The sequence below is a fragment of the Pinus tabuliformis genome, chromosome 7 (genome assembly GCF_031772625.1).
Source record: "Pinus tabuliformis cultivar Carrire ecotype Pingquan chromosome 7, CPIR1, whole genome shotgun sequence".
In the NCBI taxonomy this organism is placed as follows: Eukaryota; Viridiplantae; Streptophyta; class Pinopsida; order Pinales; family Pinaceae; genus Pinus; species Pinus tabuliformis.
In genome coordinates this window covers 1,060,441,668-1,060,513,756 of record NC_142293.1, presented here as the reverse complement: position 1 = coordinate 1,060,513,756, position 72,089 = coordinate 1,060,441,668, and the positions used below count along the sequence as shown (strand labels likewise).

At 38.6% G+C, this 72,089-nt stretch overlaps 1 pseudogene; it reads left to right on the top strand.

Annotated features, from left to right (window-relative positions):
- Nucleotides 1–17,965: 17,965 nt before the first annotated feature.
- Nucleotides 17,966–55,501, top strand: LOC149251292 (2-oxoisovalerate dehydrogenase subunit alpha 1, mitochondrial-like; annotated as a pseudogene).
- Nucleotides 55,502–72,089: the final 16,588 nt, after the last annotated feature.

The following is a 72,089-nucleotide window of genomic DNA, read 5'->3' as shown; positions in this document are numbered from 1 at the left end:
ATATGATCAGATATGTGAGTGGTTGTTGTCTGTTTGAAGTTGGTAAGAAGTTCTGTTCCCGTTTCATACCTTATCGGTAATTGAAAATGGGTTAAAAAGGTCGTGGCTAAGGTACTGAAGTTGTCGAACGAAGCTCTAGGCAATTCAATGTACCATTTTTCCGCTGGACCCGTTAACGTCCTCTGGAAGAGGCGAAGCCTTATCGAATCATCGTTTAGGGTGTTTGATGAACACCATAGATGAAATGTCATCACGTGATTCGATGGATCTTCGCCCGGATTTCCATTAAATTTAGGAATATCTGATGGAAGTTTATGAGGAATCGCTGGCCACCAAGGGGCGTAAGCAATTGGATCGTTTGTTAACCGGTTTAAATCAGGTAACTCTAAAGTTGCCACGAATGGTAACTGTTGATTCAGGTTAGGTGAAGCATACCCAGGGTAAGATGGGATTGCCTGAGCAGTTGGTCTTTGCATGCCAGCATAATGCATTTGATGCTGGTATGACTGATACGGTTGGTGGACATGACCATTGTAAAATGGTTGATTTTGACCATTTTGAATGTACGGCTGTCCACTGTTCGCAAATATTTGCTGCTCAGAACCTTGGTATACTTGTTGGAATTGTGGTTGTTGGTATTGCACCAGCCATGGTTGAGAAGCCATGTGCTGTTGCGCTATACTAACCGTTGGACCAAGGTGTGGGGTAATTGTACCCGTCTGGACCTGTGTCGCCCCACTAGTTGGCGATTGTGGTTGAGTCACAGGGTCAAGGGGCTGTTGCATTACAACCTGAGAAATCTGAGGTTGACACACAACAGGCAGCGTTTGAACTTGTGACACCGTCATGATAGCTGGTGTAGTCAGGATATTCGACATAGGTACACATTGTTGCATCGAATACACAACCCTTGGTTGTTGAGGTAGTATAGGTACCCAACCACTTGAGGTAATTCCAGTATAACCTGAATATTGCTGTGAACTCCTGTATGGATATCCTCCCGAAGGGGATAATGATAGGGCATACTGCCCCCCATACGGTGGTAATCCAGAACTCAAGGGGATTGTTTTCCCTTGGGGACCAGACTGCCCAAATTGACCTCCAAATGGATCAATTTGTTGAGACTCAACACAAGAGTTTCCGGATATTATTCCGGTTGAACAAATAGGAACGGACCAGATTGTCGAAATAGCCCCTGAGTGGGATCCTTCTAGTGGTTGAGAGCTAGTTGGGACAGATGGTATGCCGGCGAACATTGTCGGAGTGACTGTTGTTGGGAAAAGTATCCAATACGAAATGACCCTATCCCACTCTAAGGGTGATAGTACCTCAGCAACAATCGAAGCAAAGCTATCTAAGATTTCTTCTTTATGAAAGTAAAATAGGGGAGAAAGAGATCCACTAACCGATGTCTTTCGCTAATGGTTGATCCAATCTTCTCTCCTTGCTGCTTGCTCCCAGCTCCTTGCTCTTTCACTGGCCCAGCTACACCAAGATCCTGCAAAATGGCAAGAGAGGGAAACTACAAGAAGCATACATTCATAATTGATTCAAGGATTAGAATAAATCAAATACACAAGTATAACAATACACCATTGAGACACATGCATATAGAAGAACCTCAAATGCTTTATTAATGGAAGAAGTAAAGTTCAGGAAGCGATACAACCATAAAAGGCCCAATCCAGTATCACCTCCCAGCAGAAAGAAATCTCCTCTTCACCTCCTTCAAAGCAAATCACCCAATAGTTCTAAACTCAAACCAACAGCACTTCCTTACATTCACAAGATTCCAGCCTCCCTAGACCTCATGAGAGAGCTCTATATATAGGAGTTTTGGAGAAAGGATGAGTCAGCTTGAGGCTGGCATGAAGCTGACTAGTGTCCTCTCTCACTTCAGTTATTCTTCAGTTCTTGAGTCCACTTGGAGGTTCTTGCTTCCACTTGGAGATCTAGAGCCTCTTACTCATCACCAGTCGAATTCTCTGATCCAAGTGTCATTTTGGAAGCTTCCTGGGCATTGACACCTTGAGGAATGACTGTGCCACTTGGCCAAACTCACCCAGCGCAGGTAGCCTTCTTTGCAGTTGACATTCAGCGCAGGTACACAGTGGAGCAGTTGACATTCAGCGCAGATGCTCAGTGGAGCAGTTGACATGATCCAGAATTAGCTTGTTTTTGAGTGTTTTCAGGTGGAGAACTGATATTCAGTGCTGTGGTTTGCTGACCTTGTTCCTCTAGGGGTAGGAACAACATGTTTAGGGACTTTGGATCCCTTAGATTATTGACATTTCATGCTTCATGCTGTAAGGCACAAAAATGTCTATAACAGTTGCCCCCTAAAGTATGAGGTCGTTTATCGGGTGAAATGCTTTATCAGGAGGATCCGAAGTTCATTCAATCGTTGAGAGGTGACCTGTAATAAAATACAATACAATACATTATTTTTCATTCTGCTTTCATGATCTAGCTGAGGCGGGCATTCCCATGCTCAGCTTTATAAATTCATTTTGGTACATAGAACAGACGATCGTCTGATGGTAGACTGATAATTCTCTGCTGAAATTATCATCCTTTGAGTAGGATGATCATCTGCTGCAATGATGTACATGTCAAATGTCTTTATATTTCCTGAATATATATCGCAGCCCGGATGGATGAAACTAGATCCGGGGTCTTCAAACTCGTTCGATCTTCACTCTAAGTACAAGTCGATCCATGTGAGAATTGCGCTGAAGTCGAACATGGAAAGACATCACTTGATTACCGGTCAATGATGTAAACCGTTAACAAGCGCGAGAGGAATCACCGATAATGATAATGACCCTCAAGGTACTGCAGTACAATTCACGTGGTGTGAATATAGGACTTGGCGTCGAACACCACGCAAAATCTTCTGGTCGAAGGTCATTGATGTATACCTGTTGCCGGAAGTGAGAAACTTGCCATTGAGGCATGCAAGCTTCAAAGTACTGAGGGGGTTGTTCCTAGATCAACTTCTTGGATAATGAGCTGAAGTCGACAAGAAGCGATCCGTCAAAGGAGGGCCTTAATGAATCCCACATCAGTGACACGGAACGGAGCTAATGATTTTAGTGGAGGTGAAAACAATCTGTGACATATGATTCAGGGTGGCGATCATGGGTGGATGAAGGATAATGTATGGCAGTGGATGGGACACGGTTGACTCTTTCTGAACAACATCTCTTGAGCATATAACGACACTGATGCGATGGATCGGTAGCATTACCCCAAATGTGGATGGTTTGGCGAGACCATGGTGATGAGACCGGTGAATGAAACAACCCAACCCGATGTGATACGGAGGAAAAGTGTCATGTTCAAGAGCGACTTGCTACCATTAAAGCTTTGAGGTTCTCCCAATTTTTCCCCAGTCATTTCTGACCAGTACCTCTTTATTTTTGTCAAGCTTGAGGAGGATAACATATGCTTGTTCTATAACCTGCCCTTCGGGCAAGCCCATCGCTATGTTTTAACGAGCCTAGCGATAGGGAAACTCGTTCTCGTCTAAAGACAAGTTTGTCACTATTTAATCATTTTAACGAGTCTAACGACAAGGAAAACTCGGTCCTTTTCATTTTTAGAGAGTCTGAAAAGGTACATAAAGTTAACTCCAAAATTCCTTTTTCGTCATCTAATCCCTTAAGTCCGAAAAAGTATAAAACAATACAGAAGGGATGAGTTTTCGATAACTTTAACGAGCCGAATAAAACAAGCGCTCGACCTTTTTGTGCAATAATCCCTCAGGTCCAAAAAGATTAAAATCTAGAGGAGGGATAGCTCTTCCGGTCATTTTAACGAGCTGGAAGGCCAAAACTCGGCAAACTTTTCATATTTTACGAGTCAATTGAAAAGAGCTCAAAGAAGACTCGTCTTTTGAGGAACGAGTGATAAACAGGGATAGCAGCAGATTCCAGGTACAGGTTGGAATTTTCCAATCACGGCAGTGTCACAAGGATGGCTAGGTGAAATCACTCTTCGCAGTTGTTCCTCAAAATGGGTAAACAATCATATGGAGGTGAACGATTGGACAAATGGAATGGAGGTGGCAGGTGCAAAACACGACCAAGGCTTTTTATGGCTAATAAATTTACGATCACAGTGGTTATTTACCGGGGTATGTTCATTTTTTAATGAGCTTGAATGCTCAATCTTATGTTTATTTTTTAACGAGCATGAACTATGTGCTAAAACTGCTCGGATCTCGCTTTTCTATTTTTTAACGAGCATAAATTCCGTGGTAAAACTGCTCGATATACCAGTCATAAGATAAGAATGTCTCCTGAAAGATCCCATTTTTTATAGAGCTCGCGCCTTACCAAAGCTATGCTCCCTCTCATCCTTTCTTTATGCAAGTTTGGACACGGCTAATCCCAAAAACAGATAAATAACCGCTCTTAGCTTGCACTCCAAAAGGTTTGCATGCCCCCGGGTATAAAGTACAATTTCAAGGCTGCCCCTACTTATCCATCAAAACATTTTGTTTTAAAGGGTGAGGCTTGCCTCTTTCTGGTTACCCAAAGATTGTTTTGTTAACTTCTTCAAACGAAAACATTTCCTCGGCACTGTCTACCAAAGTAGACAATGGTGAATGACCTTTGTCAAACATGTGACCTTAACAAAAGAATCCTATTCTAGAACAACCCCTCTTCCATCCACGGATGGGGTACGGACTAGTCATATTCTCTCGCGGAAATTCTACCTTATACCCAAGGTTTCCTCTGCCCGAAGCAGACCAGGATGCATGCCCTCTGGGTTCCAGTCCCATCTTTCCGAATCACTCGCACTCATCGGGAAGGAGGACTGGGGGTGGAGACATTTCTTGATTGAATAGACCATTCAGGGTTGGTATGTGACTATTTGCGATGCGTGATCCCGGAAATGAAAGTTGGTCTACGAGCTTGACCACCCTTCCTTCGTGTGGAAAACACATTACTCTAAAGAGTGAGGAGACTATTGCTCCCATGCAATATATATAGTCTCGTCCAAGGAGTAGGTTATAATCCAAGGGTCCTTGAACGACCATCACGTTCATTTGAACAGTCTTCCCTTTCAATGTAACAGGTACATTGGGGAGGATCCTTAATGGTCGACTGGTTCCTTTATCAAAACCCGAGAGATTTCTTATCTCAGGCAAAAGCGTCGGGGAACCCAGTGCTTTCCAAGCAATAGAGGAAAGGATACTCACAGATGCCCCTTCATCAATGATAGTGCCGGCCATTACCATTCTATAAATTTGGACTATGATTCTGAATGGTATACTGGCTGGCAACCGGGGTCTGCCTAGTTGGTTCCAATCAAAGGACACAACCAGGTTGCTTGGTGGTGGGACCGAATACACGGCCGGATATGACCCTGACGATGTTCCTTCCTGCGATAAAGGAATGGGCACATTGCCCTGACGCTCATCAGAGTCTGTGTTGATGAAAAGAATCTGGATGGTGTCATCCTTATTCTCTTCAGTGAGGGTGTCATTTGAAGATGAATCTTCATTGACGGTGTCATTTGAAGATGAAACCTCCGAAGGCAGAACCGGGTCAACTGCCGTTTCGACCTTTGGACTTTCGTCCGGTCTGGATTCAGTAGGTTCATTTTCAATGACTGACGCTTCAGCCGACCACTTGAGCGGGCCAGCTGTATTCTCAACCAACGAAGGACTTGGCACGAGTTTTTTGTATCCAGGAGGAAGTCTCAGCGGTGAAACCGGGCGATCTTCCAAAACTCTCTTCGCTTCGTCTAAGAAGGGACAACGGTGGATGGCGTGATCGCCTTCACACAGTCTGCAGGAGGATCTTGCTCCCCCTCTTTGTCTTGAACCTTCACTTTCGCTGGTTGACGGTAAGCATTCAACATGGCTATCAGAGGTTGATGCTCCCGAACTGTGCAAACGAGGGGACCAGTCCCTTAGTATCCGGGGAATACAGGGACAATCTCTATGGAAGTGGTCTCCTCTACATATGACACATGGCGATTTAGGCCCGGTCTGTGCTGTCTGTGGATTTTTGTCAGATGTCTTTTGCTTGCCCCCAGTCGCCTTAGGCTCCTTCTTCTTCTTCTCTTTCTTCTTCTTCTCCTTCTTCTCCATGGGAGCTTGGCTTTTGCCGGCTCTACCTTGCGAAGACGAAGGATTGGAGGAAGAGTTATAGGAAGTAGAAGGCTGGTGGGCAGCTCTAGACTGATCTAACTGTTGACTCGACTGTTCAGGAACCATGGTGTTCTGAACTACATTGGTTGAGAATAGCCAAATTGGCAGGCCAATTGTCAGTCCTGGAAGCGACAATGTGGCCATGTGGGGCGCACCAACTTCTCCCCAAGAGGAGAAAGGACTAGGATTTCCATCATGTGGAATTCCTTGGTTGGGGCGTTCCATGTTCTCGACCTACAGATCAACGCAGGAATAGGAGGTGATTATGTTCCGTTTAAAATAAATTTTATAACGACGCTTTAGACACAACTTGCTTTTTCACTTTTTAAGAGTCGAGAAAAAGCTAAAGATGACTCTAGTCTCCTTCGATGTTTTAACGAGCCCGAAGTGACAAATGCTCGGATGGACTTTTTCAGTTATAGAGTTTGAAAAAGGCCAAAAGAAACTACTCTGGAGTTCTAGGCAGAGGGTGTGCCAAACTTTTCGCAAAACCACAGAATACGTTTTACGGTACGAGTGGTCGATCTTCGTGAATGCTGTGTTCACTGCATTGCGATCAGTAAGGCGGCCGACACGGCTTCCTATGGATAAAGGCTTTGTTCCTATAGGGGTCTCCCAATATATACGCGACGGTACGTGGGAGCACAAGTCCGTATTGATACTTATCGCTTCACCGTGGAGGAATCACCCAACCACTCAACGCTAAGATATCACGTTTAACGACGCCGGAACACGTCTCTAGCTTAGACCTCTATGTGTTTGCGTTATGTTTCAATGCGTTGTTATGTAAATTCAATTTATTTTAAGGTTGATCTTGTTTAGCAGTTTGCCTTTATGGATCACCACGAGATGTATAGTAACACTCCTAAATGCAGTCTAAGATGATAAGCAAGCTTTTCAATCTTTCAACTTTGAAAATCTTAACTACTGAGGGAAAAGAAAGACATCATCTTTTCACACAGATCATAGAGCACACACTAATGCACTTTTTCCTAAATCAACATGCAAACTGTCAAAATGCACATGCACAATGCAGGTATTTCTTTTCTCTTTCTTAATGTTGATGTAATACAAAAAGAAAGCTGTTGTATAACTTTGAATTCAATTTCAAGTGAAAGCAAACAAGCTTGTCCAAAATCAAAAGACACCTTAAGATTTACTTGTTTCGACACTAGAAATATATAAATTCAAACCATATGACGAACGCAAAAGCTCAATCAGCTATGAACAGCAAATAAACTAACTCTTAAGATCAAAACGACACTTATCACAGGTCTAGATCTAAGAGGCCACAGCAAGACTAGTTCACTTTCGTTACGGGAAACTGTAAATGATATAAGAAATACACAAAGAACAAATACAGTTTCTTTATACAACCGAGGCGGAATAGTGGCAAGGAAAGGTGGTTTCAGATAGGCACATTGACTGACAACAGGCTGCAAAAACAAGGGTGAAAACAGGGCAATGAACAGCAAGGAACCCCAGTAGCACAAGGCAAAACTGGTTCAGCGTAGGTGGTACACTGTCAGTTTGACATTCAGCGCAGGTAGCCCCTTCGGGATCTGCGCTGAAATGCAGACTGCCTTCACAGTGCCTGCACTGAAGAGATAAACTTTCGTTTTTCTCAGTTTCCGGGTCACAGATTGCTCAAAAATTCACAGTTTTTGGCCAAATCAGAAGCTATCAGTCAAGTACACACTAAGGGATGAAAAGCTATCACTAAGAGCTATTTAGAGTCCTTGTGGATCAGCTCTTCAAATCATAAACATGCCCAGAAACTGAGCTAGAGTAGCTGCCCTCTACTTTGCATTTGAAAGCTCCAAATGCAGTTCGATTCGGTACTCCCTGTGTTTATGAAATGAATAGCAAAAACACAAACAACCAACAAGATACGATCCCCAGTGGAGTCGCCAATTTGTTGTTGGGAAAAGTATCCAATACGGAATGACCCTATCCCACTCTAAGGGTGATAGTACCTCAGCAACAATCGAAGCAAAGCTATCTAAGATTTCTTCTTTATGAAAGTAAAATAGGGGAGAAAGAGATCCACTAACCGATGTCTTTCGCTAATGGTTGATCCAATCTTCTCTCCTTGCTGCTTGCTCCCAGCTCCTTGCTCTTTCACTGGCCCAGCTACACTAAGATCCTGCAAAATGGCAAGAGAGGGAAACTACAAGAAGCATACATTCATAATTGATTCAAGGATTAGAATAAATCAAATACACAAGTATAACAATACACCATTGAGACACATGCATATAGAAGAACCTCAAATGCTTTATTAATGGAAGAAGTAAAGTTCAGGAAGCGATACAACCATAAAAGGCCCAATCCAGTATCACCTCCCAGCAGAAAGAAATCTCCTCTTCACCTCCTTCAAAGCAAATCACCCAATAGTTCTAAACTCAAACCAACAGCACTTCCTTACATTCACAAGATTCCAGCCTCCCTAGACCTCATGAGAGAGCTCTATATATAGGAGTTTTGGAGAAAGGATGAGTCAGCTTGAGGCTGGCATGAAGCTGACTAGTGTCCTCTCTCACTTCAGTTATTCTTCAGTTCTTGAGTCCACTTGGAGGTTCTTGCTTCCACTTGGAGATCTAGAGCCTCTTACTCATCACCAGTCGAATTCTCTGATCCAAGTGTCATTTTGGAAGCTTCCTGGGCATTGACACCTTGAGGAATGACTGTGCCACTTGGCCGAACTCACCCAGCGCAGGTAGCCTTCTTTGCAGTTGACATTCAGCGCAGGTACACAGTGGAGCAGTTGACATTCAGCGCAGATGCTCAGTGGAGCAGTTGACATGATCCAGAATTAGCTTGTTTTTGAGTGTTTTCAGGTGGAGAACTGATATTCAGTGCTGTGGTTTGCTGACCTTGTTCCTCTAGGGGTAGGAACAACATGTTTAGGGACTTTGGATCCCTTAGATTATTGACATTTCATGCTTCATGCTGTAAGGCACAAAAATGTCTATAACAGTGACGGCAGGGAGTTCTGTTGTCGTTGTGTCAGTCGACACAGTCCTAGATGTTGACGGTTGTTCAGACGTTTGGAGTCTATCCAAAAGATTACCTAGCGATTCTACAGGAACTTCCACTGGTGGTAGACTAACTTCTGATGAAGAAGGATATAGAGTGACCTCGACTCCAAAATGCGTTGGAGTACTTGTTTGAGGATCTTCTACAATTTATTCAATCGCAATCAAACCAGGTGGAAGGGGAAGACCGTCAGGTCCGTAAAATATTTCTGGTGCTGAAGAAGGGGTGGAATCGACAGCGACAGATGTTTGAAGAGCAAGACTCTCCGAACTGGTTGTAGATGGAACTGGTTCGGTAACACAAGTGTTTACTCTCAGACTAGGATCAGTATCACTGTCCCTCTGTGGCTGTTGAACTTCTTCTATAGAGGCAGGGTTTCCAAAAATGTTTGGAGTAACCGGAATCTCGGATGTTGTTGGAACACTTGTTCTAACTTTAATATGAGATTTCGAACCGGTTAAATGAGTTCGCTTTGTCTGTACTGGTTTCGATTCCGGAGACAAAGACGGTTGACTCGTAAGCCTCTGCAAACGACGGGGTTTCAATTGACTTTCTTCCACGATTGCGGATTACTCGATCAACTAAAATAAAAAGGGGAAGTATGTTTCCGAATTGAATGAATTTTAGACGCTTTAGACACAACTTGTTTTTTCAGTTTTTAAGAGTTGAGAAAAAACAAAAGATGACTCTAGTCTCCTTCGATTTTTAATGAGGCTGAAGTGACAAGTGCTCAGATGGACCTTTTCCATTAAGGAGTCTGAAAAGGAATGAAAGGGATTGCTTTGGAGATCTAGGTAGAGGGTGTACCAAACCAATCACAAAACTGCAGAATACGTTTTACGGTACGGCAGTCAATCTTCCCGAACGCTGTGTTTGGTGCATTGCGATCAGTAGGGCGGCCGACACGGCTTCCTATGGATAAAAGGTTTTAAGCCTATAGGGGTCTCCCAATATATACTCGACAATACGTGGGAGCACAAGTCCGTACTGGAACTTATCGTCTCACAGTGGAGGAATCACCCAACCATCAGTGAGGACAACAGTTACCAGGCTTTACGACGCCGGAATACGTCTCTAGCCTAGACCTCTATGTTGTGCGTTAAGTTCCAAAGCGTTGTTAGATTCATTCAATTTATTTTAAGTTGATCTTTCTTAGAAGTTTGCCTTTTGGGTTCACCACGAGATGTAGATGTAATTCCTAAATGCAATCTAAAGATGATAAGCAAATCTTTTATCTCTTTTCAACAATGAAAATCCTAGCTACAAGGGGAAAAGAAAGACACAATCTTTTCTCAAAGAGCAAAGAGCACACTGTGAATGCACTTTTCCTAAATCAAGCCATACAAACTATCAATATGCAAATGCACATATGCATGTATTTGTTTTCACTTTCTTAATATTGATGCCTAAAAAGAAAGTTGATGTACAAATCTGAATTTGCTTTCAAGTGAAAAACACAAACAAGCTTCTTTTCGAAATCAAAAGGTAGAGAAGATTACGACACTTTATGATTTTGAAATAAACACTCGTTTCGACACTAGAAAGTGACAAATTCAAACCAAAGGCAAAAGTAAAAGCCTACTCGACTGTCAACAACAAAGAAACTTTCTCCTAAGATCAAAATCGACACTTACGACAGATCTAAATCCAAGGACGACAGTATGACTATTTTAATATTTCAATGGAAAACTGTAAATGATGTAGCAAACACACAAAGAACATCTACAGCCTTTTTGTACAAAGGAGGCGGAATTAAGGCAAAGAAAAGGGGTTTTCAGACAAGTACACACACTGATCACAGGCTGCAAAAATCAGAGACAAAACTGGACAAAATGAAGCAAAGAACGTCAGCTGCACAAGGCAAAGGCTGATCAGCGCACTTGTTGTACAGAGAAACTGAATTGTAGTGCAAGTAGCCCTCTCGGGAACTGCGTTGAAATGCAGAGTCTCTTCACAGTGCCTACGCTGGGGCAGAAACAAGACTTCTATCCGGGTTCTGGGTCATGGTTTGCAGTTTAATCTATGGATTTTGGCTGAGTAAAAGCAATCAGTAATGCACAATCAGAGGGTGGATTTAAAGGAGGTCTAAGAGCTATCACAAAGGGTAATCAGATCATTTGTGAATCAGCTGTTCAAATCATAAACAAATCCAGTGATTGGATTGAAGTAGCAGGTGTCTACTTTGCATTTGATAATGGCAAATGCAGTTCGATTGCTACTTTTGTGTTTATGAAACAAACAACAAGAGAAACACAAACAAACTAACTAGACACGATCCCCAGCAGAGTCACCATTTTGTTGTTGGGAAAAGTGTCTACTCAAAACGCCCCTATCCCACTAAGGTGTGACAGTGCCTTAGCAACAAACAAGGAAAACTACTTTCGTATTCTTCTTTATGAACTGTAAATGAAGAGGAATAGGATGAACTAACCTGTGTCTTGCGCTAGTCCTTTGACCCAATCTCTCTCCTCTTTGACAGCTTCCAGCTACCTTCTCCTTCACTTGCCCAACTTCACCAAGTTCCTGCAAGATCACAGAAGAGGAAAACTACACAAAGACATGGATTTACATTCATAAATAGCTTAGGATCAGATTTAAGCTAAACATGCAAATATAACAAAACATCATTGATACACAAGCATGTAGGAGAAACTCAAATAGTTTTATTGATATAACAAGAAGGTCCAGGAGGAGTTACAACTGATGATTCCTGATCCAGCATCAACCCCCCAGCAAAGGAATCCCCTCTTCACCTCCAACAAAACATAAATCACCCAATGCACTGATCTCTATCTCAAAACCAACAACAATTCTCTGCAAAGTACAAAATTCCAGCCTCTGGATCTCTGGGATGAGGGATCCATATATAGATGTATGCAAAGAGGATGAGTCAGCTTATGATTTGACTTGTGGCTTCTCTCTATCAGTTCTTGCTTCCACTTGGAGACTGAGAGCCTCTTACTCATCCTTGGTCGAACTTAGTGAGGCAAGTGTCATTGGGGAAGATTCTGGAAGCTTCCATTGTCTGTCCACCTCGCGGAATGACACTGCCATTTGTCATTTCCCGCTCAGCGCACCCTGGTAGTGCATTTAGGTGCGTTGCAACGCACCTAGCTAGTGTACTGGGGTGCTATGCAACGCAGCTGGCTAGTGGAGCAGCTGAAATGATCCTGATTTGACTGATTCTGAGCAGTTTCTGGTGGAGAACTTCTGGGAGAAGCTGTAATTGGTTGACTTTGTTCCTCTAGGGGTAGGAACAACACTTTTAGGGACTTAGGATCCCTTGGTTTATGGACATTTCATGCTTAGAGCTGTAAGGCACAAAAATGTCTATAACACCTATACAGTTCTTTGGCGTATTTTTAAACCATCATTTCCTTTGCTTCGTGTTTTGTAACTTTTTAGACAGATTCAACAAATATTCCACACGTAGGTACTTACCCTTCATCTTGGTAATCATCTGGTTCTAAGGCCTACTCTTTTCTTTTCCCTTTCTCTCTACTTGTCCAATTTCAAATTATCCCACCCAAGGATGCATGGCCTTTTCATGTGGTGCATGCAAACTTCACTCTCTTGGAGTATTTGATTTGCTTTAAATTTAATAACTCCATTTCCTCAATCCAATAGATGAATTATTTCATATTTAAGATTCCTACTAGGTAGGTGTTTCCATATTTGGTCTACTTCTTAGATATATTAAGAATTGTTTAAGTATCTCCTATAGATTCCACAGATCCTTAGCTTTCTCTTATGGAACTTGTGGTTCCTATTCATTATCACTGACATCACAGAGATCTATGACAACTTCTCTTCTCTAAGTGGCTTCCTTGGTGTCCATCCTCGCTAACATGCCCCTAAACAACTTGGTAATCTCATTAGTAGGACCTCATCATTGTCCTCAACCTTATACTTGGTATTCCTTTGTACACTACACATTTCATAATTTCATGGGACTTGAACAATTTGGTAATTTCCATTTTCATGGTTCTACCCAATGATCTATCCTCCTGCTTGCAATTTGATTTTTCCCTTAGCAATTCTTTCCATTGACTCTTTTTACTAGAATCAATTTCCATACACATGCAACATCAAAACTTGTTATGATACCACATTGGTGCAAGCCACCTACAAAGTTGCAAATCAATTCAGAGAAGACAACAAAGTAATTTGATGTGCACAGTTCACTCACATAACACAACTTAATTTAAGTGAATTTATGGGGCATTGTAGTGGAAAACACAACCATAACTAGACTATTAAATTCAGGCTTCAAAATATTACATGCAAACTTCAATGAGCTCTTTATTGCAACAAAATATGGGTTTTTGTGACATGTGAAATGATATGTTTCCCAAAAGCCTTTTTTTAAGTTCAAGACCCCAAGTCCCTGGGTCGATGTGATAGCATTCTTTCCCACGTCAGCACTAGCATTGCTAGTAGTTTTAGTATCATGCTTCAAAGGCCTTCTCTACTTGTGGTTTCCATCTATATGATGTTTGCAACTGCAAGCTATTAGCATATTACTACAGTGGTGTATCTCTATGTTGGATTTTGTTCTGCATTTATATAATTTTAGTAGCCTATTACTACATTGGTGTATCTATGTGTTGGATTTTGATCTGCATTAATATAATTTTACTAATGAATTCTATGTATCTATGATGTTGCTATTGACATAGTATCATTGACAATTCATGTACAACCTGCACAAGCACCTTCATATTATTAAGTCAATCCTTCAATTCTTCCAATATTTATGTTTTTTCAGCAACCTCCTTTCTAACACTAATTCCCCATTTTAGTGTCACTTTCAACTTCAACCATCCTATATATTATTTTTCAAATGATCCATGGAAATATTGATTGGATATAATTTTGAAGGAAGACTTGCAAAATTGAAGCTTTGATCCCCTTGCATGTTAGGAATAATTTATAGACATGATCAACTATGCCACCATTGATCCCAGGAAACCAATTTTGCATCACTTGAAAATTGTCACCATATGTAACTACATATTGCACATTAGTTTCTAGCTCATTGCTTGATTTTATGTGGTAATATCACGACCCTTCACGGGGCACCCTAACCCACTCATTTCTAATAACAATATTGTCAACCTCTTCTACAGTTTGATTCTTAATGTCATTCTTATATATATGCAAATTGGGATTTGGAGTTGAGTAAGCTATGGAAAGGGGATATACAAGTTCCTGTTGTGAACCAACAATTAAGGATGAAGACTCTACTGGATGGGTTACTATATTCTATTATGTAAAACTTGTTCCCATCATACATGTCACTATGTTCACATTATCAATACCAGGATGATTCCAATCATTATTAATTTGTTTTTCTATCTGTTGATGGCTAATTAACATGCTACCCATCATCTGTGACTTGTGATCCAATTGTGCTCCATTCCCATATTACCCTTGAAGTATATGAAGGTTGGGATCTTGAGGTCCTTGAGGAACTCCAGTTTGACTATTTTTCATTGTTAAATAACAAGATGCATTATTGATCAAGAATTCATTGTTTAGTTCATGCACTTCATTCCAATGTTTGTATGCATGTTTCACCCTATTTTCTATGAAAGAATTTTGAGTTCCAGAAAATTCATCCCTAGAAATGGGTTGTTCCTCTGTAATAAGACATACTTGTTCACATATTACAGTAAAGACAAGACTGATATTGTTTGAGCCATGATACATGTAACATGTGTTATTCAGTGTGCATGGCCTTGCATGATCCAATGTTCCTTCCCACATCTTGGCTAACGTACCATTGCCAAAACTTTGGTGAGGGCACGGGAAATATGTCATATATAACCTTAATAAATCATGCATTATGTTAATCCCATCAAAACTTAGCCTCTTGTGGAAAGCACCATGCTTTCCAACTTTGTCTAGATGCCATAATTCATCATCCAGAGCTGGAGGATAATGATTCTTATATAGTTCTCTATGATGATATTTAGTTATGAAGCCTTCTGTTTGTTCTTCTGTTATCCTGATTCCATCATAACTTCCCCCTGCAACTCTAGCTTGAAGTTTAAATTTACAGCTCCCTATCTAGCTGGAATTATCAGTAAAGGTTAATTCTCCAAGGGTTCCAACCCCATCTTTCAAAGAAATAAGTTGATCACCAATAAGAAAGTGGTCATTTTCCTTCTCTCTCTCAAACCACATGATTATAAAATTCCTCTATTGTTCAATCTTACTCATAAATAGGTACAAATCCACCCTCAAGAATAACAATTTCCACTTTCTGGGAAGCCTCGAGACTTATTCTGGTCATTTTCCTTGTAGAAGCATCTACAAGCACTATTTGAATAGGTAAAATTTTCTTCCCTTCTACTTTACTCCTAGTAAAAATAGGAAGATTCAGCTTATTCACAAAATTTAGCCTCAAGTTTCTTAATTGATCAGAACTTTGTATTTGATTTGCAACACTAGACCATAGTTTTGCAAGAACAAGTCTTTCCATTGCTTGCTAAATCTCCTTTGATACTACTTTTTGAATGAGGGGCTCTAAAAGCCTATTCAAGTTTTGTATCTTCATCGCATCATCTATTATACTGGAAAAGATAGGGAGTCATCTAGTGTGTTTCTCCTCTGGAGAAGCAACATCAAAGTCATCACTCTCTAAATCTCATTTTGGGGCCATTTTTTCATCTCAAATAACTTCACCACTATATATTTTTCAGATGAACCCAAATATAACTAATTCAAAATGTTCAAAGTACTATATCAATTATTTGGATTCTAGAGTAGCTTCAAATTTTGATTTTGAACTGGGGAAGGGGCAATTCTTTACTTACTAAGCAACCAAGTTCTCACTGTGGCAGTGGCCATTTACTGATGAATGGTGGTTGTAGAAAAGGAAGAAACTAAAAAATAGTCTCTAGGACCTCTTATGGGCATAAAAATGGAAAATATGAAGTGAATTCAATTATAAAATATCAAAAATGTTATCAAGAATGTTACTTTTTTTAGACCCATTTCTTAGGCCGAACACCTCAACTATGGAATTCGCAGGTCCATTTTGGTTTCTATGGGTAAGCCTATTTTGGAAAGAATTAAATGAATTTTATTTCTCAACGGGTTGCTTTCTTTTTGTCGGTGGAATAAGCACCACGAAGGTTCAAGTCTCTCCAATGATAGGTTCCTTTTTTTCTCTGTTATTGCCACATGAAAGTTCAAGTCTCTCCAATGAAAAGTTTCTTTTTGTGCTTCAGTATGCCTTAATGAATGGGTTTGGTGCACAACTAAGCTTCAAGTCTCTGTAATGACAATTTCATTTTTGTGTTGGTAGTTCAAGTCTCTACAATGAAAAGTTCCTATTTGTGTTGGTGTATGTGTTTGCCTTAATGAATGGGTTTTTTGCAGGTCCTAGGAAACTTTGATGGAATAGATAATTCCTAATCTATGTCTCATATCTAGTGAAAGTTTTAGTAGCTACCTTAGTATATTTAATGTAAGTTTTACGTTTATTTAGTGGGATAGGTACCTCAATTTATACCTCAGTAGATGAGTTTTGGTTCAAGTCCTAGATGACTTAATGAAATAAATAACCCCCTATTGTGACCTCATAGGTAATGAGATGCTTCTATGTCATGATACATCTCACGTCCAATATATGTTTATTATTTGTGTTGAACAAAATTACTTTTATAAAAAAATCTTCTATAGTCATCTCTAATGGATTCCTTGGCTGGAGAGCCTAGGAGGAGGTGTTTTCCATTCAACATGACTTGAGGTATACAAATTGTAAAGGTTCATTCTTACCTATGGATTTTAGGAGAAATTTCCAAACAGGTACATGTTTTCAATACCTATGAAGTCTTTTATTAAGATACATGACAAAACCACTATCACAGAGCTTAATGCAAAGCCCTAGAAGTGGACAACCATTTTTTTCTGTTAAAGAGAATTTAAGAATCATAAATGTTAGCATATTATATTTCCCAATTTTGTTGTGAAATTTTTTATTTAAATTTTATTTGTAATCATGTTTGTCCTTCATGTTATTGAGTTGTGCCCATTTGGAAGCTTATAGAGATTTTGGACTGAATTAGTTTCATAATTCATTCATTATCAATGACCATCGATTGATCAAATTTCTAGCAACTAGTAGTGATACTCATCAAAATTAGACTAGTTATGCCCACATTTAGTGAGCCTTACCCTCTATCAGGTTTGAGAGGTTAATTTCCCGGTGATTCCCTTACCAGGAATTTCAAGGGTTATTGAGATATTTCAAATTGCACATGGGGGTAACCTTTAAAGTACAAGCTTGCATGTACTTGACATCTAAAACCTGAATCTTTGTCAAGATTATTGAATTTTCATTTATATACAATTCAATTATAATTTAAGTTCTTCATGTTGGTTGTTGAATCCTATTCAAATTCAAGCTTGGTTGTACAAAACCTAATTTTGAATCAACACCTTTGGTATCTATTGCAATGTGAGCCTGAACATATTTTTGTTTGAAAGTAGTTTGGTAAAAACTCTTCCTTGTGATGCCCCTGCTACATTTTGAATCAGACTCCAAAAATTCATTTCAAAAGCTCAATGTTCAACCAATTTATTCAAAAATAGTCATTAATTCTACATAGTTAAAACATGTTTGAAAATTAGGAAGAATCAAATTCGTGTAGAGTAAAAATTGTTATTATGAACTACATATTTAAATGCTAGAAAATGAATGATTACTCTTTACAATTATGATTTTAATTTCTTTTTTTGAATTGATTGTTTCTGGATATTCTAGGTGGTAAAGTTGAGCTCACTTATGAAATCAACTTCATATCTGATTCTTCAAATAAAAGTGTACCTTGCTACAAGGTTCTGAATGAGGTCGGGTATCAAATTTCCATTGATGGCTTCAGTCGGGTGATTTATGTTCTTATTAATATTTTTGAGTTCCATTGTTGTGACGGGGACTTCTCTGATGTATATTTAATTATGAGTCTATTTGTGACATCAACATCAATAATTTTGATGTTTGACATATTAAAAAGGAATTTGCATTGAAAATGTATGAGAGTATGGTCACTCTTCAAGTTATGGACACCATATTTTATAAAGCACAGAGGAAAGGTAGAATTTATTTCTATCTTATGATTAATGGAGAAGAGGCCATAAATATTGCATTATTAGGAACTTTGACTATTGATGATCTGGTCTTTGTCCAGGTACATATGTTGATTAATATGTCTTAGTTTAGAAATTGAGAATAAAAGTGTTTTTCGAAAAATTATCTTAATCGACTTGTTCAGTGTTAAATACCTTGTCTAAGAATGGAATTTTAACTTGTATGATTTTTTAGAAGCAAGATCTAGTCTCCCAAATTCCCATACACCATGGTTTTCCAACCTTTTCATATAGATAACAATGCCACTTTTAAAAGCATCCCACTAGGGTCATGAATTATTTCATTAATAAGCACCTTCGAAATATTATCTTAATCGGCTTGTTCAGTGGTAAAGACCTTTGCTGAGAATGGAATTTTAACTTGTATGGTTGTTCTGAATCAAGAACTAGTCTCCCAAATTCCTATACATTGTGGTTTTGCAACCTTTTCATATAGATAACAATTTCACTTTCAAAAGCATCTCACTAGGGTCATGAATCCTTTCATTAATAAACACCTTCCAAAAATTATCTTAATCGGCTTGTTCAGTGCTAAATACCTTGGATGAGAATGGAATTTTAACTTGTATGGTTGTTATGAATCAAGATCTAGTCTCTCAAACTCTTACACACCATAATTTTGCAACATTTTCATATATATAACAATACCACTTTTAAAAGCATCGCAGCATCCCACCAGGGTTATGAATTCTTTCATTAATAATAACCTTTAGGTCTATATTATTCTTCTATATTATAGATGATTGAATGTACTACCAAAATAATTAAGCACCAAAATAAGCTTAACTGAAAGGGATTGTGTTTTTAATGTGTGTAGTATCGAGAACCAAGAATCCTTATTTGGCACAATTTCACAATGCAAGAATTTGCAAACCATTTCTTTGGGAAATGTGTTGATTGTGGAAAGGGGCACTAGATGCCTATCCTTTATGGATTTAATGCATTGAATTACTTCATAATATCATCCCCTATAGTGTAAGGGTCTCCTTCATTTGAATGGTTGTTATCTTTATGAATTTAGTTATGCAAGTACATTATTCATTGGGTTTATTTTTTTAACAACCTTTTAGGATGCTTATGAGTTCTTACTTCATTCCATGTTATCATGTGCATTTTCTAGGATACAAATTCCTCATTCAGTAGGTGTAGCATATTCCCTAAAAATGGACAAGAGGCAAGCTTGTACAGTAACCTTATTTTGTGATGGTGGCAGGAGTGAGGTCAATCTCAACTCTCAACCATCACAATTTTTACTACCATAGTTATCCTTCCAAAGAAAGATGTTATCTTAATATGTTCTCCTAATGTCGATTCGAAATCTCTATTGTTTTTAACTGATGCATTTATCCTTTTTGTCTCAGAGAAATTTTCATGTTGCCTTAAACTTTCTAGTAGTTCTAGAAGTTTTGGTTGTATTTATATGTCGAAACAATGGATGGGAAATTAGTACCCCATCTTTAGAACAAATCAAAAGCACTATGCATATAAGTTTGTATGCCTATTTTCTCCTAAAATTATTCTCTCTTGTAGAAGAGCCCTCGGATTTGATAATCTATTTGTTCCCTATGTTTTGGAAAATTCCAAATGATGGTGTAGTTGTTAGAGGGAAAGTTTATGGTATAAGAAGAATTCATGTAAATGGGAACTATGCACTTGCTATGTACTCTACAATTAGAAAGGCACAACATATGGAAATGGATGAGCCTAAACCAACCTTCATAGTGGTATACTTTAGTTCAGATGTTATGATTTGTTTCCAAAGAAAAACTTATAGGAAATCAAAGGGATGCTTCCCTACATTAGTGGATGATATCCTTAGTAAAAGTGTCAGTGTAAATTAGTACATTTAACTAGTAAGGTTCAAACTAGGAACTTGTTGATATGTAACTAGTAAAATGTCTAGCAACATTCATGAAAATTGATTGAGTTGACTCCTTAATCTTCACATCCCATTTATTGTATGAAATTTGTTGAATCCAACCATTTTATCAATCCTAATACTTTTTTAGGACAAATATAAATAGAAAAGTTGTGATTTTTTATGGATTTTAATTTATGGTTCTATTTTTTTGTCAATGAGTGATTGTTATGAAATCTTTACAAAAAAATTAAGATGGCATCCCTTCTTTCTCCTTTTGTGCCCTTTTTGTTGGTACAATATCTTGGTCCATATATTTTTGAAAATGCAGCAAGAAAATCTAGTTTTGACTTTTCCTTGGTCAAAATAGATTAAAATTTGAATTTCTATTTCAACATAATACTTGGAGGTAGTTAACTAAGGTGGCATGGCTCTTGTCACTCAGTTAACTCATTAAATTCGATTTAGGGAAGCTTGAGTTTAGTTCTACATGATTGATTGCTAATTTGTAGCATTCTATTTTAGTTAATTTGAGTTATTGTCAATTTAACTGGTTATAATTGTCAAAAGAACTAGTGGAGGTCAAGTTGTGGAAGTGGAACTTCAACCACACTGAGTGATCAACTAGTTAACTAATCAATTAGCCCAAAATAATTATTGCATGTAGAGAATTGGAGCTACCCAGTTGACTTGGATATTCCAAGGTAGTGTACTATCAATTGTAGCATATTTCCATGTGTACAGGTGGTGCATGCAATCAAAGATTGACCTAAGGCTATTGCGCAATTTGTTGATGTGAAATTCGTAAAAAATAGGGGCAATTTGCCAAGGGAGCAGAACAAGGAAATAGGAGCTTGGGAAGGCTTGAAATTGACTAATTGTTGGCTAGGTTTAGTCATTCAGGAAAAGGGATAGACTATACACTTGCAGGGTGTGCTCAGGCTTGAGCAAGCATTGTATTTCTTCTCTATTCTCTGATTAATGCAATATATATAGTAAGGGGTTTTGAGCAGTTGTTTTCCCCTAGATAAATCTTTGTGCATGTGAGATGTTTCCTTTTGCATGTTTATGATTCTTGTTTTAGATGGTGAATTAAATTCCGTAGATCAGTAGAGTAACTTCAATTCTTGTGATTTAGAAAATTTCATGAGCAGTATTGAATCTACACATTAATTTCTACATATGTCATGTGGACAACACTATTTTTTCCCTTTCTTGGATGATTTATTTGATTGTTGTCATTGTTTTTCCATTTTGTGCCTCTACATCAATTATTCTTCATGTTGATGATATTCAACCATGTTCATAATGTGTAGTTTCTTCATTTTCATGGAGCATGCAAGAGCATGTATGAGATCATTTTCAATGCTTTTTCCATCTTGTGCATGTCTGATAGATTCTTGTAGGTTTAACACTACTATATTTGATATCATCCTTTGAATATTGTTCACTGGTAACATTTTCATACTTGATTGTCTATGCTCTATTTTGTGCCATGTAATGATCAAGTAGTTAATGCAAAAATTAATCATTTAACTAATTTTAAGTGGGTGACCATTATAAAAAAATTCAATCTTTCATATGTCATTTGGCCCAAGTACGTATTAAGGGAGGATGTATACATTTATTTTATTCTAATCTCATAGGTCATTCTCAAGGAGCGCTTGATGAGGTCTAGAAAAAATCTTGTCAAAGTATAGACAAGTTATGCAAAACAAACTATGGCTCTTAGAAAAAAATAAGTGGAGGCATTCCTCAAGAGTCATGAGTTATGGGTATTAATAACTAAAAAGATAAACCCCACTCACAGACACTGGAGATAAAATCCAAGGCACAACAATGCATGGAGAGGATACAAAACATGATTACTATCATAGTGGAAGACATATTGAGATATTGTTGTGTCAAGGAAAGTGACCTCATGAAATTGTGGAATGTCTTGAAGGAGTGTCGCTTAGCACCAAAAATATCTCCTATATCAATTGTCTTGAAATAAATTTATATGCTCTCAAGCTCAGTGAATTCTATAGTATGGGAGAGTATTTTCCCCTTCTAAATGTCATGCAATGAACCTTAAGGAGGGATGTTAATGTATATAACATTAACTTATTCCCCTTTAGTGAACTAGTTTTGGTGTTAGGTAGCATGTGGATTTCCTTCCTATCCAGTAATCTACATGTGCTCATTCCTTTTTACTTATATGTTGTCTTTGGTTGTGTGAGATTAAATTGTCATTAAGAAGCAATTATCATAATTCCTTTTGGAGTTGAATTCATTGAATTGTTCTTCATACTAACTTCAATATGGTTGCATCAGTTCAACTATATCTTTGGATTCATGTTCATTGTCTTTGTGATCCTCATTGTTACATGTGCGGAGATCACAATTGTCCTATGTTAGTTCAAATTGTGAAATGAATATTACAACTAATGGTGAATATATTATTTAACTGAAATGAATATTACAACTAATGGTGAAGATCTTATTTAACTGCAGGCTCCTCAACATTTTACTTGTTTCTCTATGATGCATTCTATTTCTTCAACAAGCTGGAGATGACAGCTTGTTTCTGGAATTTTTTTACTTTGGCCACATGACCATCATTTCATATTCGTTTTTTGTTTTGAGGTATTTATGCATGTCTTTGGTTTGTTCAGACAATATACAATAGGTTTCTATATTTATTATGCTAAACCATGCAAACTTTTCTCTCTCTCTCTCTCCCTTTCATGTCAATTTGTCTTCATTGTTCAATTGGTTTTTGAAATTGTAGGTTTTTCCAACTTGGTTGAACTATCTACCTATCAAGAATGACCTAGTTGAAGCAAAAGTTTTACATGAGTTGCTTTGCTCAATGGTAGAGAGGTATGCCTAGAAAACATTTAATTAAGTTGATGCAGGTTCTATTGGTTCAAGTTTTCTTGTGAGTGTATTACTTTATCTGAACCACTTAATGTTAATCTGTGTGTACTAGTTCCTATCTGCAAAACTGGTCCTCAACTTCTTGGCCCAAGCAATCAGTATTTTCCAAATATTGTTGTTATTTTTGTTGAGGTTTGCTTTTTAATTCTTCCATATATTTTCCTTGCATGAAGCGTCTCATTTTTTAGGTGATAATTTTAGTTTAATTTCCATTAAAATCATTTTTCTGTGTCATTATAATATGTGTTTAAGTTATTCAATACAAATGTGTCAATTGATTTGATGGGAATCTACAAAGTTGAAATTTTGAGTTGTTTATTAGATATTGAGGAGAATTGGCTTGTTTAATATGACAAGACAAGAACCATACATTATCAAAGCATGTAGCATTCCTTCTTGTCTGAGAAGCAATTTCATAGGCTATGGTGTATGTGTAAATGAAATTATTTGATTCATTTGGAATGGACAAGAACCATCTAGAAAAAAAATTCAATAGAGTTAATATATTGATTATATTTTGTGGTTGGAAAAGTTCAGTGCTTAAGAACAAGTGCATCCTTATTAGCCTTCAAGCACCCACATTCTCACCATCGCTTAAGAGGTTCCCACCAATAACTTATGAATTTACTTCACGAGATAAAACTTACCCACCCCTACGAAATATAATGACATCCATGCCCATTTCCTTTGTTGCAATACTTGTTTCCACCATTTTGTAAAATTTGAAATGGTCTTAATTGGCCGCCCATTTTCAACTTCAATGCTATTACACTACTTTAATGTTTAAACAAAGAAAATGGTTGGTGGATAAACCAATCTAGATCATGATTTTTTTACTTTTAACAAATTTTTCAACCTGTTCAATTTCCATTTTGTATGATTTATTTGCATTTCTGTAAAAACATGTTCTAATACATTTACATTGAAATACTTCAAACTCCACACAACCCTTGCCATGAGGAAACGACGAGGATTGGGTGACAATTTATCTTATGTCATATGATGCCTAATTGCTCTGATACCTTTATATATGTAAGATAAAAATATCTTGTGTTCTAGGTATATGTTGTGGGCATACCTTTTTATATATTAAACATATGCTTATGTGGAACGTTGAAAATGCATAATGGGTGCAGGTAATTTATGATAGGTCCAGCGGGCAAAGTAGAGGATTTGCATTTGTTACAATGAGCACCATTGAAGAGGTTGAATTAACTATTAAAAATCTTAATGGAATTTTTTATGAGGGATTGTATTATTTCTTAAGAGTTTTCTATTTGTTTCATCTTTTCATTCACAGATCAATTGAAGCTTTATTTTCTAAACCCTATTTTTTCATGTAGTTGATATGAATATTTTAGTGTGCTAGAAAAATTTATATCATGATTGACTTAGATGGGTTAGGAAACGAAAGATAATAAAATTAGGAGCTTACTGTGTTTGGTTAGTCCATTGTTAATAGTTTTCTGACTGAAGTGATTTGGTTGGCCATTTATCAATGCAAGAAATAGTTGGGTGCAATCTAAGGGTCAACTTTCTGGAGGTTCCTAGACTACCAAATGGGAGGAGTCCAGATGGTCACCTTCTAATTTTGGCAGCTATGTTGACAATCCACACAAATTTTATGTTGGTAAGCTTACATGGAGTGTAACCTTGAAATCTCTTAGAGAAGCATTCAGCAAAAATGGCAATGTGTTGGGTGCAAAAGTTATACAAGATTGTGAAACAGGAAGATCGTGAGGTTTTGTATTTGTTTCTTTCTCATTAGAAGCTTAAGTAGAGGTTTCTCTTTCTGAAATGGATGGATTGGTAATTGTTATTATCTCTATTCTTTTTCTGATTTCAAGATGCATTAAGCTAATATTTCACTCCTTTGTATGTTACAAATGAAATGTGTTTTCATCTTTTTTCTAAACTTCCTTTAGATGATCAAGTTTTAAAAGTAAGATAAAAAATTAACTCAAGTATGAACATTATTGATTCAATCCATTGGTTTGTTTTTTGTTATTTCCAAGAAGTGGAAGTTCGATCTATATGAGTAAATGTAGCTAAAGTGAGGTCAAATGAAGGTCAAAGGTTTTGATCATCAATGAAAATGACCTACAAGATTGATTTCTAAGAGGCATGCTCTTGTGTAGCGTTTACTAAATATGTCCTAGTGAAGAGGGCATTTCATCTGGTTTGGGCATGGGAATTTCAACACCCTTCCTTTGTATTTCTCATTGCAACCATGTTGTATGAAAAAAAAAAAAAAGTCTTTGGTATCTACCCAGTTAGATCATATTTTCTATGGCTTTATGCAACTATTGTTTCATGATATATTCAACCTACAAAATGATAAAATAGAATTTAGTCATGGAGAAAATTTCTTTTGTGAGGATATTTTTCTTATTTTTATTGATCTCAGAAAAGATTTTCCCTAATTAATTTATACAATTAGTTTCTTTTTGGTAAATTCTAATCAATTTTGGAATGTAAGTAATGTAGAGTTTAGCATCTAGTTAGTTGAAGAAATTATATGATTGTGTTACAATTGCTTTGTGAGCACACACTGCATATGACTAATTTGAACTCTTTAGACGCATTTTGAGTTTTTCCTTGATGACTAGGAATCAGAGTTGAAGAGGAGATTATGTTATTAGTAGTTTCTTTTTTATCATTGATTGAGCACACTAATACCAATTTGATTCAAATATTTGTTAGTGTTCCATATAGAATTTAGTATATACCACATTTTATTCCTTTCTATTTATCTTTCTTCTTTTTCCCTAATTTTTCTTTCAAGATACAAATTTGCAAATAAGATTTGACCCAAACAAAGTCAATTCCTGACCCTACAATGATTGAAATGGTTATTTAAATTATATTTTAAATATTTCTTACATTCGTTATTGTAGTGTATTGATTTGTTTCAGAAAAAATATAGCATAGATAGTTTTGTGAGTAATGACAATCTAAACATAGCACCAAATGTAGACCACAGATTTATTGGAAGAACTTCCAGTCTAAAAATGTTTTTTTCCCTTGTAATGACAATTATGTTACAAAATGCCTAGAACATCATGCAATGTGATGTGAAACAGGGAGATTGCAAGGGTTTATAATTGTTTACTCTAGAACCTTTTAAATATCGAGACAAGGTTGTATATCCATGTATCTGTGTTGCCAACAAATGCACCTATGGCCCTAAGAAATGTGTTCTTGTGGATGTGCCTCTTACAGATATGTCTCTGCATCCTGAAAACACATCTCCTCATCTCAAGGACATGTTTGTTTGGGAAGGTGCACAAACTAAGAATGGATTAGGACTGTAGGTAGATTGGAAAAGCTACCATTCTCAAATATAGAGTCCTTTGGGGCTCTAGGATGTCTCAGGTTCAGGTCCAAGTGTTGGCAGAGGAACTCCTTGCACTAGCTAGATTCTTTTCAGCAAGGTGGACATATCCCAATGCAGCAAAATGACCTTGGATTTGTTGAAAGGTATGGCTCCCCAAGTGGCAGTTGGCATGTCATTGATGACTTCTTAGAGGAATTAGACTAAAGCAATTGTGGACTTTAAACCTTTAAATCAGGAATAAGAAATAGTGCTATGCCTTCAAAGCAATTTGAATTTATGATTTGTATGATCTAATCGCATACCTAGTATTCTTATTTGTAAAGTACGACTTGTGTTTTCCATGCCCGGTGATTTGATTTGAGGTCTAATATTCTCATTTTCAAGACCCAATCCATTCTTCATGTCCAGTGATTTGGTTAGACATCCAAATTGTACTTTACACCCCATGTGATCTATTACATGAATTTGTCTAGTAAGCCATCATAAGAATTGTGAGCTACATATGTCATGTCTAACATGCCAACATATAGATTTAGTTTATTTATTTTATGCCTACTTGTAAAAGGATTGGCTTTGTGCTTTCTATTTGCTTGGAAATTTATCACAAGGATCCAAACCATGTGTCTATTTCCATGCCAAAATATATATTGTAGGCCTACTAACTTCAAGATTCAAGACGCACCAAAATATAAACTGTAAGTGTATATTTTTACTCCCGACAACTATGTAATCTTCCCCTAAGTTTTGGCAGAGACATATAAAGTGCAATGTAGTGTATTGTTATTTAAAAGTTTAAAGGTTGGTTTCATCACAAAAAGAATGGCCTTTTATATTGTTGGTTCCATTTTTATTTAATCTTCCATTTTCTATTTTATGAAAACCATATTTCTGCCTTCTATTGTATACAACCTAATGCAAATTAACATGTATGTCTCGTGTAACAATAATCAATATACAGAAGTTGGATTTCTTTGTGTTTTTTTTAATTGTATACACCTTATTGATGGCACCTACTAGTCTTGATATGGACATCAAGAAAAGCATCTTCAAAAAGAGAAGGCTAAAATTCTAAAATGGAAACCTCTAAATGTGTGAATGGAATGGATTACTCCAAGTGAAATGGTTGACATGGCTTGAAATTACTAACAATAAACACACTATAGATAATAGACCATATTACCCCTTATCTTGTATGAGATTTCACATATTAGAGTAGTTTTTGGATGAGATTGGATGTATTGATGAGAAAGATTTTTCATATGATTTGATGCCCTTGGTGATGGTAGATGGACATTCTTATGATGCTTGATTTGTTTTCCTTTCTTATCATGATTTTTGTCATGAAAATGTACTTTTGTATGTGAGATGTAGCTAAGTGATTTGCCCTTGAGGCTACAGATTGCCCAAATTATAAATTACCCAAGTTTCCAAGTGGTCTCTTCAATTAAATAAATGTTGTTTTATTGTCTAGAACATTATATCATGAGTCTATTGCATAATATAAAGCTACAACCAAAAAATTTGGGCAAACAAATGTTTGATTAATGCCATAAATTCAATGCCAAACAATTGTTCATCAATTAATTATATTGTGAATGAGGAGAGAAATGATGGAGTGAAGTGTTATGAACGTACATTAAAAATTAGACTAAATTTATTAATTTAACACAAAAGAGTTGTTTAGATGTTTTCCATTAAATATAGGGTTCTTGCATTTCTTTAACAATCCTTGGTATTTGCAATACAATTAGTGAACCAATCCAACTAGTCTTGACCAAGTAGAGCCATTCATTCATCCTTGTTGGAAAGAAGCCTTGAACTTAACTTAACAGAGAACACATTTTTTTCCCACGAAAGTGTCCATGTTTATGAGATGGATGGGGCATAGTCACATCATCTATAGAACAACATTAGAGCAAGCTTTCACATTGAAGAAGGAATAATCCATGCTAGATGATTGAAGGAGGGAGGGTAATAATTTAAGGTTGAGTGTGACTTCTAGTAGGGTATTCTCTATTTGAATGCCATTCGTCATCAGAATTTGCTAGAGTTTTCTTTTTTATATGTTCTTGGAGTGTGACTGGACATTCAATATGTGCTATATATTTTGCATTAATTTATAAGTGAACTACGAAAATCACAACATAAAATACAATACTTAATCAAGCACACATGCTTATGAATACGATACAATTATTTGACTTAGCAACTTAGATCCCATTAAAACTTTTTTTGGGTAAATGAAAGAAAAGATTTATCTTATTGAGAATTTATAAAGGAGCACATCACATCATTATAAAGACTATACAATCTTTCATCTAGTTTTGTGTTCCTATACCATAGTCTGTATATACAACATTTTCCAAAAAATTAGCAAATTATCTTGTTTATTGCTTGTAATTTGTAAATACTATAAAAAGAAAGGTTGTTACTTATAAATAAGGGTGGTTTCTCATGTCTATCGTAATTCACCATCAATGCATGAGTATAACAAGATTCTTAGATATGCATTGCAATAACACATAAGTAGGTTTCTCTCAGGTTGTAATAAGTTCCCTTTCTTGAGAGATAGTGAGTGACTGATTAATTGAGTGATGGGGGTATAACCCGTCGCTTTATATGGATTTGAGATTTGGGTCCCCAACCTTGATTGTAGATAGTGGTCTTGCATCTAGAGGGTCTAGACTTGTGCTTGAACACCTTATTTGGTGCAAATGTATTCATAAAGATTCATTGTGATTTTTCATCATCATATAGATAAATTTATATGTCATTTTATTTACATGCACATAAGCAATCTTCCTAAAACATGGTTTATCTTTATGTGCCTTAGACTATGAAATGCCACAAATCATAGTGAGATGTGGTTGAGTGTGGGTTGAGTAATTGTGGGAGAACTAATATGCATCTACAATGTATATCAAATAAGGAAGGTGCATTGTAGAATGCATGTGGGGTCATAAGAGAGGCATCATGTTACTATACTTGGGATATAAATATAAAAGGGTATAAAATATGTTAATGAAAAAATGGATACTTACAATATCTAGTGAAAGTAGGGATTTTTTAAATTAGGAAGGTGTATTGGGTTCGTATTGGTAGTGGGTTAAATAAAGTGATTTTTAGAGGTATTTTCCAATATGTAGTCAAATTAAGGGTATTGTTTAGTATGCCATGATGCACGTGTTATGCCATAGGTTCATTGAATGAAGCCCCGGTGGGGACAACTCAAAGAACATGGAAGAAGCTAAAAATTGTTAAGCAAAATATTGGGTTCAATTTGTTGTATAGAAGAAAATAAAATAAAATTATCTAGACAAGCATTCCATTGGAGAAGAAATTTTTCAGGTTGGTAGGAAGTCTGGAGAAAAACAATTCCAGGTGAGGAGGTATTTTCCTCTCTTAAATCCCCATGAACCAGAGGGTGGATGGAATTTCTCATAAATCCCTGAGGTCAGGGGTGGAGGAAGTACTCATGGGAAAGGTCTTGGAAGGTTTCTAAACGCTCACTATTATATATTTGATTTGTTTTTTGGTTCTAGAGTCCCTAAATCTGGGTAGAACCACAATGTCCCTGTGCACTGGTGATTGCAACTCAGTTGGAGGAAGGAGGTGGTGGAATCTCTAAGTTCCTGGTTCAATTGGAAGTTGTGCATAAATCCCTAAGAAAAGGACCCTTCAGTCTCTGGAAACTGGCTCGGGGGTGATCGATGCAAGTGAGGATTGGATGCAACTATCTACAGTTGGGTGGAGATTCATAGTCCCTGACTCAATTACCCAAAACTTTACAGATATTTTTTCTTTATGTATTTCCAATAATAATGAATATATGTTGCATTTTTTTATTGAAATTTTGTTTATTGGTATATTGGGCATGATTTATGCTTTTATTTTTTACATGTTTAACCATCAAGTTGTTGTTACTCTTGTAATAGTGTTGGAACAACATATGTGATGTATCAGACATGTTTTTGAGATGAGCACCATGGAAGTTGTTGGGTAATCTAATTGTTAGTTAAATTACATCATTAAATTGTCAAACTTTGGGTTCGTGTACTTGTGAAGTGTATGTGCACAGTATATGCTATGAGCTCTATTTTTTTTATCAAGATTTTTTTTGTTGTAAGCTTAGTAGGATTACATATTCATCATGTCTAATATATCACCCTTACCGGGGTGGGAAATTGAACCGGTCACTTCACATCAAGGAGTACCTTAATAGAACACCCGATCACCGTCTATCCAAGACCCTATGGACATTTTATGTGGAATTTGAAATTCAAATGTAAATTATAATTCTAATCTATTCAAATTGTAAATCTAAACTACTCAAGACTAATTATCATCAAGTGTACACACGTGTTCTTTCTATCAAAAATTTTAAAGTTGAAAAGAATTGAAAACTGATTCAAAAGCAGAAATTGTATTCTATTGAGAAGAATGAAAAGCTTATGATATTGAAATGAATTAAAAGACTATTCTAATCGACAAAATTGAAAACTAAATTTAGTAAACAGAATTAAATCCTATGTTGATTGACTTGAAAGAAATATATTCTACCTTAAAGTAGAATACAAAAATTCTAAGTTATTTGAAATCAATCCCATTCTAAGAGTGCAATAAGGAAATGGAATTAAAAAACATATTAGAAAACATTTTGAAAAGCAAAGATTAAGCCTAAATTACAAGTCTTGCATATTACTAATGTGTTCATATGTGATTAGAACCAATCTGAATCATTACTTAAATTTGAGACTAAGCAAGAAATTAAAATAAATAGAATAATTAAAGAAATGTTTTTAGTGTGTTTATTTTAATGGTGTGTGCTCGTTGTGTGACAATCAAGGCAATAATGACTAAATTGAATGTAAAAATAGAGCATCTATGAATCATGAAATGTCTAGCTAATTGAAAACCATATTGAAACAATTGAAACAACTTCTAAGAAAGAAATAAAAATAAATAATTATGCTAGCTTACAACTCTTCAAGGAGCACTCCTATTGAGCGCAATGGAATGTAAACAGATTAAATTAATCACCAACACATTTGTAATTTAAGTTTGGAACATAATGATTGTATTTACTATAAACAAAGCTTTGTATCACAACAATTACAAACCTAAAGCTCTTAATAATGTTAGAAAGTGTAGCAAGAAAGGCTCAATTTGACTTTAGCCTTAGAAAAATTGAGTAAATCAAATTTCCACATCAATAGGACAACTTTGAGGTAGTTAACTAGTGCGACATGGCTCTTGTCACTCGGTTAGATCAGAAATTTTGAGTTAGTAGGCTTGGAGTTCAGTCATGCATGTGTTGATTGCTAAATTTTTGCAATCCAGTTCAATTATTTTCAGTTGTACTCAGTTAACTAACCTTTAAAAATCAAGAGAGTTAGTTGAAGTTTGGTTATGTAGTGAGACAATAGTATCTCTCATATATTTGTCATTTAACTGATCAATTAGACCAAAGTAGCTCATGAATGCATGGAATTAAAATTCCTCATCTGGAGTAGAGGAATTAAGGTTGATGTAAAATTATTTGTATATCAGTGGAGTGTATATAATTTTGTATGCAGGCATTTCATCAATCCTTGGAATTACGTAAGGAATAGGGACCCTTCCTATTGTTTATGATCTTGAATTAGCTCATAATTACACAAGAAATAGGAGGTTGGAGGAGGCATAAAGTGGCTAAGTGTTGGTCAAAGTTCCTCCATCAGTAGAGAGAACAGTGTTGCTTTTGCAGGTTGTGCTTAGATCTGGAGCAAGCAATTGTAATAGTTTCTTTATTCAACTAATTAATGAAAATAGGCTTAAGGGGTCTTTCCCAATTGGTTTATCCCAGAAATCATTGTGTACTTATGGTTTTTCTTGTTGCGTTTCTATGCATGTTGTTATAAATTGTGATTTCTATTGGACACCTAATACTCTAAGGGTTGGTGTGGAAGTTGAATAGTCGAAGGAAGCCCAAGAGACCTTGGAATACGAAACCAAAGGTCATACGAATGTACTATAAATGTATATTATTTGTTAATAATAGACAGACTCTCATGCTTATCTTAATATTCTGTTACTACCATGTATGTGTTTAACATGGTATCAGAGTGGGCGTACTCCTGCCCTGCTCCAATTTGAGCCACTTGTGTTTTGGCCTCTCTGTGCATGTTAGTTCTGTTAGCTACCTATACCAATAGGTTTCATATTTCATGATTGACAAAGAAAGTTCCAAATATGCTCTGCTTTGGTGATACAAAGATCCCATATTTCCAAAAGGAGACAATGTGTGTATATAGCTTCATGTTGATTAAGTTTTGATGGATGGTCCAAAAGCCTAATCTGGATCATGCCATGTTTCAATTTTTCTGTTGTAGAATAGAGAAAGAAGTCTGTCCAAACTGTTTAATCTTGGCAGACCAGTAGCTTAGGTAGAGAATTCAGGTTCCCAACTGCTTAATCTGGGACCTTGGAAGCAATAAGGGTAGCCTTGGATAGAAAATCAAAAGGAAAAAGCCAAAGAAAAGAAAAGGCACATAAGGGTCTGCAAGTCTAAGTGCACCCTCCATGAAGAAACAAAAAATGCTAGGCAAGTAGATGGGTAGGCAGATGGGGTTGCAGAAATGTCATTCCTAACAATTCAATGTGTGCTAACCTATTCACAAAGGAAAAACAATGGATTGAGGAGGCCTTCTTCTCGATCATGTTGCAGCAAAGCAAAGGAGCATGTCTAACTTCACATTTTCCCCTTTCACATTCATTACTAACATCCCTTCATCAGTTGAGATTAATGGAAGAATTTGATGTCTTATGGTGGTTCTTATTCCTTTAAAAGCCACATTTCTTGTCTAAAATTCTTTTCATTTTGATCTACTCCCTAAGCTAAGTGGTTTTCAAATAAACGTAGTGATATCACTCCTCATTCACATTTTCCATCCATATTAACCCCTAACTTCTACTATCTAAATCCCCTATGTTACCCTTTCCCTACTATTATAATACTATGGTGTATAAACCCCAAGCATTGTATAAATATCCCTCCCCTTGGCATTATAGCCATATGTTCACTATCAGGGATTAAATTGACATCTGGTCAGTTTAAGAGCCCTAAGCCTTACCCCTCTTTCCCCTTCAGAAGTCATTTAACCCATTAAACCCTTCATTTGCTAAGAAACCTTGCGATAAACCCCTTTTTACCCCTAACCCGCTTCATTTGCAAAATACATATAAAAACCCACTTTTTCCATTTACCCAAAGTCTTAGCGCTATCCGCATTTTTATAAAAAAACATTGAAAAAACCATGTAAACCACCAAATTCCCAAGGTTCCCGCCGGGCGCAAATCTCAAAAGATATATTATTTTAATCTCGCCCCCCATCCGTATCGTCCGGCCACCTCAACGATCCGTCGACCGTCGGATCGGGCCCTTTTCATCCGACGGCCCTCGTGCATTTCGGACCGGCCCCGACGTCCGAAAGATACCGTCCGAAATTTGTCAGAGGGTGACGTCAGGCCTCTGCCACGCGTCACCCCCACATCGTATCGGAGGCCCCTCTGACAATTCCGCTTCCGTATGGAAGGTGGTGCGATATGAAACCGCTAACCACTTCCGGTTTCGGTGAACCCGCCTGCCAGCGTCACCGCCAGCGTCATCGCCGCGTCGGCGCCCCCGTCCGCCTTTGCTCCACCTGTCTGCCACCTCACCATCCCCGTGGATCTCTCTTATGCCGCCACATCACCCGATGACGTCATGCTGACGTCATCCGACCTTGACCCCACCTGATGACGTCATGCTGACGTCACCAAAAAAGGCGCCAATGTTCCAAAAAATCCATATTTTGGCCAAAATTTCGCGTTTTTTGCACTTTTTGCAAAAACTGCTGTCGTTTTCTCTGCATGTTTTTCACGTCCAAACTCACGCCAACCTGCTGAATTCGACCTGGAGACCGCTGGCGCGCCATTTCCACCTGCATTCGTGACCATTGTTAACAGTTGCCAGGTATTTATCCCTGTAAATCCCTCTTGCGCCTCGTTTTGTCTGTGAATCGCCAAAAATAGCTTAAAACAGTGAAAAAACACATAATTCACTGGCGAATCCCCTGTGCCTAGTCCCCATTTGCACTGTAAGGTCGAAATTCACCAGCTGAGCTTTATATTACCAGAGTTTTCATAAAACTTACATTCTGTTCGCGCAATCGTGGACTGGTAGCCTAAACTGCACCAATTTGCTGTGAAAAAGAGTTTAAAGCCAGGCATTTGTCTTATCCATACTTCGAGCAGTATTTCAATTGCTGTAATTAACCATTTATTCTCTGTTCATCAGTAATTCACCTTTCTTTTTAAAGAAAAACTCTTTGGTGTTGCTCTGCACAGTAACACCAGTTTATAAACAACAGAAATCCTAAAAGTAACCATGGATCCTCCAGTAGCACCTGTAGCCTTGAATGTTGCCCCTTTAAATGCTCCTCAGAGACAATTGGATTGGCAGCCATTAGCAGACCTGGATTATCAGATATCAGAAGAAATGCTAATGCACAGCAAGTTCCACATTCACTTGCTGAATGAGTTGAAAATTAAACATGAGGCTGGAACAGATGTATTGGGCATTTGGGATTCTTTCCTCCCTCTCTTCAAGCTCCCTCAGGTAAACCAGTTTCCTGACCTAATCCACCTATGTGCTGAATCCTACGACGCCACTCAAAGGGCTGTGATGGACCCTTCAGGCTCAGTTTTTTTCTATGTCACCCCTGAAGCCATCAGAGAGATGCTGCATTTCAAAACTGAGAAGAAATTAGTCCCTTTATCACTGGCTGATCTGATAAAGCAAGGAGCCAAATTGACAGATGCTCAGATCACCAAACTAAATCAGTTATACATAGGGTCTGACACCGTGAAGTACCCTCCCATTTCTCATGTTTACCTCAACCAATTGGGCAGGGACCTTGTAGATATGATCAGTCCCATTCTGGGCTATAATTCTATTGAGTTTGTTGATGAGACTGTGCTGGTGATGATGCTCATGTTTGCCCCTGGCAAGTCCCCAATCTGCTATGACTATGCCACCTACATATCTGACAAAATACATGAGCAACTAATGAACTTGGCAAGAGAAAGGGTGTTCAGATACACCTCTTACATCTATCACTTAATCTTGTATTATCAACATGAGAAATTTCACTTTTCTATGAAGAGAGTGGATGCACAAGGCAATCCAAGGTTAGTGGTTTATTGGTCCTCTGCCTTCCACTATAGATCTAGCTCTCCATATACTTATTGTGAGTTTATAGACCTCTTCATTCACCCAGCCATGTCTCTGCTCATGAGCTCACCTCCTCCTAGACTGACTGATGAGATGCAGAGGATTCTTCAGCTGTCCAAGGCATACAGCATCGGGGATTGGTACTATTACCAACACCACACAGTCATTAGAATCTATGGGTGTGAGTTGCCCCCATACAGATTGCCCAGATATGTGCCCATGAGATTGTTTTCCCTTGAATACTTCAGGCAGTTTGGGAACGCTGATGTGCTACATTTCTCAGGCAAGGGCAAGAAGGCACAGCTCAAGGTAAGAAACCAACTAGGCCACTTCATCTACAACAAAAGGGAGGAAGGTTAGCAAGAAGCAGACAGAATGCTAGAATCCCTTGGCCTACAGACCAGTTTCCTTTGGAAACCTTATGACCCCAATCACTTCATAACTTTAAGAAGGGTCAAATATAGGCTGGCCAGTTATGACCATGTAAGGTTGCCTCACATAGAAAAGTATGCAAATCAAATTAAGTGGAGGAGAGGAACCTTAGAGGAGGCTGCTACACAAGAAGAATTAAATCAAAGAGCAGTTAGAAATGTCCAAAAGATGGCTGACTTGGAGCTTTGTGCACAGGTATTTGCTCTTCCAGGCACTCAAGTGGGAGTAGCTGCCTCATCCTCCACAACACAGCAGCAAACAGCCAAAGCTACTGATCAAACCTCCAGCAAAGGCAAAGAGAAAGAAATGGATCCAGAGCAGCCACCTCATGGAGAGGTGCACCATGAAGAGGTGCACCATGAAGAGATGCAGCATGAGCAGGCATAGCAGCAGGAAATGCAGCAACAACAATAGGTACAGCAGCAAGAAAAGGAGAAATCAGGGCAGCAAGAAAATATATCACAGGCTCCAATTTCCACTGAGCAGCAGCCCCAACAAATTGTGCCTCCTAGGCAAGAGACAACAATGGAGGCCTCAGTCCTCCAAACCCCCAAAAAAGAAGACATAAGCAGAAAGAGGGACAGAGAGACTCCCCTCACAACATCAACAACTCATGGGGAGAAAAGACATAGACTGAATCCCGTCTCAGAGGAAGAAATGCCTATAGGGCAATCTTTGGGCATGGGCCCACCTAGCATGGAGGCCTCAGCAAGTTCCTTCCAGCATGAACAAGAGAGGATAGTGGGAGGAGAAGTCAGCTCCTCAAGCCAGCAAAGAGGAGCTGAGGTGGGCATCAAGCAGCAATTCATTGACATAAAGAAGAGGAATGAGCCCATAAGAGTACAGCTATACAACCATCTGTTGAAAATGGCCCCCACTAACCAGCAAAGACTAATGTCTGCATTTGATGTCCAGGAGGGCAAGATGATCATGAGCCATTTTATGCCAGCAGTGTTGCAGCCGCAGTCAGCGGCAGATTACATAAGGACCAACCTTGAGGTCCTTGCCAAGGACATCCACCCAATGGACAAAATCGAATTGCATAAGCAAACGGGTGAGATGGTGTATGCCTCCTTGGCAGATAAGACATTGGATAACTACAGGCTAGAAAATAGCCTAAATAATACAGCTGCCCAACTTGAGTTGGAGAGAGCATCCTCTCAAGCAAAGGAAAACAGAATTAAAGCCTTGGAGGAGATAATCATAGAACTTGGGCATGATCCCAAGGACATCAAGGCTGTGCAGGCATTGTTGAAATTGAGAGATGCGGATATGGCAGCATTAAGAAAGATGGTGAAAGTCCCAGCAACCATTCACCCACAAACTGAAGAAGTTGCCCAGCTGAGACACGACCAAGATGCATCAGCTATGCTGGTGTCCCTATACAAACAGCTGATCCAAACACAAGAAAAATTGGGAGAATCAGAGGCTGCACAGGCTGCACTACAGGCAGCATTGCAAGAAAAAGAAGGAGGAAAAACATCTCAGCCTCCTCCAGAAATAATTAACCTGGAGGAACCTCCTCAGACTACAGCTCCTCCTACTGAACAGACAGCACCATCTACATCAGCAACTGCACCAACAACAGAGCAGGCTCCAAGCCTGGATATGCAGAAGCTCAAGAATGAAATACAAGCCCTGGAAGCCCAAATGGCAGAGCTAAATGAGGCCAGGGAGAGTCTAGCTAAGCTCAATGAAAGATATGATAAATCCAAGCAGACTGTGGCAGAAAAGGGCAGGGAAATAAAGGCCCTTAAGGATAAGATAAAGGAGCTGGAGAAGGAGCTCACACTTGACAAAGTGACAGCTGAGCTCAAGACAGTCTTATGGGCCAACATTGGCCAATCCATAACTGATCAATGGCAATACATTGAGACAATTCATGAGCAAATAGAGCTCATAGGAAAAGCACAGAGGGAAATCCAGAGATCAAGGGCATCTCTAGGCAATATGCCTGAAGTTGCCAACAGGATGATCAATGTGCTTAATAATAGAACAAGTGCTTAGTTAGCAACTATGGGAATCTCCAACAGGACTGAGACTATTTTGTTAATAAAGAGGGTCCTAACACTAAGAAGCCTGGTGCAGACACTAGAAAGAAGGACCCAGGACATGCAGACAGAGGTCAATAGATTCATGGACAAATTTGTGGCATTGCAAAACAGAGGTCTCCCTGGCTTACTGAACAGCGCAGGAAGGCTACTTACACATGAGCAGTATGCCAAGAGGGTCAACACGTTCGCCACAAATCAGATCACTGAAAGGCCCAGCACCTCAGAGGAAACAGGGCCAGCAACAGGACAAAGTCTCTACAACAGGGTAGAAAACTTATTTTTTATCATGGATGAGATCAAACAACTGTTTGAAGTACCTCCCAACTTCTACAAATACACAGAGGCAGATGAGACATTAGAGGCAATTTTGAGACATCAATTGCCCACACAGGAATACTAGACCAAAATGATACAGTTGATATTATAAACCAGAGCCTGTAAATCAAATTTTCATTTAAATTCATAGGTGATCATGCACAGGAAAATTTGATAACACCAGCATGCATGAAAAAAAAAAGGCTGGGCCAACTCAGCAGAACTAATCGGCCAATAAAGCAAGATTGACAACTACAGGTGACAGGGCCAAAAAACTACAGCACGACAGCCATAAAGGCACATTTTTCCAGAATTAAAGCAGAACGTTCAGACCGACTCAGTGGCCTCCAAAGGTCAAAATATCTTCTGACATACATAAAGAGCACTTATTCTGTATTCAATGATGTAATAACTTTCTTATCTACTATCTTGAAAAGTTGGTGAACGTATTCATTTCTAAAATGACTCAACGCTCCAGATATTTTGTATGACCGATTGTATATATTCCCCCCTCGCATAATCTTGCAGGGGTTGTTGTTGATCTCTCTTCAAGAGTTTCTTATGCTGTAAATTTCCAGACTATTAATACAAAAGCTGATGGAATTTCCAAAGCTCTGTGTTATCTGAGTCGTTGGGATGTTTTGCTGAATGTTACAGGATTCCTGCATGTTTCATGGCACAATAAGTCCTCTTCAAACTCTCGTTATGTGTTTTTTTTTTATCTTTTCATAGCTCAGTCATGCTTCTATGTTTCATAGTTAATAGCAAAGAAAAAGAATAGTTCCTGGATTTATTCACAGAATACCCTGAGCTCAATCTATGCTATTATAAGTGTTTTCTTCAGCTATAGTCATAAAGTGTAATTCTCAATTGTTGCACTTTCAAGCTATATGCTTTCACAGTGATTGTTGTTTCAGGAATTCAAGTTTGCTCCTGTGCAACACATCTCTTTCTCACACCCAGCTTAGTGGAAAATTCTTAATTGCCTTTCACTGGCTGAACACACCTCATAATCACAATTTCAGATTTGTCCCATGAGATATTTAAATGGCCCTGCAGTTTTAGCAACTCAACTCAATATTTCAGACAACCTGTAGCCACAGACTCCATTGCCCAATGGACTAATACTGCCTGAAAACTTACACCTTAGATGCAGAAGACATCCCTCAACCAAAACATAAAAACAAAACCCTGAACATTATAGCTAGCCTAAAATACTATCAAAACAGAGACAAATCATAAAGAGAGAGCCCTCTCTGATTACAGTTTGGCTAGAAACTGTAATCCAAAGATTGGTTAGTGGTTACCCCGGTCGTATTCCCTTGGGAGTCAAATGGAACAACCTGGGTGTTAACATAATTGGCGACTCCACTGGGGAATTCCTCAGGATTTTTGAATCCCTGTATATCTCTTAAATCTGCTTGCAATCAATTTTCATACTAGCTTTAAGATATACACAGTCACTCCAAAATCTTGTCTGGCCCTTGTAGACACAAAAATATTCCAAAAAACATACTGAAACATAGTTCAGAAGCTGGCTCCCAAGAAGAATCCACGATATACAAGGTCAAATCCTGACCCAAATCCACCAGTTGTTTTTGAAAATCCTAATACAATCCCTAAGATCATTAGGAAGCAGCAGGGACAGGAAACTCTTGCTGATTCAAGTCCTGAGACAGCTCATCCAAACCCTGTTCCAACTCCAATCAAGGTTCTATTTCGGTCTACCCTTGATTCCCCCAGTTCACCATCCACATCTCAAAGCCCTCCTTTCACACCTCCATCCACTGCACATATTCCCTTGACCAACACTCTAGTTTCCACCTTTCCCACTACCCCTGTTGTACCAGTCATTCATGCTATCCCAGTTATCCCTGTCAACCCTATAAATCCTGCAAATATGGCTAATAGATATGCACCCCTGCAGTTACCTGCCAATGCTCCAGCTCTACCTCAGGACTATCAATCCAAGATCTCATATTTTGACTCCACTGGCCCTTTCACAGCAATTCAACATGCCAGAAGGATGCAAGACCACTTTGAGAACTATGAAATAGATGATGACAGTGTGAGAATGAGAATCTTTGTTCAGAGCCTCACAGGGGATGTAAGAACTTGGTTTAGATCACTGGCTGCAAATACCATCACAACTCCTGATGACCTTTATCAAGCCTTTACTAATAGATGGGAGAAGAAGAAAGATCCCCTGCACATACTTGGTGAATATGACACAATCAAACGAGGTCCTCAAGAGACCGTTTTGGAGTATTGTGCAAGATTCAATAATGTATATAACGCAATACCACAGAATTTAAGACCTCCCCCTGATTTAGCCTTGTACAAATTTCCTGATGGTTTTGACCCTGATATGGCATATCAATTAAAAGAAAGGGCGCCTGAAACCCTTGAAGAAGCCCAAAAGGTTGCTGTCACAGTAGAGGCTAACCTGATTGCCAAAAGAAACAGGGCAAGATTGGAAAAGAGAACCACCTTCAAAGAAGAACCCTCAGCCTTTGATCAAAAACTGGATGCAATACTTACTGGTATGAAGAGATTGGGTGATAGAGTAGAATCAGTTGAGAGAAAGTCATCATGGGAAGCACCACAAAATAACCCTATCAGGAATCCAAATTTTAGGAGAAATCAAAACCCAAACACTGGCAAAACCAGTTCTGATCCAGACATGAGGCCTCCTTTCCAGGAAAACTATACTGAGGCATCCACTTCGAATGAGAAAACAGATGACACCCACATTAACCTAATGGGCCTGAATGATGAGCAGCAAGTTTTCTTGAGTCAAGAGGATCATAAAGATGATGACATTCAGCAATTCGAAACCAGGTCAGGTGAGTCATTTGACTTTAAACAAGGATATGACACAGCTGTTTATGAAGTTCATAAACAATATAAGCTAAGAAGCAGAACTATAAATGTGACACAGCCTGACAAGACAAAGGACACTACACAGCCTGAGAAAGCTATTATCACAGAACCAAGTGACAAAACTTGTCCAATTACAGATGAGGTAACAGTTGAGGAAATAGCTGAAACTTCTCCCTCAAAACAGCAACCAGTAGATTCATCACCCTTGCAGCCCAATCCAAGTAACACTCCTCAAGAGATGAGTAAGAAGGACAAGCCACAAGACCGAGATAAGAATCAAGAAGAAGACTTAGTGAACAAGGAAAAGATTGTCATCCACAACCCCAAAATCCAATCTGAAAAACCCTTTGACTTAGAAGCTGAAATTGGCAAACTAAAAGTAGCTATTCCTCTTTCAGAACTAGCCAAGCATGACATTTATAGACAACAAATCAAGAAGTCCCTTCAAATGACTCGTAATAAAGATAATGTCAATGTGTTGGATGACACCCCAGAATTGCTTTTTGGTCCGGAGGTTGATGGAAAGATAGCAGTTACAGGGATCTTACCTTTCTATGTCAGCCTGCATGTTCATGATAAGATACTACACAATGCAATGTTTGACTCAGGTGCCTCTCACAACTTGATGCCTAAATCAGTCATGGAAAGATTGAATCTAGATATTACAAGACCATACAAGGACTTATTCTCATTTGACTCCAGCCAAGTTAAGTGTTTAGGTCTGATAAAAGATCTATGTGTGTCCCTAGTTCAGTACCCAAATAAAACAATTCTAATGGACGTTGTAGTTGCTGATATCCCACCCAAATATGGGATGTTGTTATCAAGGTCATGGGGGGCTAAACTCCAAGGTTCCCTACAACTAGACATGTCATATGCAACCATCTCAGTCTTTGGTCAACCCAAGAGGTTATATAGAGAGTCACTTATGAAATACATGGTCAGCAGTGAAGAAAAACCTCAAAACTTTCCCATATATGTTGTCCATTCCGATATAGATTCATATATTCTCTTCAATGATAATTCAGGTCTTACAAATGATGAAGAAACCAAGACACATAAACAAGATCAGGACATTAATGAACAAGCTGCTGCTCTAGAAATAGAGCTGATCCAAACAAGTAATGAGACTGTCCTAAAAGACAAAATAAGTGAAAAACCAGAACTTCAACTCACTATCCCAGATCACAGAGAAGTTATTAAATCTCCCCTAGAAAAAGAGAACCTATGGTTTCTAGAATTTGATGGGTCAGTTAACAAATTAGGGGCAGGAGCTGGGGTTTGGATACATAACAAGCAGAACAATCATGCAGAAGGTCGAGCCTATAGACTAAATTTCAGATGCACTAATAACATGGCAGAATATGAAGCTCTCTTGCTAGGCCTTAAGCTAGTAAAATCCTTACAAGCCATAAAAGTTTCAATTATGGGAGATTCAGACTTGATTATCCAACAAGTAAAGGGAAATTTTGTTACTAATGATAAAAGACTGAGATCTTATAGATCTGCTGCTGCTGAACTACTACAGTCCTTCACTGAATTTCAAATTACCAAGATTCCCAGGACCCATAACCTGCATGCTCATAGCTTGGCCACATTTGCAAGCACCTGCAAGTTACCTTTTAAGCCCCACCATTGCTTTACAGCTGAGGTAAAACACAGACCTTCTGTCCCAAACAATGTCAAAGACTGGCAAGTATTTGAAGATGATGCACAAATAAATAATTTCCTGACCCTGCAACAAGAATTTGCAGGACTAAATATTGACATTGAGGGAGCAAGTCAATCACAAATACAGAGTGAGCAGAATAACAAGCCACTATCACCCAAGACAGCCCACCAAATCCTATATCCAACAATTTTCAACAACACCAACATACAAGAAATTCAACAAATCAGTTGTGAAGAAGTGGCTGATGCTGAGGCTGAAGTAATACAATTGAAAGACAATTTTCTTCCAACAGGCCTAACTCCTCTAGAGGATATTTTTGATTCAAATGATGTCCCTAGAAAACCAAAAATGCAGCCCCTTAACTCTACCATTGAAGAATGCAACATTGGAACCATTGAGAAACCCAAGATAATAAAATTATCTGCATCCCTACCACCTGATCAAAAGCCCAAATACATTGACCTATTCAAAGAATTCCAAGATGTCTTTGCATGGAGTTATGAGGACTTAAAATCCTATGACACCTCTGTTATCCAACATACCATCCCTCTCAAGCCAAATCAAAAGCCATTTAAGCAAAAATTGAGAAGAATAAACCCCATGCTTCTCCCTGCAATTGAGAAAGAGGTACAAAAAATGTTTAAAGCTGGTATCATAGCACCAATCAGGTTTTCTGATTGGATCTCGAATTTGGTGCCCACAAGAAAGAAAACTGGTGAAATAAGACTTTGTGTTGATCTTAGAAACCTAAACCAAGTATCCCTCAAAGACAACTATCCCTTACCTAAGATGGATCACATTCTCCAAAGAGTGGTAGGAGCATCAAGGATTTCATTACTTGATGGATTCTCAGGCTTTAATCAGATCCTAGTACACCCTGATGATCAAGACAAAACTGCATTCACAACCCCATGGGGAACTTTCAAATATGTAAAAATGCCTTTCGGATTGAAAAATGCAGGGGCAACATTTCAAAGGGCAATGGATATAGCTTTTGCCAAAGAGATTCATGACTTTCTTGTCATTTATTTAGATGACCTCACACCTTTCTCAAAGTCAGACCAAGAACATTTGAAGCATTTGAGACAAATCTTCTTAACATGTAGGAAATATGGAATTTCCTTGAATCCCAAGAAATCTCTATTTGGTTTGGAAGAAGGTAAGCTGTTAGGGCATATTATTTCAAAGGATGGCATAAGAATTGACCCAGACAGGATACAAGCTATCTTACAAATGCCCCACCCAAGAAACATCAAAGAATTGCAAGCCTTCTTGGGTAAGATCAACTTCTTGAGAAGGTTTATCCCAAACTTAGCAGAATTGATCAGATTACTAAATAACATGCTAAAGAAGGATTCAAAAGTGAAATGGACAGTTGAAGCAAATCAAGCCTTTGAAGGTATAAAATTAGCCCTTACCCAAACCCCAGTCCTAACAAATCCTCAATTTGACAGAGAATTTATCATTTTCTCTTTTGCCTCCCAGCATACTATTGCTGCCGTTTTATTACAGAAAGATGACCAAGGAAATGAGAAGCCCATTGCTTTCTTTAGTAGAGCTCTTAGAGATGCACCTCTGAAATATCAAATCATGGAGAAGCAAGCTTATGCTTTGGTCAAGGACATTAAAGACTTTAGGATTTACATCCTTTATTCCCATGTTATAGCTTATGTGCCAAGTCCCATTGTAAAAGACATTCTCACTCAAGAAAACTTAGAGGGTAGAAGAGGAAAATGGATTGCCAACATTTTGGAATTTGATATTGAAATAAAACCTACAAAACTAATAAAAGGTCAAGGTTTGGCCAAACTAATGACAGAAGCAAACTTCCAAGCCTTAGACATAAACCAGCTGGACAATGAACCGGAGTTGGCGACTCCAAAGATCAATGTAGCCTTTGAACAATCCCCTTGGTACTCTGATATATGTTATGTGTTACAAAACCTGTGTGCTCCACCAGGATTGTCCAGAACTAAGTGTAGGTTCCTAAAAATGAAAGCTTCAAGATTTTTTGTCATGGAAGGCAATTTGCTTTGGAAAAACCATGAGGGTATACTGTTAAACTGCTTGATTGAGAATGAGACTAACAATGTTACCAAAGAATTTCATGCAGGTGACTGTGGTGGACACTTGTATTGGAAGTCCACTGTGGATAAGATTTTGAGGGCTGGTTATTATTGGCCCACTGTTTTCTCTGATGTCAAGAAATTCACCACCTCTTGTCATAAATGTCAAGTGTTTGAGGGCAAGAGAAAGTTACTGCCACTTCCTTTGAGACCTATTGCAACAGAGAGACCTTTTCAACAATGGGGCTTGGATTTCATTGGGGAAATTCATCCCTCATCTTCAGGCCAGCATAGATGGATTCTAACAGCTACAGACTACTTTACTAAATGGATTGAAGCTATTCCATGTAGACAAGCCAATGATTCCACAATCATTCAGTTCCTTGAGACCAATATTCTTTCTAGATTTGGCTGTCCTGACAAAATAATAACAGACAATGCTGCGGCCTTCAGATCTAAGAAGATGGTGAATTTCTGCCACAAATTTCAAATTACCTTGGGCCATTCTACTGCATACTATCCCCAAGGAAATGGCCTTGCTGAATCATCAAACAAAAGCCTTGTGAACATCATAAAGAAGGTATTGGAAGAAAATAAGAAGAATTGGCATAAGAAGCTTGTGAATGCCTTATGGGCAGATAGACTAACAACCAAAAGATCAATTGGGATCAGCCCATATGAGTTAGTTTATGGATTAGAAGCCAAATTTCCTTCATCACTGGGAATCCCTGTCATGAAACTTCTTCAAGAAAGCCAGGCAGAACCAAATGATATGCAAAGAAGAATCAATCAAATAATATGTGTGCAGCAAACTAGAGACCAAGTTTACAACAGAGTTCAAGTTTTACAAGAAAAGTTAAAGAAAGCCTTTGACAGAAGGACCAAGGCAGAAGATTTCAATGTTGGAGATAAAGTCCTCAAGTGGGATTCAAGAAGAGAAGATAAGGGAAAACATGGAAAATTTGATTCCCTTTGGAGAGGACCATTTGCTGTTCAAGCAGTACAAGGAAACAATACTTACTTCCTTAAATGTCTTGATGAGGCTGATTTGGATGAAGGTCCTGTGAATGGCAGGATGTTGAAGCACTATTTTGACTACTATCCATAAATGCATCCTGAGTTTCCCTTGTACATATTCAGGTGTATATATTACTTTCTGTTAAAATGTAAAAACGCAGTTTCTCAAGTTTTATTAGTTATCAGCAAAAGGCAAATAAGTTCAGAGATCTACCAAGATGGGAAGAGTACAATTTGGCATGTCAAAGCAGCATACTTCAAGTTCTGGTAAAAGCAGTCAAGGGCCAAGGCATTCTGACCTGCTGTTCTTGGCCTTTCAAATGGAAAAGCCATCCCCATGTGGAGCCACTGTTAGCTACCTATACCAATAGGTTTCATATTTCATGATTGACAAAGAAATTTCCAAATATGCTCTGCTTTGGTGATACAAAGATCCCATATTTCCAAAAGGAGACAATGTGTGTATATAGCTTCATGTTGATTAAGTTTTGATGGATGGTCCAAAAGCCTAATCTGGATCATGCCATGTTTCAATTTTTCTGTTGTAGAATAGAGAAATAAGTCTGTCCAAACTGTTTAATCTTGGCAGACCAGTAGCTTAGGTAGAGAATTCAAGTTCCCAACTGCTTAATCTGGGACCTTGGAAGCAATAAGGGTAGCCTTGGATAGAAAATCAAAAGGAAAAAGCCAAAGAAAAGAAAAGGCACATAAGGGTCTGCAAGTCTAAGTGCACCCTCCATGAAGAAACAAAAAATGCTAGGCAAGTAGATGGGTAGGCAGATGGGGTTGCAGAAATGTCATTCCTAACAATTGAATGTGTGCTAACCTATTCACAAAGGAAAAACAATGGATTGAGGAGGTCTTCTTCTCCATCATGTTGCAGCAAAGCAAAGGAGCATGTCTAACTTCACATTTTCCCCTTTCACATTCATTACTAACATCCCTTCATCAGTTGAGATTCATGGAAGAATTTGAGGTCTTATGGTGGTTCTTATTCCTTTAAAAGCCACATTTCTTGTCTAAAATTCTTTTCATTTTGATCTACTCCCTAAGCTAAGTGGTTTTCAAATAAACGTAGTGATATCACTCCTCATTCACCTTTTCCATCCATATTAACCCCTAACTTCTACTATCTAAATCCCCTATGTTACCCTTTCCCTACTATTATAACACTATGGTGTATAAACCCCAAGCATTGTATAAATATCCCTCCCCTTGGCATTATAGCCATATGTTCACTATCAGGGATTAAATTGACATCTGGTCAGTTTAAGAGCCCTAAGCCTTACCCCTCTTTCCCCTTCAGAAGTCATTTAACCCATTAAACCCTTCATTTGCTAAGAAACCTTGCGATAAACCCCTTTTTACCCCTAACCCGCTTCATTTGCAAAATACATATAAAAACCCACTTTTTCCATTTACCCAAAGTCTTAGCGCTATCCGCATTTTTATAAAAAAACATTGAAAAAACCATGTAAACCACCAAATTCCCAAGGTTCCCGCCGGGCGCAAATCTCAAAAGATATATTATTTTAATCCTGCCCCCCATCCGTATCGTCCGGCCACCTCAACGATCCGTCGACCATCGGATCGGGCCCTTTTCATCCGACGGCCCTCGTGCATTTCGGACCGGCCCCGACGTCCGAAAGATACCGTCCGAAATTTGTCAGAGGGTGACGTCAGGCCTCTGCCACGCGTCACCCCCACATCGTATCGGAGGCCCCTCTGACAATTCTGCTTCCGTATGGAAGGCGGTGCGATATGAAACCGCTAACCACTTCTGGTTTTGGTGAACCCGCCTACCAGCGTCACCGCCAGCGTCATCGACGCGTCGGCGCCCCCGTCCGCCTTTGCTCCACCTGTCTGCCACCTCACCATCCCCGTGGATCTCTCTTATGCCGCCACGTCACCCGATGACATCATGCTAACGTCATCCGACCTTGACCCCACCTGATGACGTCATGCTGACGTCACCAAAAAAGGCGCCAATGTTCCAAAAAATCCATATTTTGGCCAAAATTTCGCCTTTTTTGCACTTTTTGCAAAAACGGCTGTCGTTTTCTCTGCATGTTTTTCACGTCCAAACTCACGCCAACCTGCTGAATTCGACCTGGAGACCGCTGGCGCACCATTTCCACCTGCATTCGTGACCATTGTTAACAGTTGCCAGGTATTTATCCCTGTAAATCCCTCCTGCACCTCGTTTTGTCTGTGAATCGCCAAAAATAGCTTAAAACAGTGAAAAAACACATAATTCACTGACGAATCCCCTGTGCCTAGTCCCCATTTGCACTGTAAGGTCGAAATTCACCAGATGAGCTTTATATTACCAGAGTTTTCATAAAACTTACATTCTGTTCGCGCAATCGTGGACTGGTAGCCTAAACTACACCAATTTGCTGTGAAAAAGAGTTTAAAGCCAGGCATTTGTCTTATCCATACTTTGAGCAGTATTTCAATTGCTGTAATTAACCATTTATTCTCTGTTCATCAGTAATTCACCTTTCTTTTTAAAGAAAAACTCTTTGGTGTTGCTCTGCACAGTAACACCAGTTTATAAACAACAGAAATCATAAAAGTAACCATGGATCCTCCAGTAGCACCTGTAGCCTTGAATGTTTCCCCTTTAAATGCTCCTCAGAGACAATTGGATTGGCAGCCATTAGCAGACCTGGATTATCAGATATCAGAAGAAATGCTAATTCACAGCAAGTTCCACATTCACTTGCTGAATGAGTTGAAAATTAAACATGAGGCTGGAACAGATGTATTGGGCATTTGGGATTCTTTCCTCCCTCTCTTCAAGCTCCCTCAGGTAAACCAGTTTCCTGACCTAATCCACCTATGTGTTGAATCCTACGATGCCACTCAAAGGGCTGTGATGGACCCTTCAGGCTCAGTTGTTTTCTATGTCACCCCTGAAGCCATCAGAGAGATGCTGCATTTCAAAACTGAGAAGAAATTAGTCCCTTTATCACTGGCTGATCTGATAAAGCAAGGAGCCAAATTGACAGATGCTCAGATCACCAAACTAAATCAGTTATACATAGGGTCTGACACCGTGAAGTACCCTCCCATTTCTCATGTTTACCTCAACCAATTGGGCAGGGACCTTGTAGATATGATCAGTCCCATTCTGGGCTATAATTCTATTGAGTTTGTTGATGAGACTGTGCTGGTGATGATGCTCATGTTTGCCCCTGGCAAGTCCCCAATCTGCTATGACTATGCCACCTACATATCTGACAAAATACATGAGCAACTAATGAACTTGGCAAGAGAAAGGGTGTTCAGATACACCTATTACATCTATCACTTAATCTTGTATTATCAACATGAGAAATTTCACTTTTCTATGAAGAGAGTGGATGCACAAGGCAATCCAAGGTCAGTGGTTTATTGGTCCTCTGCCTTCCACTGTAGATCTAGCTCTCCATATACTTATTGTGAGTTTATAGACCTCTTCATTCACCCAGCCATGTCTCTGCTCATGAGCTCACCTCCTCCTAGACTGACTGATGAGATGCAGAGGATTCTTCAGCTGTCCAAGGCATACAGCATCGGGGATTGGTACTATTACCAACACCACACAGTCATTAGAATCTATGGGTGTGAGTTGCCCCCATACAGATTGCCCAGATATGTGCCCATGAGATTGTTTGCCCTTGAATACTTCAGGCAGTTTGGGAACGCTGATGTGCTACATTTCTCAGGCAAGGGCAAGAAGGCACAGCTCAAGGTAAGAAACCAATTAGGCCACTTCATCTACAACAAAAGGGAGGAAGGTTGGCAAGAAGCAGACAGAATGCTAGAATCCCTTGGCCTACAGACCAGTTTCCTTTGGAAACCTTATGACCCCAATCACTTCATAACTTTAAGAAGGGTCAAATATAGGCTGGCCAGTTATGACCATGTAAGGTTGCCTCACATAGAAAAGTATGCAAATCAAATTAAGTGGAGGAGAGGAACCTTAGAGGAGGCTGCTACACAAGAAGAATTAAATCAAAGAGCAGTTAGAAATGTCCAAAAGATGGCTGACTTGGAGCTTTGTGCACAGGTATTTGCTCTTCCAGGCACTCAAGTGGGAGCAGCTGCCTCATCCTCCACAGCACAGCAGCAAACAGCCAAAGCTACTAATCAAACCTCCAGGCAAAGGCAAAGAGAAAGAAATGGAGCCAGAGTAGCCACCTCATGGAGAGGTGCACCATGAAGAGGTGCACCATGAAGAGATGCAGCATGAGCAGGCACAGCAGCAGGAAATGCAGCAACAACAACAGGTACAGCAGCAAGAAAAGGAGAAATCAGGGCAGCAAGAAAATATATCACAGGCCCCAATTTCCACTGAGCAGCAGCCCCAACAAATTGTGCCTCTTAGGCAAGAGACAACAGTGGAGGCCTCAGTCCTCCAAACCCCACAAAAAGAAGACATAAGCAGAAAGAGGGACAGAGAGACTCCCCTCACAACATCAACAACTCATGGGGAGAAAAGACATAGACTGAATCTCGTCTCAGAGGAAGAAATGACTATAGGGAAATCTTTGGGCATGGGCCCACCTAGCATGGAGGCCTCAGCAAGTTCCTTCCAGCAGGAACAAGAGAGGATAGTGGGAGGAGAAGTCAGCTCCTCAAGCCAGCAAAGAGGAGCTGAGGTGGGCATCAAGCAGCAATTCATTAACATAAAGAAGAGGAATGAGCCCATAAGAGTGCAGCTATACAACCATCTATTGAAAATGGCCCCCACTAACCAGCAAAGACTAATGTCTGCATTTGATGTCCAGGAGGGCAAGATGATCATGAGCCATTTTATGCCAGCAGTGTTGCAGCCGCAGTCAGCGGCAGATTACATAAGGACCAACCTTGAGGTCCTTGCCAAGGACATCCACCCAATGGACAAAATCGAATTGCATAAGCAAACGGGTGAGATGGTGTATGCCTCCTTGGCAGATAAGACATTGGATAACTACAGGCTAGAAAATAGCCTAAATAATACAGCTGCCCAACTTGAGTTGGAGAGAGCATCCTCTCAAGCAAAGGATAACAGAATTAAAGCCTTGGAGGAGATAATCATAGAACTTGGGCATGATCCCAAGGACATCAAGGCTGTGCAGGCATTGTTTAAATTGAGAGATGCGGATATGGTAGCATTAAGAAATATGGTGAAAGTCCCAGCAACCATTCACCCACAAACTGAAGAAGTTGCCCAGCTGAGACACGACCAAGATGCATCAGCTATGCTGGTGTCCCTATACAAACAGCTGATCCAAACACAAGAAAAATTGGGAGAATCAGAGGCTGCACAGGTTGCACTACAGGCAGCATTGCAAGAAAAAGAAGGAGGACAAACATCTCAGCCTCCTCCAGAAATAATTAACCTGGAGGAACCTCCTCAGACTACAGCTCCTCCTACTGAACAGACAGCACCATCTACATCAGCAACTGCGCCAACAACAGAGCAGGCTCCAAGCCTGGATATGCAGAAGCTCAAGAATGAAATACAAGCCCTGGAAGCCCAAATGGCAGAGCTAAATGAGGCCAGGGAGAGTCTAGCTAAGCTCAATGAAAGATATGATAAATCCAAGCAGACTATGGCAGAAAAGGGTAGGGAAATAAAGGCCCTTAAGGATAAGATAAAGGAGCTGGAGAAGGAGCTCACACTTGACAAAGTGACAGCTGAGCTCAAGACAGTCTTATGGGCCAACATTGGCCAATCCATAACTGATCAATGGCAATACATTGAGACAATTCATGAGAAAATAGAGCTCATAGGAAAAGCATAGAGGGAAATCTAGAGATCAAGGGCATCTCTAGGCAATATGCCTGAAGTTGCCAACAGGATGATCAATGTGCTTAATAATAGAACAAGTGCTCAGTTAGCAACTATGGGAATCTCCAACAGGACTGAGACTATTTTGTTAATAAGGAGGGTCCTAACACTAAGAAGCCTGGTGCAGACACTAGAAAGAAGGACCCAGGACATGCAGACAGAGGTCAATAGATTCATGGAAAAATTTGTGGCATTGCAAAACAGAGGTCTCCCTGGCTTACTGAACAGCACAGGAAGGCTACTTACACATGAGGAGTATGCCAAGAGGGTCAACACGTTCGCCACAAATCAGATCACTGAAAGGCCCAGCACCTCAGAGGAAACAGGGCCAGCAACAAGACAAAGTCTCTACAACAGGGTAGAAAACTTATTTTTTATCATGGATGAGATCAAACATCTGTTTGAAGTACCTCCCAACTTCTACAAATACACAGAGGTAGATGAGACATTAGAGGCAATTTTGAGACATCAATTGCCCACACAGGAATACTGGACCAAAATGATACAGTTGATATTATAAACCAGAGCCTGTAAATCAAATTTTCATTTAAATTCATAGGTGATCATGCACAGGAAAATTTGATAACACCAGAATGCATGAAAAGGAAAAGGCTGGGCCAACTCAGCAGAACTAATCGGCCAATAAAGCAAGATTGAAAACTACAGGTGACAGGGCCAAAAAACTACAGCACGACAGCCATAAAGGCACATTTTTCCAGAATTAAAGCAGAACGTTCAGACCGACTCAGTGGCCTCCAAAGGTCAAAATATCTTCTGACATACATAAAGAGCACTTATTCTGTATTCAATGATGTAATAACTTTCTTATCTACTATCTTGAAAAGTTGGTGAACGTATTCATTTCTAAAATGACTCAACGCTCCAGATATTTTGTATGACCGATTGTATATATTCCCCCCTCGCATAATCTTGCAGGGGTTGTTGTTGATCTCTCTTCAAGAGTTTCTTATGCTGTAAATTTCCAGACTGTTAATACAAAAGCTGATGGAATTTCCAAAGCTTTGCGTTATCTGAGTCGTTGGGATGTTTTGCTGAATGTTACAGGATTCCTGCGTGTTTCATGGCACAATAAGTCCTCTTCAAACTCTCGTTATGTGTTTTTTTTTTTATCTTTTCATAGCTCAGTCATGCTTCTATGTTTCATAGTTAATAGCAAAGAAAAAGAATAGTTCCTGGATTTATTCACAGAATACCCTGAGCTCAATCTATGCTATTATAAGTGTTTTCTTCAGCTATAGTCATAAAGTGTAATTCTCAATTGCTGCACTTTCAAGCTATATGCTTTCACAGTGATTGTTGTTTCAGGAATTCAAGTTTGCTCTTGTGCAACACATCTCTTTCTCACACCCAGCTTAGTGGAAAATTCTTAATTGCCTTTCACTGGCTGAACACACCTCATAATCACAATTTCAGATTTTTCCCATGAGATATTTAAATGGCCCTGCAGTTTCAGCAACTCAACTCAATATTTCAGACAACCTGTAGCCACAGACTCCATTACCCAATGGACTAATACTACCTAAAAACTTACACCTTAGATGCAGAAGACATCCCTCAACCAAAACATAAAAACAAAACCCTGAACATTATAGCTAGCCTAAAATACTATCAAAACAGAGACAAATCATAAAGAGAGAGCCCTCTCTGATTACAGTTTGGCTAGAAACTGTAATCCAAAGATTGGTTAGTGGTTACCCCGACCGTATTCCATTGGGAGTCAAAGGGAACAACCTGGGTGTTAACAAGTTCTACATTCCTGCAGATAGAACTACTATTATTTTGTGCATGCCTATTTCATACTACACACTGTCTAGCTGACCTCTCTCAGCTATATTTGTGCTGGAGGTTGAACGTTGTGTATTGAAACCAAAATTGGCACGCCATTTGGTATGTTATTACAGTTGGTATATTATTACTCATAAGTTGATTGATATTATGTTGTGATGAAGTGTTGTGTATACACGTTGTGTATGCATAGTTATTACCATGGATATGCACAGTTACTGTAGTTGTAGTATATTCATTTAATGCCATACAATTTCTCTACATTACCATACCTCCTCCCACTGCAAACAACTCTTGGCATTCCTCAATTCCATCTTTGGATTCTCTACCTCCACCAGCGGCTCTTTCAACGCTATATGCACAATTATTACCACCAAACGTTACCACTCTCCATCAACTCAGAATGTTGTCTCCATATCCGAGTGTGGTTTCCATAGCCCATAACACTACACTCTGTCTATGTTGTATGTCGTGGCTCCCCACGGTTCTGAAATTTCTTTTATATCGCCTGACAGTTCCTCTCTACATAGTTCCTCGACAATAATGCATAGAATTTCATTAAACTGTGGATTTACAAAAGAAACATAAAGGTGCGAAGGAGTGAAATAACGGAGCTGTAGATCGAGATCAGAAAAATTGAAGACCGTAAGGAAAGAATAAATACACAGATAGAGAAGCGAGAAGACTATTACATGGTGAGATGCAAAAGAACGTAGCAGTAAAGCACATTCGTTGGATCAGTCAGATCAATGAATGAGAATGAGGAAGATAGACGGCTAGGATTAAGTCGTGCAAAATAAAGTTAAGAAATGAAGAGATCAGATTAAGCCACGTGTTAGCAGAATAATGGAGCGGTCTTTGTAGGCGGTAAGCAGTATCTCGTGCGCCCTAAAATTTGTAAATGGTATTTTGAAAATTCATGCAATTAACCTGAGGGGTTGACACGTAGCACACGATGGAAAGAGAAAACCATTTTTCTTGTGCGCTCTCAACTTGTTATGCATCGTGCAAGATTTCACGTGAGATTACGTGATCACTATTGGATTAAGGTAGGAGAAATAAACATTGGAGATTGGCTCAAGCTGGTTGGCACGAGTTATTGTGCGATAACCATCAAATTGAGGAATGAGATCGACGGCGAAGATTTAATGCACTAAGGAGAGCATCAATATATGTGCAAAGGTTTGTGGAATGGAAGAAAGGTAAGGTTTAAGTGTGGTTTATGAAATATTTTTATTATATGGGAAATAAGCAGGATTAATGTATTATGGTTTAAGTTGAGTTTTAACCAAAGTTTAAAATCCATGGTATGGTTAATATGCACATGTAATACGAATTAACCAAATATCATGAAGGATTTATAAGGTTTCGCTGAAAGGTTTATAAAGGTACAGACTTTGGATAGTTAAATGAAATGTTTCCGCATAGAGTTTATTGAATAAGCATTAAACCTTGTCTTGTGAAGGTTTTACTAAGTATGGAATTTTAAAATTCCTGGGACATGTATATGACATGCATTTTATATGCATATTCTGGGTATGTGCCGCTTAGGTTGCATCATTGTCAAAAGTTGCATTGTATGGTGCTTTGTCTCCAGCTAAAAGCATTCTTTGTTGTGGAAAGCATCCGAGTGTCATTTTGGATATGGGTATTACAATCATGGCGGATAGTAATGACAAAATGTTTTACAACTATTGAGTTTGAATCCACATATCTTCATGCCCATGCATTTGAGTCCCAATAGCGTTCTGCTCCACCACTCTACAACAACATCAAAGACATCCTTTGCCCCATCAATATCACCTGCCTGGAGGAGTATTGTGGCCAAAAAGTGCAGACTGGAGTCAAGATAAAAGTGGCAAATGAGAAAGAAATTTGGCAGACTGCTAAAACTGACAGAAATCGCAAGGAAGCGGTGATCGTTCAATCAGAGGAGATTGACGCATTTCGCATCAAAACATGCAAGCAGGTTAACATTTTAAACGGACGCAATGTGGTTATTAAAAAGAGTTTAAGGCTCAGATTAAAATGGTAAGTGGTATACCACGTGGGTAATAAAATGTTAAATGGTATTTGTATGAAGTGTGTGATGTACCATGGTTGTGCCATGTAGCATGAGAAAACTAGAAATCTTGCATGCTCTTGACCTGATATCGGTCATGCAAGAATCTGCGTGAGATTGTGTGATAGTTGTTCGATTGGATGAGTCACATCGACAATAGAGATCGTCTGGACTAGTTGGTGAGTGGACGACACAATATCTGTTGATATAAAGGAAGAAATCAATGACGCAAATTGAAGCGCTCGACAAAAGGGAAAGTCAAGGAAAGGACCAATGGAGATTGGTCAGGTAAGTGGGACCCTAAAAAAAAATACAATTACAGAATCTACGTAATGCATAGCTCTACATCCCGGTCCATCATATGGCAGTTATTAGAAGAATTGTAGTGGTGCGGTGATGAATAGTTTAATGGTTGAACATTGTATGCTGGTTCACATAATCCTAAAAATTGGTTAATGCTTGGTATCACCACCATCATGTTGTCTCAGGCTTGGTGCCTCCACACCGGAAGATAAAACACTCGTCAGCCTTCTCTATTGCTAAAACACTCTGTAAATAACACTATAACGTCATCAATTGGTATCCAAGGATCACTAATTACTCCTAGGCACAATCGTTCGATGTTTTATCACCTAGATTGAACCTCAGGCTGAAGGAAGGCAATGCCAGGGTAACCACAAACCACGCTTAGCCAAGTAGCTAGCCCTACTTGGCCGGAAGAGGGCTCTCTCCATAAGGATCTCAACCAAGATGACTAGATCAGGACAAAGATTTTAGGCTAGGTATAGTAGCACGAAGTTTTGATTGGATTTTGAAAGGGTTTTTCCAAATCAAAAGGAGTTGGACAGTTTAGGTCTAGGAAATTAGGTCAAAATTGCAGGGTGTTCAAGGGGGCAAGGTAGGCATAAGGTTTAGCACTCTAGGGCTTGATGGAGTGAGGTTTTTTAGACTAGTGAGAAGCTAAGAAGAGCATGTGAAAACCATGGATCCTTCTTAGATTAAAGAAAACATGAAAAGGTGAATGGTTTCCCAAGGCAGAGCACTGATGTAATGAATTCTGCCTATCAAACTTGAAAACATTCAACTAGAAGCAATGAAATGATTAACAGAATACATAAACACATTAACATATGATCACAGAAGAAGAAACTGTACTAAGACTCCATACTACATGGATCCCATAAAAATAGTTGTAATTCTTATTAATCTCCTGCTAAACTGCTTACAAAAGGTGTACAATCAAGGTCTGAGCATCCAACTGAGTCCAACCCTTTACAATGAGAAAGAATAAGAATATATAGACATGAATTCAACCCACTCCCATCCTCATGGGTTGAATCCCTAAGATGAGGAGCTAATCTAACCAACACTAAACAAGAAACAGGAATATAGGCATCTTAACAACTTGCCTCTAAAAGTGAAAAATTGATTCATTTGAGCTCAAACTGACTTCTAAAGCAATGAATCTACCCTATATTACTATTTATCTATCATATTTACATGCCAAGTCATCATTTACAATGGTGAAACAACCTCCATGAGAGATAATCCAAGAACACAGTCAAAAACTAGAAAAATAGCCAACCTAAGCAAAAACTGCCCTAGGTGCAGCGCCACTAGCCCAACGCATAGCGTCACTTTCAGGTCCTTTTGGAGGCCTTCCCGACATCCAAATTGAGCTCATGATAGCCCATTGGAATGATCTTCAAGTATACTTTCCAAAAAACCTAGAATTTTTGCATTTTAAGCTCATTTGTCCCCATAAAACTTGATTCTCCCAAGACTGCTTCTATGTGTCCAAAAAGTGGCAGAAAGGTCATTGTTAGGGTGTTTTTTGACCTTTTGGTGGACCAATTCTGCCCCAAAAACTTTGAAAATATTTAGGGTGCATGTCCTCATCACTCTAAATCCAAAAATGCAAACCATTTCTTCATTGAGTGCCCCTAGGAAAAGCGCAGCGCTAGTGGTGCTACGCGTTTAGGCAATTTTCCTGTGTGTAGAATTTCAAAATTTGCAAGTGACAAAATTTCTTCTAAACTTGCCCAAAATTAGTGAGAAGCACCATCATCAAGTGTCCTGATGAGCTAAGGAAGCTTCAGCAAGCAACCTAATCCTATCCTCCTCCTTTTTTCCTTTCAAATCCTGCCTTAGCCTAGTTTTCATCTTCTTGACCCTCATGTTGCAAATCTTGTTTTAGGTCTTCTAATGATAGGCGATGTGTCTAATCATCTGATTGTCTCTATTGGCCTTCTGTAGTAGCTTCTCAAGGTGAAATTTGACTCTCTCAAGCCATGTCTCTCTATCATCTTCAATCTCCTTCTCAATGGGAGTCAAAACGACTTGTGCCTCTTTGTCACTTTGTTGTTTTACCTTGAACAATTCCAGCTCCATGAGGACTTGTTTGTCACTCAACTGCTTGTTTTCTTGTTCCAAATATGTGATGAAATACTTGGCCCTCTCCAAATTGTCCATCAAATCTTGTACTTGAGCCTCCTTTTCTTATATGATGATGTCCTTCATGGTTTCTTCATCCTGAGCCTCTAAGTCAATGATTTCAACTCCATGATGAGTATAACGCTGCTCCGGCTCATCATGCTTTGTCAAGTCAAAGTCTCTTTCCTCCTCATCATCAAAACTCTCCTCCGGAATCCTTTCCTTCCTTTGTGCAGATGCTATACCTGTACCTGTTGTGCTGATGAACAAGGACAAGCCCCTTCCACATCCTGTGGATCTATCATTTGCCTATGGGCTGATGAAGAAGGCAATGTCCCTTCCACATCCTATGGATAAAACACTTGCCTATCAGCAGAAAACAATCTCCTTGTGACCCTCTGATATGTCATGTAAACGGGCACCTCTATAGTTCTAATCTCTTGGGCCTCCTCATCTATTTTCACCTAAGCAATGCTAGAAGGTCCCCCTGCTTCTTGAGACATCGATGGAGGAATTTGAGGACCCCTGAAGATGTCATGAGAAATAAATGTCTCCCAAGATATTTTGAGGAGACCGAGATGATGAAGCACAATGATCTTGATTAGTGGGTAATGATGAAGACTACTCATCTGCTGAGGGTATGGCTTCTTCTAGACAAAATGAGCCATCTTCTCAATATTCCTGAATAAGAAATAAGGGAGGTTTATCATCCTCACCCTGGTAAAATGCATGAGGAGCCTGATGTGATAGGTGTATAGCCTGGAAAATATGCCCTCACAAGTGAAATACTTCATGATGATTTTCATCATGGGGACATACTTGTCTTCAAGAAACCTGAAAGGAAAAAATATCTTCAACTCATTTATGTACCGGGGTTTGATATAAGGCTCATAATAGTGTTCATCCAGGTCCTGGGCCTTGTACCACTTCTCCCCTACATTTGGAATCCTGGTGGCATCTGAAATGATGGAAGGTTAAATTGTGAATGTTACCCTAGCAAGAGTCACCCTGTTGTCCTAAAGATAGGCTACAAAAAGTCTAGTGAGCCCAAGGTGGTGTTGAACTCTCTCTACCTGCTCACAGAACTCATAACATCCAAGATATATGAAACATGTGACAACCAACTGAGAGGCGTGTAATTCCCTAAGGTTTGATGGCTCTTCTCTGATAATTTTGCCACCCTTGTGTGGTTTTCTCTGATGCCTAGCTCTATCTACTGAGGTTTCACTGCCTATGTTTTCCTCCTCATAGTCTCGGTCCTCTGTGTCCATGTTTGCAAGGCTTGAGGTTGTATGAAGGGAATGGGTGAAAGTGTTTTAGGAGTGAGGGGATGGGAAATGACGTTATGGGCTAAAAATGAATGAGGGAGTAGGAAATGAGAGGGAGGGCTTGTTTTGTTTGAGAAATTGCCCTTGGGGAAGAGGGATAAGGGATAGGAAATGATATGGAATAGGGGTAAAGGGATAAAGGGATAAGGGGATAGAGTTTAGAGCTGCAGGGCTATGTGATAGGATGAACAATGAGGGTTTAGGATTTTAGGAATCACTAGGGATATTCTTAGGGTTTCATATTTATCATGGAGAATGATGCTTATGATGTTGATATGCAAACCAAAACTGCAGTGAATGAAGTCAACTTACTTGTAATGAAGGTAAGAGAGAGGAATTTGGAGGTTTCTTGAACTTTTGAGGGCTTTAGGGCCCTTCTGCTCAACGCGCAGTGCCGGTGCACAGACGTGCAGTGCCACCCTAGGAGCGTAGCATAGTGTAAAATTACACTGCAGAATTTTCCAGAAGCGCAACGTCGGGTCTCAACGTGCAGTGCCAACCCTGCTTGCCTCAGATGCACAACGCCACTCTGCCAACAAATAGTGCCACTCCTCCACTACTCCAGATGCACAGCACCACTCTCAAGAAGTGTAGTGCCAACCCTCCTTCGCCCAAAACTCACTTGAACTTTCCTCTTCTTCTCACTTTTTGACTCCTTTCTTTCCAAATGAGAATAATGAACTTGAAAATGAAATGTGAGAGCTTAAATAGGAGTAGATTTTGATTTTTCACTTGAAAAACCCACTTTCTAATGTTTCTTATCCTTCTTGAAAACTCTGTTTTTAATGCCTTTTATTCTTTGTGTCTTTGCAGGTGGATAATGCTCAACTTGAACTGATTTTTGCAATGTTTCTTTGTCATGTAACAAGGAGAGATGCTCTGGTGCAGTTGGGATCATTTATTACATATAGTGACTTAAAATTACATACTAAATACAAATAAACTCAAAACACTCTGTTTTCACCTCAAAAACATGTTTTAGAGGTGAAAATTACAATAGGTTAAAAGATAAATATATAGTGATTATGACCTACAAGCCATCATGCTTGATTTATTTATCATCCTCATACCCTTGATGACCTTTATTTACATTTTAAAATCAGGCTCTTGACCTTGGAAATGAAACCCTAAGACCTAATGAAAACATACCCTATGACCTAATGAAAGCATGATTTCCAATTGACCATGAAACCATGATTGAAGAAAACCTGAAGAAGGGTCAGCAAGTATACTCTATGAGGGAAAAATTTAGATTTTCTAAAGAGAGGACAACCATCAGTGGATCAGTTTGACATGACCTAATGAAATGATGTAAAATTTCAGTATGGGACCCCTAAAATGAAAATGCAAAGAGAAAATTTGGATCCCTGATGGAAGCATGCAGATACTGACACTAACATTGGCCTTATTGGGGATGGTAGCTCCTTGGAGGTGTCAAGAACACCATAGACCAAGTGCCTCATCCATTGGGCAATACGGTTAAAACAAAAAATGACTCAATACAATCTGGAAAATGACTCACAACCAAACTGACTCTAAACTTGACCATAAACCAAATCAACCAAACTTGACACTAATCATCCAAAATTTATAGCCTTCACTTCGGGCCCCAAGCTCAAATGACAGTGTACTTGAAACTTTTCAAGGAAAATCAAACTGGCATATACAATGAAGGTGAAGTAACTTCAGGGAACAACCTCAAAAGTAGTAGTGCTTCAGGAACCTACCATTCACTGGCCCTCTTGAGCAATCTTGACCATCCATTTCCTTCAACAAGAATGCATTTTGTCCCTGATAAGCTGAGATTTTATATGGCCCTTTCCATAAATTGTCAAACTTACCATGTTTTCCCTTTTCCTCATTCTGTGCATCCCACCGCAGCACTACATCTTCCAACTGAAAATTTTCTACTTTGGTTTTGCAGTCATAAATTTTCTTTATCTTCTCTTGCAACCAGAAAGTGTTTTGGGAAACCTCTTCCCTTGTTTGCTGAAGGTGAATCATTTGATTAATTCTGCACTAAATATCATCCTCTTCGTTGCCAGCTTCCTGTAATAATCTCATGACCAAGACTGCAAGTGATGTAGGAAATATTGTATCAGTGCCATAAACCAACTCAAAAGGTGACATACCTATGGATTTCTTGTTGCTCATTCTATCAGCCCACAAGGCATTAATAAGACTTCGATGCCAATTCTTCTTGTTTGCCTCCAACATTTTCTTGATAATGTTCACCAAGGATTTATTTGATGACTTGGCCAATCCATTGCCCTACGAGTAGTATGCTGTGGAATGACCCAATGTAATATTGTACTTGTTGCAAAACTGAACCATCTTCTTGGACTTAAATGCTACTACATTATATGTTATAATCTTGTGAGGGCACCCAAAATGAGATAAGATATTAGATTCTAAAATTTGGATAATTACCGTATCCATGGCTTGCCTTGTTAGAATGGCCTCAATCCACTTGGTGAAGTAATCGGTAGCTGTCAAAATCCATCTGTGTTGTGTTGATGATGTAGGATGGATTTCTCCTATGAAATCAAGTCCCCATTGCTGGAAAGATGCATTTACTTCAACTGGCTTCAAAGGAAGAGGAAGAAACTTCCTTTTTCCTTGAAAAACTTGGCATTCATGGCAGCCCATCATTGCCTTATATAAATCTGAAAACAAAGTCAGCCAATAATATCCTGCTCTCAACGCTTTGTTAGTTGTTATTTTCTAAAACAAATGACCGCCACAATCACCTGTATGAAAATCATTCATTACCTGTTGAGCTTCATCTTCAACCAAACAGTTAAGAAGAACTCCTCCCGGATCTTTCCAATAGAGAGCACTATTTAAAATGCAGAATTTTGCAGACTTTAGTTTTAGTGATCTACCTTTACTTCTCGACATTCTAGGAGGTGGAAAAAGATGCTAAAGAACATAAACTATATCAGAATACCAAGGTCATTTGAGAAACATTTGTGATACTTGAATGAGTGAGCCACCATCTTCATCCTCTGACATTGCTGCAATAAGATTTATGTCTAGAGCATGCAGATTTGATTCAGCCATTATTTTTTCCAAGCCTTGTCCTTTGATCAGTTTGGTAGGCTTAATCTCAAGATCATACTCCAACATTGCTGCTATCCACTTACCTCTTCTTCCCTCCAGATCAGTTTGCATGAGAACATCCTTGACTGCTGCGTTAGGAACATATGCTATAGTATGTGAATGCAGAATGTATACTCTGAAATCCTTCAATGCTTTTATAAGATCCAGCACTTGTTTTTCAATGATATTGTAATGCAAGGAAGCATCTCGAATAGTCCTACTAAAAAAATCAATGGATTTCTCCACCTAATCCCTCTTTTGCATCAATACCGCAGCCATGGTGTGCTCGGATTCAAATGAAAATATAATAAAATCATGAGTATAATCAGGACTAATCAAGACTGGGGCTGTAGTCAAAGAAAAATTTACCAAATTAAATGATTTCATGGCATCGTCGTTCCATTTCACAGTGTTGTCCTTTTTCAACATATTAGTTATTTCACGCAAATGCTCAGCCAAATTTGGTATATATCTGCGTAACAAATTCATCTTACCATTGAAAGGCTGAATCTCTTTTTTGTTGCTCGGAAATTCTATATGCTAGATTGCCTCCACCCTTGAAGGATCAATGTGAATACCATCTTTAGAAATGATATCACCAAGGATTTTACCCTTGTCCATGGCAAAAATACTCTTTATCGGGTCTAGAGAAATCCCGAACTTCCTACAATTATGAAAGACAATTCTTAAGTGGTGCAAATACTCATCATCAGAACCAAAAAATACCGTCAAATAATCTAAAATAAACTACCAATAAAACATCCTTCTCATTAGCAAAAGCTATGTCCATTTCCCGCTGAAAAGTGGCTCCAACATTCTTCAACCCAAATGGCATTTTGGCATACTAAAAAGTTCCCCAAGGTGTTGTGAAGGCAGTTTTGTCTTGGTCTTTTTCATGCACCAAGATATGATTATATCCTAAGTAATCATCAAGTAGTGACATTCGTGATGCTCCAACTACTCTTTGTAGAATATGGTCCATTTTAGGAAGAGGGTAATTATCCTTTAAGGATACTTTGTTGAGGTTTCGAAAATCTATGCACAACCTTATCTCTCCGGTCTTCTTTCGTATCGGGACGAAATGTGAAATCCAGTCAGAAAATCTAATTGGAATAATGACGTCAGCTTTAAACAATCTATTTACGTCTTTCTCAATGGATGGCAACAACTTTGGATTGATTCTTCTCAACTTTTGTCTAAAAGGTTTTTGATCCGGCTTGATAGGAATAGTATGTTGAATGATATCCTTGTCATACACTTTCAAATCTAAATAATCCCAAGCAAAAACATCAGAAAGTTCAAAAAGTAATCTAACATACTTAGCCTTTACTTTGGGAGACAATGCTTTTGATAACTTTATAAACTTTGGCTTGTCAGTTTTTCCAAGATTTACATCTTCAACTCCTTTGTCCGTAGGAACCAAGGTCGGTTTTCTTGTCACATCATCTTGATCAAAAAACTCTTCTAAAGGTATGAGACCTCTAGGAATAATATTATCCTTCAGTTGTAAAACCTTCATCTGATTTACCTCAATTTCTTGTTCATTGAAATCACAATCATCATCAATGGAAGCATTCTTAAACTTTCCTTCATTCTACAAAAAGGCATTAATTTCATTATCATCCCAAAAAACTTGCCAATACCTCAAATTATCAGGAATAGCAAGCCTATGTTTGACATGAATTTCAAATTTATTGTTGGAATTCATTGGAATCTTCAAATTGTTGGCCGCAGTGGCAAGTGAATCTGCAACGATGTTTTGAGTCCGGGGTTCTTTTGTTAAGATATATTCAGGAATCATCCTCAAAATATCCAGAACTACATTTCTGTAGGCTCTCATCTGTGGATGCTTTGCTTGATATTCTCCCTTTACCTATTTAATCACTAGCTCTGAATCACCATAAACTGAAATCCTTTTTGCATCCAGTTTCTTCAAAATTTTAAGACCTGTAATCAAAGCCTCATACTCTGCTTTATTATTAGAGCAATCAAAAGCTAACTTGTATGAACATACTCTAACATTACTTGGGACTTTCGTAGGCTCGAAACTAGGGCTTCGAATCCAAATTCCAATACCCAACACCATCCTTACCCACATCGCCATCGAAGTCCATGCTCCAAAGGCCGGCTTCATATTCTAGATGCTGAAATGCTCTTCACTAACCTTTTACTGCTGTGTAGGTTGCTCAAAAGGACTTGCCATTTTTTTCTTTTCTTGATTAAGAACTACTCTAAAATTATCGGAAATTTATGGTACATCATGTACTTCTGCAAGCTAAATATCTACATCATTCAATCCACTATCAGAGTACAAAACAAAGGACTCTAAATCAATATGTACATCATTTATCAGATGATTCACAGGCTTCTCTTTACTAGTGATCATATACTTCATTTTCTTTTCCCAGTACAACTTCCTCAATTAACCGAAAATAGGGTTGGTAGCATAAGAGAAGTCAAGTTGTAAAGTGCCTTTGAGTTTAGCTCATCATGATCTAGATAAAAGCATACCAAATCGAGGAAGTATATCAGCAACTACCACATACATCAAGACATTTTTGGCTAGGCTTTGATCTAAAGAAACCACCAAATATTTGATGGGACCAATGCAACGAACTCTACCGGAGTCAAAGGAGTACAAATAATGATATTTCCAGGTGATATCTAGGCCCAACTTTTCCATAATGGCTTTAGGCATCAAATTGTGGGAAGCTCTGGAATCTAACATGGCATTATGGAGAATATACTCATGTAGTCTAAGACTCAGATAAAAGGGAGGAACTTCATTATCTTCAGGCTGACCTTCTATGGCTGGACCAAAAATGAGTTCAGGATGATCATCTTCGACATTCACCATGTCTAACAAAGGATCAATTTGCAATATTCTAGATACATGGTGTTTATAATTGCTATTCTTAACAAGCTTAGTCAAAGGAATGGACACTTTTAATTTAGCAATTTCACTTTCTAAATTAAAGGATGAAACTTTTTCTACCTCTTTGACACCAATGTACTTCTTATCTGCATGCTCTTTCACTGCACTATCTTTTTGTTTATTGTTCTTCTCATTTTCAATGATACTTATTGATGGTACCTTGTTGGGATTTAGATCAACAAGCTCTTTTCCTTTCTTCTGAGTGCTTGAGGAATCATTCTTGGATTGTACATCCTTTCTTATTGAATGGGATTGACCAGTGCATCTCTGCTCCTTAAATAATACTGCCTTTGTTGTGTAGTCAAAGAATTCATATAACCACGCTGATAATCTTAGATTCAGCCTCCAAAACCACATCATTTGCTAAGATATAATCTTCATACCTTTGATTGTCTGGAACTTCTACATATTCTTCATCTTTGGTCAGAAATATAGGCATACCATCAACAGTGAAAAAGTGATTAGTTTCAATTACCGGACCTTCATCATCTTCTTCTTCTTCCATTCCTTGAACATAATTCTGCTGTAAGGGAGTTGTAATGTTGTTGCGCTGGTTGCTCTAGTGCCTTTTGTTCTCTCTGCTTGATTCAAAATTGGGGCTTCTGCTGTCCTCTAAAATTTGGATTCCGGATTGGTGTTTCAGGTCTATCTCTGATGGTTAACCGGTCAGAAAATCTAATTGGAATAATGACGCCAGCTTTAAACAATCTGTTTACCTCTTTCTCGATGGATGGCAGCAGCTTTGGATTGATTCTTCTCAACTTTTGTCTAAAAGGTTTTTGATCCGGCTTGATAGGAATAGTATTTTGAATGATATCCTTGTCATACACTTTCAAATCTGAATAATCCCAAGCAAAAACATCAGAAAGTTCAAAAATTAATCTAACATACTTAGCCTTTACTTCGAGAGACAATGCTTTTGATAACTTTATAAACTTGGGCTTGTCAGCTGTTCCAAGATTTACATCTTCAACTCCTTTGTCTGTTGGAACCAAGTTCGGTTTTCCTGCCACATCATCTTGATCAAAAAACTCTTCTAAAGGTATGAGACCTCTAGGAATAATATTATCCTTTAGTTGTAAAACCTTCATCTAATTTACTTCAATTTCTTATTCATCGAAATCACAATCATCATCAATTGAAGCATTCTTAAACTTTCCTTCATTCTGCAAAAAGGCATTAATTTCATTATCATCCCAAAAAACTTGCCAATACCTCAAATTATCAAGAATAGCAGGCCTATGTTTGACATGAATTTCAAATTTGTTGTTGGAATTCATTGGAATCTTCAAATTGTTGGCCGCAGTGGCGAGTGAATCTGCAATGATGTTTTGAGTCCGGGGTACTGTTGTCAAGGTATATTCAGGAAACATCCTCAAAATATCTAGAACTACATTTCTGTAGGCTCTCATCCATGGATGCTTTGCTTGATATTCTCCCTTTACCTATTTAATCACCAGCTCTAAATCACCATAAACTAAAATCCTTTTCGCATCCAGTTTCTTCAAAATTTTAAGACCTGTAATCAAAGCCTCATACTCTACTTCATTATTAGAGCAATCAAAAGCTAACTTGTATGAACATACTCTAACATTACTTGGGACTTTGGCAGGCTGGAAAGTAGGGCTTCGAATCCAAATTCCAATACCAGCACCGTCCTTACCCACAGCGCCATCGAAGTCCATGCTCCAAAGGTTGGCTTCATATTCTAGATGCTGAAATTATGTTTCCTTCTCTACCTTACCTTGGCTGATTACTTCATTTTTGTAAGCAGAAATTTGGCGAAAATCACATGAGGAAAGACCTTTGTCGACGCATTTCGAACCAACTAGTGTGGTTCATCGTCAGGACAAGTTGAAGAAACAGATCCAGCTTAGCATGTTAAATAGTCTGAGTAGAGACTCCAACGGCTAAATCGACCAACGACTAATTTTGACCTACGAACATAGGTCAAATTACTATTCATTAATTTAATATTATTATTATTTTTAATATTAATTCATAAAATATTTTTAATGGTTAGTTTTAAAAATTTATTTATTTATTTATTATATATATATATATATATATATATATATATATATATATATTAAAGTTATAATAGTAGGCTATTAATAAAAGTTAGGATTCAAAAGAACTCTACTTCATTTTTCTGCTCTTCACTGATCTTTTACTGCTATGTAGGCTGCTCAAAAGAACTTGCCATTTTTTCCTTTTCTTGATTAAGAACTACTCTAAAATTATCGGAAATTTATGGTACATCATCTACTTTTGCAAGTTGAATATCTACATCATTCAATCCACTATCAGAGTACAAAACAAAGGACTCTAAATCAATATGTATAACATTTATAGGATGATTCACAGGCTTCTCTTTACTAGTGATCATATACTTCATTTTCTTTTCCAGTACAACTTCCTGAATTGACCGAAAATAGGGATGGTAGCATAAGAGAAGTCAAGTTGTAAAGTGCCTTTGAGTTTAGCTCCTCATGATCTAGATAAAAGCATACCAAATTGAGGAAGTATATCAGCAACTACCACATACATCAAGACATTTTTGGCTAGGATTTGATCTAAAGAAACCACCAAATCTTTGATGAGACCAATGCAACGAACTCTACTGGAGTCAAAGGAGTACAAATCATGATATTTCCAGGTGATATCCAGGCCCAACTTTTCCATAATGGCTTTAGGCATCAAATTGTGGGAAGCTCTGGAATCTAACATGGCATTATGGAGAATATACTCATGCAGTCTAAGACTCAGATAAAAGGGAGGAACTTCACTATCTTCAGGCTGACCTTCTATGGCTAGACCAAAAATGAGTTCAGGATGATCATCTTCGACATTCACCATGTCTGACAAAGGATCAATTTGCAATATTCTAGATACATGGTGTTTATAATTGCTATTCTTAACAAGCTTAGTCAAAGGAATGGACACTTTTAATTTAGCAATTTCACTTTCTAAATTAAAGGATGAAACTTTTTCTACCTCTTTGACACCAATATCCTTCTTATATGCTTGCTCTTTCGCTGCACTATCTTTTTGTTGATTGTTCTTCTCATTTGCAGTGATACTTATTGATGGTACCTTGCTGGGATTCAAATTAGCAAGCTCTTTTCCTTTCTTCTGAGTGCTTGAGGAATCATTCTTGGATTGTACATCCTTTCTTTTCTGAATGGGATTGACCAGTACATCTCTGCTCCTTAAATAATATTGCCTTTATTGTGCAGTCAAAGCATTCATATAACCATGCTGATAATCATTAGATTTAGCCTCCAAAACCACATTATTTGCTAAGATATAATCTTCATCCCTTTGATTGTCTGGAACTTCTACATATTCTTCATCTTTGGTCAAAAATATAGGCATACCATCAGCAGTGAAAAAGCGATTAGTTTCAATTACCGGATCTTCATCGTCATCTTCTTCTTCCATTCCTTGAACATAATTCTGCAGTAAGGGAGTTGTAATGTTGTTGCGTTGGTTGCTCTGGTGCCTTTTGTTCTCTCTACTTGATTCAAAATTGGGGCTTCTGCTGTCCTCTAAAATTTGTATTCTGGATTGGTGTTTCAGGTCTATCTGTGATGGTTAACCGGTCAAGCATCCTTTCCACTGTTCGAATCAATGTATCCATCTTTACATCTGAAGTAGATGCTTCTTCTTTTATGGTCACTCTTTTCATAGATCTCATTCTTGCTCTTTTAGCCTTTGCTTCTACACTCATAGCATTTTTTTGCATATCTTCTAGTGTGGTAGGATCACATTCCTGCAACTGATATTCCATATCAACATCAAAACCATCTGGAAACTTGAGTAAAGCCAATCCCTCCGGTAATTTAATGTTGGTAGGAATAGCATTGTATACTGCATTAAACCTCACACAATAGTCTTGCACACTCTTGTCAGCATTTCTTTTGATGTTCTCATATTCGGACAAAATCTAAAGTGGATTCTTCTTCACCTCCCACTGATCCAGGAACTGCTTATGGAGGATTGGTAATGTGGTGATAAAATCTGCTGGTAAAGCTCTGAACCATTTTTGAACTCCACCTCCAAATCTTTGTACAAACAATCTCATCGACACATCTTCAATCTCTACTTCATGGAGGTCAAATAAATCATTCATTTTATCAACATGTTGCTAAGATGTAATGGTTTGAGTGGCATCAAAGAAAGGTATCTTGGTTTGACAATCAATGGACATGGCACCAAGATTCTGAGGTAAAAGAAGGGGTGCATACTAGGCAGCCATAACTCGAGGTGGATCTAAAGCAAGGACTGGGCTACTAGGAGTTGATGGAGTAGTTGATGGAGAACTGGGAGTAATAAGTGATTGATGGGGAATGATTGGTTGATAATGAAGTGAAGGTATAAATGGAGGCGGGGAATGAACTTCAGAGGTTGAGGGGAATAATGATGAATTGAGGGTAGTAGACACCGGTTCAGAAAGCTCAGGGATTTTAGCAGCAGCGAGTGATGATTGAGCTAAATTTAGGATATACTCATCAATTGACCGGATTTCCTTTTGGACTTCAAGATCTGCAATAAACTTTGAATCTAGAACTATATCATCAAGTGCACTTTCAGACCTGGTCCTAAATAGGGAAAGTTCAAACGACAAATCAAAGGGGAGGTCTTCTAAAAACAACCACTCATCGGTGCAAGAATCTACTTTTATTGAAGGTGTGGGACTGACTAAACTTTCTTGTATTTTGAGTCTTCTTGAAATCAGATTAGGATTATCCACTACTGAGGCAGGGTTTGGATTTGGATTGGCCCTAGTGTACTTTCTCGAAGCCAGTGTGCTCAAATTTTGAAGTTTTATATATTGCTTTACAACTTTCCAATTCAACCTAGTAAATTCTAAAACTCATCATCCATAAGCTTAAGTATTCAAATGAAATATATTACCAGGGCGATTAGTATTTCTTTCACCAGTATGGTTTCCACTATGTTATCTCCTAGATTGAACCTCAAGTTGAAGGAAGGCAATGCCAGGGTAACCACAAACCACGCTTAGCCAAGTAGCTAGCCCTACTAGGTTGAGAGAGAGCTCTCTCCGTAAGGATCTGTTGTGCTCTACAACAACCCCCCATTTCATACAAATTTTATTCTCAAAACTATAATATGAAATGGGTCCCTTTTTATTTAAATTGGTATCAACTTAGTATTATTCAAAAAGGTCTGAAACAAAACAAAAATATTATAAAACCTTTTTGATAAACCAATTAATCAGTCTTATAACATATAAATGAGTAATCTTTTATCATTGCGATAAATCGATAGCAAGATCTCATATCGCAATGACAAGGGAGGCATGATTCAAAAGACCCATTGATTTTCTCCGACGCGACAATGCACAAAAGGATATCGGATATCGGCAATGACGAGTTATCATAACAAAAGCCCCTTTCGCTCACATGCGATGCGATATCGCTATCAGCGATCGGAGATGTACCATGCATGCTTTTCAAAGCCCTCAGTTAAAACTCCCGATGCGAATTGGCGATATCGCTATCAGTAATCGGGGATTCCAAAAGGAACCAATATAATGATTTAAGCTTTCCCCCGACGGCCGATTGCGATAAAGTTAAAAGCGCAAATTTCAAAAAGGATTGATAAAGCCAGGATATTACGGTTAATTAGTATTAAAGGCCTTATCTTCCCGATAGCGATTAACTTACGCTCAACCACCAAAACATCAAAGCCACGCTTGAATGAATCATTCATCCAATAAACGATATGATGAGCATTTAAAGGATTGACAGGTTTAAATGGCCATTTAATGAGATAGTCAGTCTAAAATCTCTTCATAGATTGTATCCATGGTCACCTTAAGTTAATCCTCCATCATGCATTGATTAATATATCTCGTTCATATTTGGTTTGCGCCACCAATTCTCCGCATTACGTTCATTTTCACTCCTGTGTAGAGCTCTTCCGAAGCAGTAAATTCAAGCAGAATGGGGAAGAAGTCTAAGAAGACCGCAATAGCTTCCGCTTCGCCAGCCACAGGACAACCCACCGCTGATCCAGGAACAAAAAGGAAAGGATTGATATCTGACACTACATGTCTAGGACTCGGCAAAACTACTTGGAAAAGTACCTATAATTTGATTGAGGCCGAAGAACCCGAGGTAACAGCAGTGCAAGCCACAGCATATACGACTTGGAAATCTGATGCTACTCTAAAGGATTTAGCCAACTCTTTCCTTCATCGGATAGGAGCGCGGGAACAAATTCTCCCATATACAGATGTAGTGAGGTGGGAAATTGAAGAAATCCCAATCACGAACAAAACATTTTGCACCATGGATGGGAGAATCTTCGGTTCATTTCAACCTAATGATTTGAGGCAAATGTACCATTTGCCTGTACCGGAGAAGAAGTACAACAAGGCGTTCTTGGAAAAGTTCA